Source organism: Phacochoerus africanus, chromosome 4, assembly GCF_016906955.1.
Source record: "Phacochoerus africanus isolate WHEZ1 chromosome 4, ROS_Pafr_v1, whole genome shotgun sequence".
NCBI classification, from domain to species: domain Eukaryota; kingdom Metazoa; phylum Chordata; class Mammalia; order Artiodactyla; family Suidae; genus Phacochoerus; species Phacochoerus africanus.
Genome location: NC_062547.1, coordinates 22058402 through 22130490, shown reverse-complemented (window position 1 = coordinate 22130490; position 72089 = coordinate 22058402).

Below are 72089 nucleotides of genomic sequence, written 5' to 3'. Positions count from 1 at the left end.
ACAAAGAGCTTGAGTGCTTCAGCAAGATCAAAGGAGAATGTGTAATAAATTACGGGGGAAGTCACACCTCATGCCACTTCCGTCATTGCTCTCCACATGTCATTTAAAATGCAATTCCCTTTGAATGGGCACAGAGCAGTTCTATTACCAAATAGGACTGTTTTTACTACTAGCAGCAGTTTAATGATTTTATGTCATTGCAATAATAGAAACATGACATTCAACTGTGACTACAGCTTGTAGGAGTCTATTTTTGGAAAGCTGATTTTGTAGAGGACACAGAAATGTGGACTCTTGGTTCCTGTTTATTTCCCCGAAGGCTGAGCCAGTAACTCTCCCACATCTGTCCCCTCCATGGAGTGGACCCTTCTTGACTTTCTAAAATGAGTGTGGTGATCTGAAGTCTCAAACAATGATGGTTCACAGATAAAAACCCTTCTTTCGAGTCTTGGGCCTGAATCCAATTTTCCCATCAGAGGAAGCACCCCTTATGGAGTAGTTCGATGCCTGAGTCCTTACACTTGATGGAGAAGCACACAAACAACAATAACAAAAGTACATGTTCTTTCTCAGTGGATGGAGGACATTGCCTTATATCTTTCACAGATAAATTTGAAGGGATGGGTCATAAACTCCCTCACTGTCCTTCTCTCACACGTAGACACTATCACTGTCAGCGAACATTCAACTTTCTTCTAACTGCAGACAAGGATTCTCTCTTGCTTGGCCAACTCTTCCACCTGTGGGGTTTTTCTCTCTTTTTTTTTTGGCTTTTGTCTTTTTAGGGCCGCACCCATGGCATATGGAGGTTCCTAGGCGAGTGGTCAAATCAGAGCGACAGCTGCCGGCCTACACCACAGCCACAGCCACGCCAGATCCGACCGCGTCTGATTCTGCTCACAGCAATGCAGGATCCTCAACCCACTGAGCGAGGCCAGCAATTGAACCCGCAACCTCATGGTTCCTAGTCAGATTCGTTGCTGCTGCACCAAGACGGGAACTCCCACCTGTGTTCTTGAGTCCCACCCCTATTGTCTCTTCTAGGACCTTAATCCATCCGTGCCCTACTTTTGCACCTACGTTTTTCACCTTCCCCCTCACTATTGGACCTTTCCTTTCAGTGTGTTAACATGCCCGGATCCCACCATTACACACACACACACACACACACACACACACACACACACACACACACCCCTCTGTCTACGTCTAGTCACTGACCCATTTTTCTCCACAACCAAACTACTTAAAATACTTCCCATTTGCAGCCTGCCGTTTTTAAAACTTCTGTTTTCTCTCTTGCTTCTATAAATAAGTAGGTGATTTTTCCTTGCCTTCTTGTTTCAAACAATATACTGCAAGCTTTTTCTTATCAATCCGACTTTTTCCGTCTCCAACCCATAGTTTCCAGCTCTCACCAAGCTTCCCAAACTGCTCATCAGTGACCTCATTAGAGTTAAACCCAATGGTCACTATCAGTAATTTGAACATTTTGCTTGCATGCGAAACACGTGATACCTCTTTTCCCTTTTTAAAAATTTTCATTTTTTGATTTGATACTGTTGCATGAAATAACCTATTTAATTTCCACCAGTTCCCATATATTTCCTCCAAGTACTGTACCATACACTTCATACTGTTAAAACAACCCTGAAAGGAAGGAAATATCATAATATTGTACATATTTAAAAATTAAACAAGTGGAACCTAAAGAACTGGAATGATTTTACCCAAGTTACATAATAATTATGAAGAATGGGAGAAGAACACAGTTTATTCTGATACCAATGTACATCTGTAAACTTGTTACTATGGTAATTACATATTTAAAACTTACAGAAATATACTGATTGTTACAATTAACAAATCCTGCTTCTCCACAGATTTAATACATGTTAACATTTTGCTCTATTGGACTATTTTTCCAGAAGTGACACATTGGAAAGATTTAAAGCCCAATGTGTAATTCTCCCCAATTTTATCCCCTTTGCTCCACAGAGGAAACCATTTTACCCTAGTTGGTCTTTATCTTTTACATCCAAATTATTTATCCTGCTGTTATACTGATACCAACTTCTTTATCCCTTCCTCCTTTTTCTTTTCTTTGACTGAATATTGAATAGTCTTTCTCTTCTGTTGGTGTTCACTTATAAATTTTAAACATATACACTTAGTAAGGGTTAAAAGATATGTTTAATCTCTTCCCAAACCAAGGAAGGCTTTAGAGGCATCCCCTGGGTGCCTAATGGTTAAGGTCTGGTGTTGTCACTGCTGTGGCTCGGGTTTGATCCCTGGCTTGGGAACTTTGACATGCCAAAGTCAGAGCCAAAAACAAACCTCAAAACAAAGATGCCTTCAGAGTGTATTTACAATAAACTTCTTTCTATAATCTACCACATGAAATTGTCTTGTTTGTGTCTTGTAAAATACCAGGTCTAAAATGTCCAAGAAATTAGTAATATTCATCATCTATGTGTCTATCAACCTGCACTCTAACTGTCCATGTTTGCATACATTCACCTATGCATTTATCAAAGAATTTCCTAACCATCTCATCCTTATTTAGAAAGGAGGGTATTCAATTTCCTCTTCCTGATTTTCATGCTCTGGTTTTGCTTTGTTTTGTTTTGGTGAGAGTCTATGAATCATTCATTGTCACAGCATTGTTATGAGTATTTTAAAAATTTAGATTCACCCCTGAATTACACTTTGACTAAGTATCAAATTCTAGGTTGATAAGTATTTCACATCTACTCTTATCATTTGTTAGGTTTCTTATCTCCATCATGACTGTGAGACATCTTCTGTGATTTTAATTTTTATTCCTTTGATTGTAATATATATTTCATCTTTGATTGCTTTCAAGATTTTTTCTGATTATGTGAGTTCTGAAGCTTTATGGCAATATATCTAGTGCAGATTTGTGTTTGATCATTCTGTCAAGTATGTGTTATACTTCAGAACAATCATTCTAAAGATTGATATCTCTTTTCAGTCCAGGAAAATCATAAGCCAATGCGTCTTTCATTTTTCTTTCTCCTCCCTTTCTAAAAATTATCTTGTATGTTTCCTGTAGTATGTTATTTTATATTCTTCATATTTTTACACCCATGCTGCATGTCTGATTAATTTAATCAGATCTATTTCCAAGTTACTTACACTTACTTACACTTATCTACATGTTTACCAAATGCATTTGCTCACAATCTCTGAACCATACCACTTATATGTCCCTAGCTCAAGACTGGGGTCCTTCTTCAAGGTTATTATTTTTTTGAGGTGGTTATTTATCTTCTTTTATCTATTTAAAACTTTACACATTTATTTTAATGTCTCCTCTGGATAGTTCTATTATTTTTAGTTCTAGGGTGTGAATTCTATTTGTTAAATTTTCTGACTCTTTAATTATAAGTGCTCATAGGTGACTTGACTGTTTTACTCTTAAGCAATCTTCATGGAGTTTATGAAATGAATTGTCTTCTCAAAATTCATAAGTTGAAGTCCTCACCCCTGATAAGACTGCATTTGGAGACAGGGTTTTTAACAAGGTAATTAAAGTAATTAAGATTAAGGCTTTTCAAGAGGTCCTAAAGTTAGGGTCCTAATCTAGTGAGACATGTATTCTCATAAGAAGAGGATGAGTTAACAGGAATATGCACAGAGAGGAAACCCCGTGTGAGGACACAGTGAGAATGCAGCCACCTGCAAGCCAAGAAGAGAAGCCTCACCAGAAACCAACCCTACCAACACTATCTTGGACTTCCGGCCTCCAGAACTGTGAGCAAAAATAAATATCTGTTGTTTAAGCCACCCAGTCTGTGGTACTGTCATGACAGCCCAAGCTGATGTATACAGGGGTCCTTCAAGAGCCCCATTTGAAGCAACATTCATTGAGTGCCAGTTCACAGTCACTTCTTCACTGTTGTCATGGTCTGAGTTTATATTAGAATTTTGTTAATTTCTCAACTTGCCATTCTCACATAAATACTATAAATTTGGAACTCACATATTTGCTTAAAGATGTTTCATGTTGCATGTTTGTCACATTTGACTCATTTTCACTCATGGCTAGTGGTCAGAATTTTGCTTTCAAGGACAGAGTAGAATACATTCCTGTCTCAAAGCTATTTGTGGCTAATACACATTCAGTCTCCTTGTGTATGAAGCTTGTGACCTGCACTGCTCTCTGAGGGTACTAAAATATCAGACCCAGTATTTAAGGTCTGTTTCCCAGTTCAGACACTGGAAAATTGGGGCCTCTGATTATTGATTTTTTTTTTTTTTGGCTTTTTAGGGCTGGCAGCATATGGAAGTTTCCAAGCTAGGGGTCAAATCGGAGCTTCTGCTGTCGGGCATAGCCACAGCAATAGCAATATGGGATCCAAGCCATGTCTGCAACCTACATACACCACGGCTCATGGCAATGCCAGATCCCTGGCTCACTGAGCGAGGCCAGGGATGGAACCCACATCCTCATGAACTCTAGTCAGATTTGTTTCCACTGCACCACAACAGGAACTCCTATTGATCTTATCTTGAAAATATTTCTTCACTCTGGAATTTAAGGAATCCCTTTCTTGACTTTTATCCTATGTATTTCAAAAAACACTTCTTTCATAATTTGATTTGGAGTGGAAATGAAATCCTTCTGCATCAGCTTAATTTCAAGTAATGACCAAATGTCTCATATTTTCCTTGTACGTCATTATGCCACTTTTTTGTCCATATCATATCTCTGACTGCTTATAACAATATGCCAAAGCTGATTTCTCTTTCTCTACGTAACAGTTAAATATTTTCAGAAATTTAAATATTTCAGTCTCCTGAAATGTTATAAGTAACTCATTTTTGAAAATTCCTATTTGATATCTTAACCTCCACATTCGATGGAAAGGCAAATTCCATCCACCCAGCCTTCTGAGCATTATCATTTCACAGCAGCAACCATCAAATCCCACTTCTAGGGAGATAGAGCAGCTTCTCGGAACTTTTAACTTGTCCCACTGGCCAAATTAACATCCATGCCTCTAATCATTTTTGTCCTTCTCTGGTATTCTCTTGGCTGCCAGAGGTATTTTCATTCTTTTTCTTGTTTTAAATAACTAATTCATACTCTTTAATCCCATGGATCTTTTCAATGGATTCCCCCGTTGCCTATAGAATAAAGTCCAAACCCTTTAAGTTGCAAAAACGAATATTCCTATAAGAGCCTTGGCCTACTGGTCTAGCCTTATTTTTCACAAGGATCATACCACCACGTTGAACTCCAGTTTAACTGACATTTGTAGCGTTATGTTTCCAACTTTGCTCAAACTATTTCTTCTCCCTGAAGTTACTTCTCCTTGTCCCCTCTCCTCATCTTCATCTCTACCTCACTTTCTCAAATCTTTCAGTCTTTTCCAGGGAAAGTTGACAACATCTTCCTTTGTATCCCTGCCAGAAATACTTCTCCTTAGTACTTACTATAATCTTCATTCCACTGAAATAATAATGCCTGCTTCCTATTCTGAAATTGTAAGATCATTTAAGTCATGGTTTCTTTTCTTTTCTTTTTTTTTTTTTTCCTTTATGGCCATACTGATGGCATATGAAGTTTCCAGGCCAGGGACAGAGTCTTCATGCAGCTGGGGCAATGCTGTATCCTTTAACCCACCGTGCAAGGCCAGGGATTGAACCACACCTCTTTAGTGACCCAAGCTACTGCAGTCTGATTCCTGACCCGCTGGGCCACGTTATGAACTGCAAGACATGATTTCTTAACCTCAGTGGTACTGATGCATTAGACCAGATAACTATTGTGTGGGCTGTTCTGTGAACTGCAGGACATTGAGCAGCATTTCCTGATCCTCTAACCGTTAGATATTAGCAGCTCCCATCACTCACCAGACAGACAACCAAAAACGTCTCCACACACTGTCAAAGGCCCAAGGTGTATGTGTAGGGGGCATGATCATCCCTGGCTGAGAACCACTGCTTGAATACAAACCACATTTCCAATGTCCTATGTTCAAGGCCACCATATGCATTCCAGAAATACTATTTGACTGCAGGAATGCATAATGAATAAAAATATTATAGTAATCAATCGAGAGTATATAGATACCTAGATAGAGTATAGATATATAGACAGAAATCTATTAATATAAGTTATACTTTAAATAACTGAAACACAATATATGACTTGTGAACTATGCTTTTGAATGATTCAGAAGCTGAAGTTTAAATAATATTAGAAAGACAGAAGATTCACTATCTACATGCATTTCATGTAGTGAAAGACCAAATACCAACTAAGATACACAGTCAAGTGAGAACAATTAGCAATTTTGTGCATTGGCTGCCAGTTCAAATTTATTTTTCCAAGGCTAATGTTTAGTTAAGTTGTATTTCTGACAACTATAAGGACTTTTGCTCAATGAGCTTACGTTTGAATTTCAACGACTCTGCATTTAAACTGAAGGAAATATCTCGTGGGCAATTGTCAAAATAAGTGACTATGTTGACAATGAGTCTTGGAAATCGAAGATAAATTTTTTGAAAGAAATCATTAAATTCCTTAGCCATTCTTCCTTTTGACATTTATTTAACAAATATTTAGAGACTACTTAGAATGTACTAAATAATTGAAGTTTCTGACAATTGTTTTACTCCTACTACAAGAGATAATTCATGCATGCAAATAACCTGAGGAAGCAGAATAAAAAGGTTAAGAATGTTTAAGTGAAATAGCATCCCTTTAACTTGGGAAAAAACAAGGAAAGAATCATAAAAAATATAGCATGGAATTTTGACTTTAAGGGGAAGAAAAAGTTGTTAATTTTAGCATTACTTATAATGATACCAAAAAATATAAAAATATTAACATTAAATATCAGTTGAATTATTACCTCCATTTGAAAATTTTAGTTCTGAAAACTCTGCAATAAAATGCAAGAGTGCACGTCCTATACTTAAATAATAACATTAGGAAACAGAATTTTGCATTCAGTTTGAATTACAGAAGACTCAGTTGTGAAACATTATGTAAGTATCAAAGCCGTCGTTAATGATTATTTCTGTATTGCAGGGCTGACACAGGAAATATGACTTCTGTTTTAGATATTGTAGTGTTTTAATTTATCTTCCATAGCTGTATGTTATTTTGTATATGCCCAAATAAAATGCTATACAAGTTTTGTTCCTTGATTCTACTCAGATTTAAGAATATAGAAAGGCTTTCCTTTATTTTATTCATGATATATTCATATTATTCTGACAGAAGTTTCAGATACCACAAGGGAAAGAAATTTGATCAAATTTTATTTCTATACTTGGCAAAATGGTTGTAGAATTTGACTTAGTAAAGCATGTAAAATCAAGATACCGTAAATTTGAAACTTGCCATGTTGAAATTATCATAGTTTTCTTTTTGCCCCTTAAGATTTTTTTTAAGTTTTTTAAAATTTTTTAAACATCAAAGTATAGTTGATTTACAATGCTGTTCCAATTTATGCTGTACGGCAGAGGGACCTAGCAATATATATATGCACACACATATACACACACACACACACATTCCCTTATATTATCTTCCATCATGGTATATCCCAAAAGACTGGATATATTTACCTACGTTATACAGTGGGACCTCATTGCTCATCCATTTTAAATGCAATAGTTTGAGTCTTCTAACCCCAAACTCCCCATCCATCCCACCCCTTCCCCACTCCCCCTTGGCAAGTCTGTTCTATATGTCTGTGAGTCTGTTTCTGTTTTGTAGATAGGTTCATGGCTGCCATGTTTTAGATTCCACATATAAGGGACATCATCTGATATAAAATTTATTTCTTATAAAACACTCACTCATCTATTTACCAACCAATATGAAAGCAACTCTTTTGCCCCTTTCCTGTTGGCCCATTTCTGCTCCCCTCTAACCTTAAAATGACCTAATTATAGGAACGAGATCCCTAAGCAACTGAAAGTAACTACTGACTTAACGTTCTTTTGAATGCACACCATGCCTTACCTAACCTGCTCATTCTTTTCTTAGATAAAAAGAAGAGAAGAAATAAGCAGTTAAAAATTACTCTCTCTCCACCCTCAACAGTCCCCTTAGCAATCCTGCAGGCAGGTCACAGGAGCAAGATAACATCTGAAAAGAGTCAGACAGTCTGTGTGCAATGGACAATGATGCAAAACCCAACCCTCCCTATGATTCACTGAGATTCTTCTCCACCCCACCTCCATTTCTCCCTTTAAAAACTGTCATGGATGAGCAGAATCTTGTGTTAAGAGTTTCTTTTTTTGCCACACTCACAGTATATGGAAATTCCCAGGCCAGGGACAGAATTCAAACCTCAGTTGCAACCTATGTCACAGCTGCAGCAACACTGGATCCTTAACCCACTGAACCAGGCTAGGGATTGAACCTGCACCACTGTAGACACAATGCTGGATCTTTAAATTGAAAAAGGCTGATCAGTTGGACTCCAATCTTTCCAAACACATACTACATCTAACATTCTCAGCCTGAGATCGACATAATCACTGTTCTCTCTGCATGAGCAGTATTCTCCAAATATCACATTATTTGCCTTTACATTTGCTCAAAGGTCATTTCCTCGGAAAGGTGTATTCTGGTTACCCTTAAAAACAAAAAATAAAAAACACTCACATTAATCTTCATCCACTAAACTTCCTTTTAATAGAAAACTGGTGTCTAACAATATCTGGTTCTTTATTAGTGATTCAGTTCTTTTCCTAAAGTTATGCTTCACCAGCTCAGGAATCTTGATTGTTTTACGCTCTGTGCATCACTACCTCTTAGAAAACTGACCAATATATATAATTGGTGCTCAATAGGTATGTGCTAAATGATGAGTGAATGAACCAATGCACAAATAGTGACTTCATTATATCATACTCATCTCTAGCCTACAGACTTTGATGAGCCCATTGCGACCCCCATCCCAATGTTCTTCATAATTTTTATTTTTTATTGCATTTCTTCCCTCTGTTCCATATTCTCATGTTATAGATATTTTCCCTGTTTTTAATTCTTTGGCTATCCATAACTGCAAAAATAATAGCAACAGAAACAATTTCTCTACTTTATGATGTGAGTTTGTTTTTCCTGAAAATTCCCCAATATAATACTGTCATAAATTTAGGGAGCATTTAACTTTCAAGATGTAGTTTTGACATTTTTATGTTGCTGGCTGGTATTTTCTAATGACCTTGAGCAAGAGCGTTCCCAAACCCATCTGTGAAAAAGAGAGCAAACTACTTTACCTTGCAGCTTTGTTGAAACTATTGTTTGAGATAATTATTTCATGTAAAGCCCCTAACCTGGTGGTTCTTGGCTATGCCACAAACGTGTAGGAAAGGTTGCACTTCCTCACCAAAAATGACTCTGCTAGAGAGGAAGGCAGTGATTGCCTGAGCACATGAGACTGAAAGGTGGATTTGTGGGTAGCAGGTATTTTTTTCATTTGCTTCTTATTTAGTGCATCATTTACATTATTTCTAAAATAAGATTCAGAGTCTGTGTGAAGCCTGGAATTAGAAATAATAACCTCACAACTGGGTTTCTTCCTTATCCTTTAAAGTTTTCCACTTGTTACCTGGGCTTATCAATAGTTTTTGACAAAAAGTTCTATAGTTGTTATTCCTCAATGGGGCCTTTGCAGGAACTGCTTCCTTTTCTTGCAATGTTCACCTAAGGTCGTCACATGCCTTGCTCCTTCATGGCTTTGTGGTCTGTCATCACATGTCACCATAACCATGAGGAAATTTTGCCATCTCCATTCCCAATTCTAACACTTCCTCTGGCTTTACTTCCCTTCCCTTCATTTTCTCCTTATTATCATAAGCACCTGCCATGTTACACATCTATCTGTTTTTAAGCTACCTTTCGCCATTCCACACAGCAGAGAATAAGCTTCCTGAGGATAAAGACTATATCGCTATGACACCAGATTCTAGGACAGGGCTGGAAACTCAAGAGCTGTTGAATAACAAATTGTTGAAAGAATGAAACATGAAATAAGTGCTGCTTCAGTACCAAAAATGGGAAACTGTGACACACACAAAACCCATTATTGTTCTCAGAGAGATTCTAAGAAGGTGGGAGGTTAGATATTGAATAATTACAAATGTGATGGATTCAGAGGCTTAATTCCAATATGCTAAATGACACTATAATATCTTCAAGTCAGGCTATCTTCCCCCAGATGTCTAGGGCTTGAAGTATTCACATGAAATGAAGCTACAGGTAGAGAGAAATGTGAGAGGAAGGTAGAAGAAATGTTGACAAATTTTTGTCTGTCTAGCCATGGTGCGAGAGGAAAAAAAAAAAGCTCATTTAAGGATGTAAGGGATGTTGTTCACGTGTAGGATGAGAGACTATATTTTTTTCGTCTTTTTTTTTTTTTTGCTATTTCTTTGGGCCACTTCTGCGGCATATGGAGGTTCCCAGGCTAGGGGTCTAATCAGAGCTGTAGCCACCAGCCTACGCCAGAGCCACAGCAATGCAGGATCCGAGCCACATCTGCAACCTACACCACAGCTCACAGCAACGCCGGATCATTAACCCACTGAGCAAGGGCAGGGACCGAACCCGCAACCTCATGGTTCCTAGTCGGATTCGTTAACCACTGTGCCACGACGGGAACTCCCGGATGAGAGACTATTTAAATGAATGAACAGATGAGCCTGCTAGTCAAGAAATATAAGAGTTAGAAACCCACATTTCTCATGTATTAGCCGAGTGATCTCAGCAAAGTTCTTGCTCTCATATTTCAATCTATTCACTGGTAAAATGAAGATAAACGAAGAACACACCTCATCATGCTTCTGACATGATAACATGAGAACATGTAGGTAATCTATTTGGCACAGTTCTTAAGCACACAGGAGCTATGAGTGTTACTATGCAGTAAATTATTATTTTTTGAGACACCATCTGCCTCAAAAATAGATTTAAGAAAAATAAAATGAAAGGACAAATTCAATACTAAAATCAAGATGGCAACTATGAGACAAGGAATGCAGGGTAATGAGGGAGATATTGCAGTTGCCTATCCCATAACCATTTCCTCTCGTGCCATTCTAATGGAATCTAGAATTGATGTGGGGCAAAGCACCTGGCTCCATGTCCCAGGACCCCCTATAGGTAGCAGCGACTAGTTAATTAAGTTCTAGCCAATGGAATAGAAGTGTACTTTTCTGGATGACATTTCTGGGAAAACACTTTAAACAACAGGGAATGGCTCATTTTAAATATGACACTTACTTCTTATCCTTTCACTACCTCCTTCCTGGAACAAAGGCAGGTCAGTCAGAGCTTCCCATTCATCTGCTGACCATGGGGTGACCACACATATGCAAGCCCTGAACTAGGAATATCAAAGAAGAAAAAGAGAGCCTGAGTCTCTCATGATATCAAGGAACTACATCAGCCTAAATTACTACCTCCTGATTCCTCTTTGAGGGCAGTTTGGCTACTTTTTGTTTGACCAGAATTTTAATGGACAGGGGTGAGATGATTATCCCGAATAATGAAAAAAGAGCCTAAGACAATCTCTTGCACTTATATATACTTAAGCTGTTAACATCCCAAAAGCTGTGGAAAAAACAGTGAAAAAGAATCTGTAAAAATTAAAAAGTTCTTGTGAACTAATACAAAAATGAAGTCCAAATCTATATACTGCTACATCCATTCCAGTCATTAGAATTCAAAAGAACCATGTCATGGATTTTTATGTAGAGGGAACATATATCTTTGTTTATTGGATAGTTTTTTGTAGATATAAATTGATCCTTATGTGTTTGTTGCTTGTAGTGACCTTTGACAAAAAGAAAAATGTTAAATGTTATAGTTGGACTGTAAAAAATGTTTCTTTGGAAAAGGCAAACACATATTGTTTTCTAAATGAGTGGCCTGATATAGAAATAGAAAGTAAGAAATACAGAAGACAGAACAGAAAGAACAGATCTTACATTCTTGCAACATGAAGCATGGCAGCCTAGCTGCATACCAAAGCTAAATATAAATAATTTTGATTTTAATATTTTGGGGAAGCACCTGAAACATAGGCACAATTTTAGTACATGAAAGGTGACCCATTTGCTTTCTATTTTGCAAGTGAATTGACGAATGTGGTCATTCAATTACAAAATTAAATTGCCTGCTTGGAATGAGGGTTGTACCCACACATACCCCAATGAACCCAGGGAATTTATGGAGGTAGGGCCAAGACACTTATTAACCAGCAGTTCAGAGTTTACCCAAATGCTTTAATAAATATAAATGGAAGTAACAGAGATCAGCACCATTCAACATGGAGAAGACTTTTGCCTACATGCTTTTTTCCCCCTAATTTTTTTATTACAGTTGATTTACAATGTTATGTCAATTTCTGCTGCATAGTAAAGCGACCCAGTTATACATATGTGTGTGTGTATATATATACACACATATATATACCCATTCTTTTTCTTATATTATCTCCTATCATGTTCTATCACGAGTGATTGGATATAGTTTTCTGTGCTATATAGAGCAGGACCTCGTTGCTTATCTGTTCTAAATGTAATGGTTCACATCTTCTTACCCCAAACTCCCAAACTATCCCACTTCCTCCCCCTGTCCCTTGGCAACCACAAGTCTGTTCTCTGTGTCCATGAGTTTATTTTCTATCTATAGGTTCATTTGTGCCATATATTAGATTCCACATATAAGTAATATCATATGGTATTTGTCTTTTTCTTTCTGACTTACTTCACTTAGTATGAAAGTCTCTAGTTCCATCCATGTTGCTGCAAATGGCATTAGTTTGTTCTTTTTATGGCTGAGTACAATTCCACTGTGTATATATTACATCTTCTTATTACCTATTCATCTGTTGATGGACATTTAGGTTGTTTTCATGTCTTGGCTATTGCCAATAGTGCTACAGTGACCATAGAGGTGCATGTATCTTTTTGAATGAAAGTTTTGTCCAGAGATAAGCCCTGGAGTGGGATTGCAGGGTCATATGGAAGTTCTATATTTATTTTTCTGAAAACAGCTACACTGTTTTCCATAGTGGTTGTACCAATTTACATTCCCACCAATAGTAAAGGAGGGTACCCTTTTCTCCACACCCTCTCCAGCATTTGTTGACTTATTGACAATGGCCATTCTGACTGGTGTGAGGTTTGTGAGTTTTGATTTGCATTTCTCTAATAATTAGCAATGTTGAGCATTTTCTCATGTGCCTGTTGGCCATCCATATGTCTCCTTTAGAGAAATATCTATTTACATCTTCTGCCCATTTTTCAATTGGGTTGTTAGTTTTTTTGCTGTTGAGTTGCATGAGCTTGCATATTTTGGAGATTAGGCTCTTGTCGGTTGCATCATTTGCAACTATTTTGTGTAGCTTGTCTTTTTTTTTTTTTATGGTTTCTTTTGCTGCACAAAAGCTTGTAAGTTTGATTAGGTACCAGTGGTTTATTTTTGTTTTTATTTCTATTGCTTTGGGAGACTGACCAGAGAAAACACTTGTACAATTGATGTCAGAAAATATTTCGCCTGTGTTCTTTTCTAGGAGATTGATGGTGTCTTGTTTTTTGTTTAAGTATTTAAGTTATTTTGAGTTTATTTTTGTGCACGGTGTGAGGGTGTCTTCTAGTTTCATTGATTTACATGCAGCTGTCCAGTTTTCCCAGTACCACTTGCTGAAAAGACTGTCTTTTTTTCCCATTTTATATTCTTGCCTCCTTTGTCAAAGATTAACTGACTATAAGTACCTGGGTTTTTTTCTGGGTTCTCTATTCTGTTCCATTGGTCTGTATGTCTGTTTTTATACCAGTACCACATTGTCTTTTTTTTTCTTTTCTTTTTTTTCTCTTTTTGCCTTTTCTAGGGCTGCTCCCGTGGCATATGGAGGTTCCCAGGCTAAGGGTTGAATCAGAGCTATAGCCACTGGCCTACACCAGAGCCACAGCAACACAGGATCTGAGCTGCGTCTTCAACCTACACCACAGTTCACAGCAATGCCAGATCCTAACCCACTGAGCAAGGCCAGGGATCAAACCTGCAACCTCATGGTTCCTAGTCAGATTCATTAACCAAGGTACCATGAACAGGAACTCCCCACACTGCCTTGATTACTATAGCTTTGTAATATTGTTTGAAGTCCTGGGAGAGTTATGCCTCCTGCTTATCTTTTTTTTTTTTTTTCCCCCTCCTCAGCATTGCTTTGGCAATTCTGGGTCTTTTATGATTCCATTTAAATTTTTGGATTGTTTGTTCTAGTTCCATGAACTATGTCACGGGTAATGGGATAGGGATTGCAATGAATCTGTAGATTGCTTTGGGTAATATGGCCATTTTAATGATATTAATTCTTCCAATTCAGGAGCATGGAATATCTTCCATTTCTTTGAATACTCTTTAATTTCCTTAATTAATGTTTTATAATTCTCAGATTATAAGACTTTCACCTCCTTGGTCAGTTTTATTCTTTGGTATTTAATTTTTTGGGGTGCAATTTTAAAAGGTATTGTGTGTTTATATTTCTTTCCTAATATTTCATTGTTAGTATACAGAAATGCAACTGATTTCTGAATGTTAAACTTACTGCTTCTTTACTGAATTTGTTGATCAGTTTGAGAAGTTTTTGTGTGGAGTCCTTAGGGACTGACATGCTTTTGAGAGCAGGAACCACAACGTGCTCATCTTTTTTTTTTTTAATTTTTCATTTTTAAATTTTGTTATATTATTTATTTGGCCACCCCAAGGCACATGGGGTTCCTGAGCCAGGGATTAGATGGGCCACAGTTGCAACCTATGCCACAGATGTGGCAATGCTGAATCCTTAACCCACTGTGCAAGCCAGGGATGGAACCTCCATCCCTGTGCTGCAGAGACACCACCGATCTCATTGCACCACAGTGGGAACTCCCCAGGTACTTATCTTGACCACCAAAAATAATATTTCCTTGGCTTCTATAGACCAACTTAATCATCTATCATTGCCAGCTTTAGGTAGTATTGGGGAATCAGTGCCCAAGTATGGAATACTAAAATAAGAAACAGGGAATGTCACCTGTGCATTCAAGTGATGCTATGCTGGTTAAGAAAGGAAGATTTTTTTTTTCTTTTTTTGCAAGGGAAAGGGAATTCTCTCTTAAATATGGAAAGCAAAGGAAATTCAGAATAGAAAAGCTGACAGAGACAGGGCAGCCTTCATTTACATGTCAGCTACAATATCTGACTTAAAGACTGTTTACTTGGTAACTCGATGACATGCCTTAAACTAGTTACCACAGCAACTGCCACAGGCCACATCGGACTCCAAGACACAGAACATCTTCCTGCAGGAAACAAAAGCACCATCGGTGTCTCAGAGGAATATTATCACTTTGAGGAATGTGGATGCTGTGAAGGAAAGGTGTCAGCCCTGACTCGCTGTGATTGTTTTTTTTTTAATTTCTTCATTCTAGAAGGGTGTCAACACAACTTGCAATTTTTTTTCTCTATTTATCACCTCACTATCTTTAAAAAAATATTAATTACCTAAATATTGACTTTCTCTTAAACCTGCTATAAGGCATCCCCAAAATCAAACCCAACCTACTTCACAGTTTGGTTTTCAAAAGAATCCCTTCAAGAACTCTAGAGTTTAGTTTTCCCTAAATGGTAGTTCATGGATCACCAGGGTCAACCATTGTTTTGCTTTGTTACAACCAGAAATGTTTTGGTCCCAATCCAGACACACTGAGTTAGTATAATTAGGGTAAGAGGTAGGAATTTGGGGTTTTTTTTTGAAATTTAAACTTGTCATGTGTTCTTTAGGAGACTTGTACTTTCATAGCTATGTTTCTTTGCTATGTTCTTCCTCACCTTAAATAACCCTCCTTAACTCCAAATGCATAAATAACATTGGCAACTCATGTCTTAATTTAAATCTCACTTTCTCAGAAAATAACTGTTAATTTCTCACCAACATATTACAAACTTGACCACTTTGCTATTTCTCTAATTTCTCAAATTTCTACTTTGTAAAATTAACTAATTATTGTTTGGCTGCACACACAGCATAAGGAAGTTCCTGGGCCAGGAATTAAATCTGAGCCACAGCCGTAGCCTACACTACAGCTGTGGCAATGCCAGATTCTTAACCCACTGCACCAGACCAGGGATTGAACCCGTGACCTGAGCTGCTGCAGAAGCCATGCCATGGTGGGAACTTCAAATTCCTACTTTTTAAAACAGTATATTTGATGCATTGATATAGACATTAGAGATCTTCTCTCTCTGCATTCCCACTGGATTTTGTGTAGCTTTGTATTACAGTTTATTACAATACTGAGCTTATCACATCTCATCTACTAGTGAGGCCTTTCTGAGATTAGAGATGATATCTATTTAAAGTTTGTATCCAGGCATTTGAAACATATAGCTGTCAACAAATATTTATTTAATCGGCTTCTATTTAATAAATTAAAATAACCAATCAAAAACAATATGGTTGAACACTAATTCATTTCAACTTCATAAGAACTATGGATCAGTTACAATTAATTAATACTTCTATTTTACCCTGATGAGGAGACAGAACCTTGGAGAGGTCAAGCCACCTGCCTTAGTTATACATTGCGTTATAGATCAAGATTTAGAAAATAAGTTGCTGTAGGAACCCAAATTTCCACCACTGAGGACAGTGCCTTCTTTGCTTAAGAGACCATGAATTAATCATCTTTAACTTCCCTCTTTTGGATATGGGTTACACTAGAGATAGGAAACAAATGTGGCATGTCACAAAAATCCAGCCTTAATGAAATCAACAACTCAGAACTTTCTCACCCTCCATGCCTCTTTACATCCATCATATAAAATTTAAATATATTGGTTATAAAAATAAAACAATGAGTACTCAACTCTATGATTTTACACAAATCATAAATTTCCCTTAAGCCATTTCCTGACCTGTAAAATAGGAGACTTGCACTGCATCATCCATCACCTCAATCTATAAGGTTACTAACAAGGATAGAATTCTAGGGTTCAGAACGCCTCTTCCCCATATTATATATGTTTAGACCTAGAGAGGTTATGTCTCCCCAACCTGCTACTGCTGGACCATCCTAAAAGAGGATTCCTCATCTATACAAATCCTCCAATATGTCCCTTTTTCACTTAGAGTGATTGTTGAAATACCTTTAATGGTCTAAAAAGATTCACTCCTATTTTTCACCTCTCTACCCTTTTCTCATACTCATTCCATTTTAACCCCAAGGGCTTCTCTGCTATGCTTTCACCACAGAGCATTTGAAGTGGCAATTTCTGGAATCTCTCCTCCCGGGTAGACGCAGGGCTCCCTTTCCCTCTTACCTTGAATGTCACCCTTTCACCCAGACGTGCCCTGGCTATTTTACTTCAAATTGAATATAATATTCCATCCCATTAGCTCTATTTTATCTTTTCTCTTATTTTTAATATAATTAATTAATTACACAATGTATTCCTTCTTTTCATCCCACTAGCACATGAGCTCTAAGATCAGAAACATCTGCGTGTTTTATACCTTGCTGACACCCAGCCCCTGGAAAAATTCTGTCTTGTACAGAACGGGCTCCAAATATTTGTTGATTAAATGAGTGAAAGCAAAATGATTCATCTATTTTTCTTTTCATCCACCTATCCAAACAACTCTGTTAACTGATGGCTGCTGTTAAGTACAGCTCTATTGGTTATAATCTTCTTAAAGAATTTTGAAATATCTGAACCTCACACAATTTATCTATTTTGGCCATTAAAAATGTGTCCATACGAAATGATTAATCTTTTAAGCTCATAAAGGGAGGGTAATTCTTTTTAAAAAATCAAATATCAAAACTAGACTATAAACATTTACATTACTTCAAAAGTGTGTCCTTGAAATCAGTCTTGTGTTTGTACAAACAGACAAAGAAAAATGGAGAACTCCAGGTTTTTGTATATCGTGAGACTTGCAGGCTATTAGGCTAAATTAGCTCAGGTTGCCTGATGGATGTCATAGGTAACTGCAGCTATCCCCAAGCATTATCATATCCAATTCTTGATGCCATGCTTTGGAGAAAATATAAAGAAATCAGAGAAATGCACAGAGCCCCTACCACAATGATAAAATGCCTGAGTACACTGGACTGAGAAAGATCAACTGAATTACAAACATACAGCCTGGAAAACCACAAATTTCTAAGGGAGAGGTTTCTTCTCTGTAAATATTTAAGGAAAGCAACAGAGAGAAAGAGGCTATTACTCTAATTGTGTAATGGAACAGTGTTTTTAAAAGCACTCTGGTTTTATATATGTGAGAATCTGCATTAAGCAAGACGGTCTTTTCACTTCTAGGGAAAATCAGAAGTGAAGCCAAAAAGAATTCCTCCAAGTCATTGCTTTGCATAAGTGGATTCTTAATTGATGCTGGTGGGGAGCATGAAGGACCCTGCATGGGGATGATCTCCTTGCTGAGTAACGGGGATATGGAGCAACCTGCTTTTATTGGAGACAGTGTAAGGAAATTGCAGGCTATAGATGCTATAATTGTGGCATGGAGGCCCTTTCATTAAACTGGAGTCAGGGGGAGCATGCCAAAAATCATTCAAGTCTTTGAGAAACCAGAGTAAAGCATGGGATTTTATTCTCTTTAGATTGGAAACAGCCTCAAAAATGTATGCATTGAGATCCACTTCTGTTCTATAACCATTGGCAAGGAAGCTTAAAGGAGACATCATGTGGCTGTAGAGAGCCAAGGACTAAAAGTCATGAGACCTGTGGCTGCCCATGTTGTATACCGACCTTGTTTGAGCTACGGTAAGTCAACTTCTGTATAATTCACTTTTCAAAGCTACTAATGGGGTCAATGGTTATCCCAACTACTTAATTGTGTGGATAGTATTGAGTGGTATCTTTTTAAAATGAGAAAGCACACAGGAGAATCAATCTTTTTCCAAAATAAAGCACTATTCAAATACTTATTTAATCAGATTTCTGCAGCTATCCTGGAAAAATAGACACATCTCCAAAACCCACTCTATCTTGGTGTTCAAATCTTCCAAAAGATATTTCCCAAAATGACCAATTCGTTCCTTAGCAGTATAACATTTTCCAGTAAGTGCTGTTCTTATATATGACCGTGTATGACCATGTCTGACTGCTGAATCTGGACAATATGGACAAAGAAAGATTGAGTCCAGGCTTGCGGACAGGTCAAAAGTAGATGTGTATGAGAAAGTAATAGGAAAGCAAGAGAGACAGAAAATGGGCATGACTGACAACTCAGTGGGGAGTCAGGAATTTGAGGACAAGTAATGATGGGATGATCAGAGGTTATGGGAATAAGAGATACAACTTGAACAGTGCTGGGAAGTTCAAACATTTTGCCAACACCTGCTTTATCGCTCTAGGGGGTGATCATGCTAATAGAAAAGACGATGGATTAGACTTTTCAAGAAAGCTTTATAGGCATCGCTTTTCTTTTGGCAGAACTCAGTTGGGCGGGATCCCAACTTTGTTCCTCCCTCCTTCCTTCTATCTGGTCTGTGGAGATGACCTCCCAAAGGAAGAAATGGCCTCTGTTTTATACGACATGCTCCGTGTGGCTACAGTCAGAGAGAGAGAGAGTGAGCCTCTTCATTGGCAGTATGAATTCCCCAAATAGATTGTCTCCACGACATCAAAGCCCACACTGGGATCATAGGAAAAGAGGTGTTTAAATGTGCCTCAACTTTTATCATTTCATGTGGTTCACTTTCTCATGAATTTTCCAGTCCTAAGCATAAGCATTTCTCCTCTCCAGAATCATCCTAGGGAGAAGCCATTCTGATGAAACTCTATAAGATGTAGTATCTTGCCTTTTTTGAGCCATTCCATTTGCAAGTATGACACTTTCGGGTTGATACGGTACTAGAATAAAAATAAAAACACCGCTTTGATTTCCCAGGTTTGATTTTCTTTTTCTTAGCCATATCTATAAACTTAGCTGTTGAATTATTATCTCCAGGGTCCAAGTACTTTTTTAGGCCAAGTCTAAATTTTTCATGCACTTTATACCATATTTTATTTTTTTCCTGAATGTATTTTCCTCTTTCCTTTACAACTTTTCATGACAGAATCACATCCCAGTTATCCTACAGGAACGCCACTACATCAGCTAAGCCACGTGTAGAGGAAAGTCAAAGGAATGCACAAGATACAGAGCACCTATGAAGTACAGAAAAGTCTGGGAGTTCCCGTTTGGGCACAGCGGAAACAAATCTGACTAGTATCCACGAGGATGTGGGTTGACCACTGGCCTTGTTCAGTGGGTGAAGGATCTGGTGTTGCCGTGAGCTGTGGTGTAGGTCACAGACTAGGCTCAGATCCCACACTGCTATGGCTCTGGCTGTGGCTGTGATGTAAGCTGGCAGCTACAATTGCAATTCAACCCCTGGCCTGGGAATTTCCATATGCTGTGGGGTTCGGTCCTAAAAAGCAAAAAAAAAAAAAAAAAAAAAAAGGCGGAAAAATCTAAAGAGTCAGATACCTCACATATTAAGGACTCAGCTCTCGTATACACTTATTTGTCAAGTATAACATGAAGACACAAGTAAAATAATTGGAATTACCAATTATTAAGCACCATATAAGTAAAATTTGTGATCATGTACAAGGTGGTAATGTTCTGTTTATCTACCATCTAGCTCTTTATTACTTTATTCTTGAGCTTAAAAATCACCTTGGGAGTTAGCAGTTTACTCGTCCTATTTTATAGATGAAGTATTGGGGCAAACTATTATTACATAGCATTCCAATTCTAATTACGGGAACAAGCTGTACCCGATATATCATATGCTGCTACTTAGATACTAATACATATCTGTGAAATGTCAATCCATTGTATTTAATGCTACTTTTCATTATATACACAGTCAACTATCTTGGTTTTTCTTATATATAATACAGGACGACTTTAACCATGTCTTGTGAAAGAACAAAAGAGACTTACTCATGCTTTCAGAAAATAAACACACATCCTGTTAAAAAATTATGGCCTCATGCTAGCCTCAAAAAGTGCCCACTTTCAACCATCAAAGCTGGTGTGAAATTCCTTTGATATTCTGCTTAACTGTGTTTCCTAAACATCTCTGACCGTCTTATGTAAAAATTATCCTTTAGCTCATGATTCAGTGATTCTTTAATATCTGGCACTTGCAAAGCCACTCACCATAAAAGTAGGAAACAAAAACAACCCTCTTTAGAATTATTTAGACATTTTACTCATTTTAACAGTTTCCACATGCATATCTCATTTAAGCTAAAAGAGAGGAGAATATTTACAAATTTCAGTAAATATTCTCACCTTTTTAAATTTTATTTCAAGTTGAAGGATAAAATCACAGCTGTCATTGCCATCTGTGGCGGATACTCTCATTGCCTATCAATACTCTTTCCTTCCTTAATATTAAGAGGGTGAGGAGTTCCCGTCGTGGTGCAGTGGTTAACGAATCCGACTAGGAACCATGAGGTTGCGGGTTCGGTCCCTGCCCTTGCTCAGTGGGTTGACGATCCGGCGTTGCCATGAGCTGTGGTGTAGGTTGCAGACGCGGCTCGGATCCCGCGTTGCTGTGGCTCTGGCGTAGGCCGGTGGCTACAGCTCTGATTAGACCCCTAGCCTGGGAACCTCCATGTGCCGCAGGAGCGGCCCAAGAAATAGCAACAACAACAACAAAAGACAAAAGACAAAAAAAAAAAGAGGGTGAATTTTCAGCTAGGCCCATTGCTGCCCAAGTACATAAGTGATATTCCTCACTTACTCTTCCAACAGCCATGTGTGTCCATATGACAAAGTTATCAGATGTATGTGACTTCTGTGAAACTACCTTGAAAGTCGGTGGGGGCCTGTCTTTCTTAACCAATTTCTATACCATGCTGCCTAAAGGTGGATGTGATGGCTGGAGCTCTAGCAATCACCTTGTGCCACAAGGATTAGAAGCATAGCATAGAGAAGATGGATCCGTGAAGCAGAAAGAGATAGGATTTCTGAAAGAATTGGAAGAGCTGCTTTATCAGTGCTGGACTGCTGTCGTTTTCAGATTTGAATTTTGATGATTAACATATATAATGCTTCAACCTCATAACAGAACTGTGAGGTAGGCATTGGTATCTTTATTTTACAGAAAAGGATATAAAGTTCCAGGGATTTTAAGTGATTAACAGCCACAAAAAAAAATCCAAGGCTTAGAATCACATGTCCTAGTATAGCTCCAGATTGTTTTCTATTAAATAATGGCCCCTATAAATTTGCCTATTCACCAGCCTAGAGGGACCCTATTTAATTAGATGCCCTCAGTTTATAGTCAGGTTATGGAAAGACAATGGATAATTCCACTAATAAGACCGAATTGGATGATTTTAAGAGTTTAGTAAAAGCCTTCACTTCGTGCCAGCGATTTACTCTCAAGAAACTCTTCTTTTATACTATGTTAGTTTTTAAAAAGAGAGAAAAAGGGAGAAGTGAATTTTAAAAAAAGAAAAATTTTTAAGTGTCAAGGATTTAACACCCTTAACTGTAAACTCATAAACCTGGACATAAACAAATAGACAAAGATGCAATATCCTTTATACTAGGAGAAAGAGAGTCTCATTTTGTTGGTTGTGGGGAACAGCTCTCTAAAAGTTTCAGAAAAATGAAACAGCTGTTTCCGAAAAATGAAATAAAGAGTAGACTGCAGCCAGCTAAGGCTGTCATAGCCACTGATGCTGAAATAACAGTGAAGGTTTTGAATACTGTTATGAAGCCACAGAGTAACAATTTTTTAAAAAAAGGTAGAAATTTTATCAAGAGTAAGAAAACAGCAGAGGAGAGGGTCTTATACTGTTTGAATTATAAACTTTTCTTCCTGGTTTGCATTTGGGTTTTTGTATTTTTAGTTAAATTCTTAGATAATTACATTAACATAATTGCCTTTTTTGGTTTTGGGTCCTAGGCTGTAGATGTTCTATTTCTTACCATACTGTCATGCCAAACTTTGATTGAAAGTAGAAGATAATGGGACATCTGAACTTTATCAACAATAATACTTAGCATTCATTAAAAATCCATGACATCTTAGGAAGATTGCCTGCACCTCCTTTAGTTTTCATAGCTTCCAAGTAGAATCATGGGGTAGTTAAAGGAAGAGAATCTAGAGTCACACCTTCTGGTGTAAAACCTAGTCTCTGCCTTCTACAAGTTCTGAGATTTTTAACAGGTGGCTTACCTTTCCTATGCATCAGTTTTCTAATCTATAAGTCAGGTATAAAATTAATATCCATTCACCTAAGTGACTGACAACTAGATTGGATAATAATGACAAAAATTTAGATCAGCACCTGACTATAGTCTTAAATGTGCTTGCTATCATTGTTGTTCTTGTACTAATATTGTCTTTATATCCATCCTACTAAGAAGACCACTGAGGCTCAGAGAGTTTACCCAACTATGAAGTGGCACAGCTTGAATTCAACTGTAAGGCTGCTACCCCTAGTCTGCCATTACCCCCATGACACCCTTTCATATCTCATCCTCATAGAGTGATTGTGTTCAATGTTGGGAAGTAACTTTTCAGAATGTTCATTCCCAAACCATCTCATCCCTGAAAATGCCACTCATAGCCTGACATTTGCCCACCCTACAGGATGAAGGCAGGCTACCCCTCCTCGCCATCCCATTAAAGCCTTCATTACAATTGAAGTGTAGGGTACAGCTGGCTTCCAGAAGGCTAACAACATTATTAAAAAGCTATATGATGTGAAGCTGAGTTATTGTGGCTTCCTGACAACCACAAAATGCATACAATTAGCTTTCCATCTTTGGAAAGAGAGCTCTTAGTTGTAAAGGACCACAGCCCTCTCCTTTTCCTTCATTTCAATGTCTTCCCCTTTCCTAAAACATCCCTCTCGTGATGTCCACTAGCCTCTCAGTCCAAGTCAAGACAACTGTTTCCAAAACCACCACCAAGGTGGTTTTAAAATTAGAGTCATTTGAGATGAATTTAATAAACCTCTTTCCTTTCTTCCTGCTTTTCAGTTTCTACTTAAGAACAAACAAAAAGTCAACTCCAATGCTCTTGACAGTTTAAGCCCAATAAAAAGACATTAAAATTCCAATAAGCAATAATGTCCTTTTACTGCATTTTAGTACTAAAAAAGTAAGTGGTTCGAAGACCGCTGTGGCTGTTAGTACTTAAATGGTCGAATTATCTTAATTGTCTCAGAAGTGGTACTAAAGTTTGAAACAGAAAGACTGCATTTGTGAGAAGGAGGGGAAAGTGCCATCATTATCTTTACTCTTTAGAAAGGTTTGCATTTCAGTCAACAGCAAACCACTTCCCAGTAAATCAAAACCCAAAGAGGTACGGGTGGCGAAATTATATGGCATGTGCTACCCTTGGCTGAGTTGTAGTAAATTTAACTCCATTGTGCAGAAAGCTGCTGTGAAGAATTATGAGTCCATTTGATTCCAATTTAATCAACTTGAAGTTCCAAGCTGGCCCCTTTTGAGGCTGAGGGACACTGCATCACAATGCATGAGACGCATTTTTCTGTTTGGCAGAAAGCTCTTTGGATGCTCATTGCCTGAATCCATGGGCAAAAGATGTCTGATAGTCCTGGGGAGGTATGAGGCTAGAATGAACTCTGCCAAGCTGGATAAACTGGCCCTAGAAAAACCACTCACCCAAAGGGAAAGGAAAAGAAGTTTGTGGCAGAAATAACAGTGTCTAGAAATATAATTTTATCCAGTGATTCTTAAACTAAATAAGTTTACCTTTTATAATGAATTAGCTTCCTTTTCATATTGCTATTTTACAGAAACAAAATCTCTTCTTCTTCTTGAACAATATCTATAGGATTATTTTTCTCTTTATTGCAAACTTCTAAAAAGAACTGTCTATCCTAACAACATGCAGTCTCTTCTCTCTATGCTCTGGGATCCATCTCCAACAGGCTTTTGCCTTCTGATTACATACAAATAAGTCTTAAATCATCATTGATCTCCATTTTGAAATACCTCATGATCATTGCTCACTCCTCACCTTACTTGACCTATTAAAAACTCTTGAAAGAATTAAATCCTCCCTTTTTCTTAGATGGTGTCTTTCCCTTAGCTTCTAAGATGGTCTTGTGTGTGTGTGTAACTTGGCTTATTATAATATTTGCTTTGTTTGTGGTGGTATGGAACTAAGATGGTCTTTTCTATTGAATATCAGCCAACTACAAAGGCCACACTTTCTCAGTAACTGGATCTGTCTGCTCCATTGTCCCAATTTGCCTCTGATGCAGTATTTCAGGACCTACCCAAGGATTTCTTTTCTTCCATGTCTTATTCTTACATGCTAGATGTTTTCACTTAATAACTTTAATACTGTGGCTTTAAGTTTTACCCATATCCTGATGACCCAATTTGCATCTTCAGTCAATATGCCTCTTGAAATCCGGACTTGCTTTTCAATAACAGAAATGATAAGCCCAATAAGTATCTTAAAAGGAAAGCTTCGCAAATACAGACTTACTGTCTACCTGCTTTCAATCCAAGATGCAGTCTTTTCCACATTAACTGGCAATTCTATCCTACCCAACTAAAACTTTGTTTTAGGCGGTCTCCCCTTTCTCATCTTCTACTTTCAATCCATGAGCAAATGCTGTGCTTTCACACTCAAAATATACTCTGAACCTGCCCACTTTTTACTATTGCCACTGCTATCTCCTTGGTCCAAGACACTGTCTTCTCGTGTTTAGAATCTTGCAAGAGACCTCTAACCCTTCTCTTTATTTTCACCTAGGTTTTATTCAACATAGATGCCAGAGTAATGCTTCAAAAACCTAAGTCAGTTCACGTTATTTCTCTATTCAAATCCCATCTATGTCTTCCTATCCGACTGATAGTGAAATCCCAATAACTCATCATGACTTAAGCATCCTACTACCTCTTTCACTGCTTCTGCTTCTATTAGCTCCCAAGCTCCACTTAGATTCACATCTCACATCAAGCTCATTATGGTTCCTTAAGCAGCCGCGGTAGGTTCTCTATACCCAGGGCCTCTGCACTTGCTGCTCTCACAGCACAGAATGTTCTCTCCTCAGAAAACTCCCTCTCATGCTTCCATTAAGCCTTAGTTCAGATGTTCCTTTGTCAGAAAAACTTTCTACGATCCATGAGAAATACCATCCCTGGGCCCATCACTACCAGTCCCTTGATTTGCTTTATTTATTTTTCTTTACCAAATAGTTTGCATGCATTTGTCACTACTTCTCTTCCCTGATTCCTCTTCAACATAATGTGCATTTGCTTTTGTTCACACTTCTATTCTGAATGAACAGAAGAGTTCCTGGCCAACGGAAGATCTTTAATACGTTCTGGAAATACTGGGATAGTTTCCTTTAAACAAAGAGTAGGATCAACAAAATTGAATTGTCCTCACCTGATTTAGAAAAATGTCTAAAGAGGTGTTAAGACATTTTGGGGGCCTTCTGATTTTCAAATATATAAAATGTGTGATGCAATCTCAGAATAGAGAACAGGGTCACACCGATGACACCACGTGACACTACCGTAAGACACTCCATAAAGGTCATGCATATTTGAAATAAGATTTTCCTTAACATAACAGAAAGTGAGCCCTGGTATAACAATTATGAAATATTGATTTAGGAAATCCGATGGCTCAGGCTTTCTGAGATACAGGGACAGAGAGCCAAGAATCACAGGCTTCTGATGACTTGGCATCTTTGCAGCTTGCTTGAATCCATCCTGAGCTTGTGTGGATCTGAGGGCACATGCTCAGTACGTCTGGCTGAATCTGCTGGTCCCAATAATGTTTCCCTATAACTATTAACATAAAACCACCTCAAATTAATATCTCTGCTAAATTAAACTTGACGTGGTTCAAAATGCAAGCCAATCTGTTTTCAATTCCACAATCACTCATCACTCTCATTTTATTAATTCTAGAGACAGAGGAAGCTTAAAATGTATTAACTCTGTTAAAAAAAATCTGATTTTATGACTCAAATGTCAGTCTTCACAGTTCAGCAAATTCTTTTAAATACTCTACAGCATTTTCTATAATACTGCTATAGACATTCAGAGAGAATTTTCTATGATTGGCTTTTATAAGATAGAGCTGAGAAAAAAATGTGCCAAATTGTATCCACTTTTATTATACTTCTTACTTCTTATGTTCATCTTAGATTTAACCAAAAAAGAAAGGAAAGAAAAAAGAAACCAAATAAATTTTTTAAAAAGCATCAACATCATTTGGTATTCATTTCACAAAAGCACTTCAGTTACCCCCTGAACAGCATCTTGACACATCACCACAGTAGAATTCAAAATGTCTTAGGGGAGCATTTCAGCTGCACCATTAAAAAGAAGGCTTCATTTCATGAGATGCAACAAATAAGGACACAACCAAAATATGTCACAACATGAACTCTCCTCTAAACCTTATCACCAACATCTAATTCTTTTTTTTTATACAGCTCACTGCCTGCACCTACCACCTGAGACCCTGATTGCTCTACATTTCTTTCTCCCACAAGCTACCATTCTTTGTTTTCGTACTTGTAATATCCTAAAATGTCCCTGTTTAAAAAGTGTGTGCCGATTAATGTTGAAATATCTGTCCCATTTCTCCTTGCTTATCATTTATTTCTCCTTTTGTATTATTCCAAGTCATTTAACACTTGCAGCCTAATACAAGTATTTTTGGAAACAATATCCTCAATAATATATAGCCAAATGTGCGTGATCACATTTTGTAGGGAGCAATTAAGGATTGTGAAACAGCCTGGACTAAATTAGAGCCAACCTACCAGAATTGACTGACAAAAATGAGTATTAATTATCATGCCCTGCCTCCTTACTACAGCTGAGTTTAATTTTCATGGCCTTAATATTACCAAAATAACACAAAAATGAATACACTCTTGCGGCCTTACCATATGATGATAAAGGCTAAACATCTGAACAAACATTGTAATTGTGTGCTGTCAGGCTGTTCAGTAGCATTTGTCTCAAGTCAAAAAAATAAGATAATATAAGCATTATATTTATAGGCTAGCAGGACCATCATAGAGCAACACAGAAAAATGCTTAGGATAAATGAAAAAAAAGTATACAAGCTTTGGGTATAGGCATGCCATGTGTTTATGGAAAAAGACAAAACAAGAATACAAAAAAATGAAAACAATGTTTCTTTTAGGGCTGTAGCATGTCAAAGAAAAATTGCACTGGATTGAGTTAAACAGGTAAGGAAGACTTTACTCAAAACTATTGCAGTAGAGGAGATACTGTTGTAATGACTGGGGATGTGAAGAGGGGGTGTGTGGCACAAATTGAACTCGATTTCATTGAAACCAAAGGTAGGAGAAATTTTAAGCACTTGAGCGTGCTAGTGGAAAAGTACAGGAGCACATGAGTAGGGAGCTTGGAAGGATCTTGTTTGTTTGTTCTTAAAAATTTTAATACAGTTCAAATCAGTGTGACTGGTTCTTATCAGCTCCTTGGCTGACAAACCTGAGGGAAGCCACTGCTTCAGTTTCTCTGCCTTCTCTGTCCATGATAACCAAATTATAAAGGTATCTGCTGCATCAAACTTTAAACTTTACATTGTACTTATCATTACTATTCTTCTGTGTGATTAGGCCGTATTTTTTTTCTACTTCCACTCACTGAAGTAAAGATCCTATCCTTCCACAAAAAAAAAAAAAAAACAAACAAACAAACAAACAAAAAAAAACAGGAAGATGGGGGCCTTAAATTCCTTGATGACATTTCAAAGGGATGGCTCCAGGTCACTGGAAAGACATTTCTGTGTTGTAAAATCAGCAAGAGGCTAGGAAAAGATTTACATCCCTAAGGGTCAGAGAAAGAATTTACAATTGCCCGTGTTCTAAAGTAACTGTTCTAAGAAAAGGGAGCCATGGGCCTATAGCCAGGAGAAAACCAGTTGAACATTTAGTCAAACCAAGGGGAACAGTATATTTTTGTGGTCAAGAATTATGCGAGGTTCTTTTTCTACTGTATTTTTGTAACATTAGGTTATTTCTATAATTAAAATCTAAAATGAGACAACAGAAATGGCCTCATTTAAAAAATTCTGAACTCACCAACATGTTTTTTTTGGGCAAAACAGTCAAGCCTATTTACCATGTGCCTATTTTGCCATAGAATCTTGTCTTGGAAAGTTGGTATGTGTAACAGTTCCTAAAGAAGACCAGTTCTCCAGACTCCAATGAAAAAATTTGAGGATTTTCATTGCCGCCAAGTGTCGATTTTCCTAATTCCTCAGGAAGTGAAATACGGGATTGCTAGATGGATCTGAGGTACTTTGTGATCATTAAAATTGAAAAAAGGGACCACAGAAATCTATTAACTAATCCTTTTTACTTCCTTCAATTATCCTTCCTACTAAAATTTTAGTTTTCATGGAGTAAAGGGTCTCCATGTAGCTATAAATAGTTAAATATAAATTTTAACTATAGTTAACTTTAAACATTGAAACACATACTTTTGAATAACATTTTATAGAAGTTCAATATTACCCAAATTATGAGTCTAGCAGTGCTGGAGAGTTGGCACCTGTTTGCCCAGGAACATTTATGCTAACCTGCCTTTCCGCTTCCATGAACTGATGTGATCACAGCATCAAAGTCTTGACCAAGGAATAAAGCTGGTTTCTTGTCCCAGCTCTGCTATGAAATAGGTACCTAACAGTGACCAACTCTTGGCATGAACCTGCCAAACATCACAGGTACAAATCAGCAAAGTGAAAGATTAAGCTTCCAACTTGCTAGTCCCCTTTATCCCTAATGCCTCATGATTCTTAGATTCCACTATCTTAAAAGATCCCTGTGAGACAAAAGTTGGTTCATGTTTGTTCAAATTTTGGGGGAAATGTACAACTCTGTTTCCTACAAGAAGCCAAGAAAGTAATGTTAGCAGGCAGTTTTAGATAAAGGATCTACTAGTCCACAAAAAGCACTCCCTAATGACACAAGTTCATTTTCATTTTCCTAAACTCCTTCTATGAGAATTTTATATAATTGATCATTTTGGCAAGCCTCAACTCATAGGAACAGCTAAGCTTTTAAGCATCAATTTAGTTTGTTCCTATAAAGACCATGCGGTTTCCCTGGTATTAAAAAATGAACCTCATAAGACACTTAATAGTATCCATCTATTGCAAAAATATATAATAACTTACTATAAGTTTATTAATGTTTTATAGTAATATTTTGTGCATTTTGACGGTATCTTTATGCACTTGAAAAAGAAATGACCTGAAATGCATGGGAAACATATTACTCATTTAGGTGGCACATAGTGGTTTTTCTGCACATAAAATGAAGAACCCCTTTACAATAAATCTACAGCTTCCCTCAGTTCCCTCATTTTCCCTAGTTGGGAATCACTGGTCTACATACATTGGTTAGACCTGAGGTTGATTTTCTGGAGGGGGAAATGTTTTCATGCTTTTGAAGTACTAAGCGCTTAAAATCTGGGCAAACAGAAACCCGACTGCCAAACCCAAATAAAACAGACAATTCATTTAAAAAAAATTGTGATACCTCCAAGGGTCAAAATTGTTCAAATGACAGAAATCACAGTTTCTGAGTTGTGCTCCTAGCAAGTTACCCAAGAAAACCATATTCCCCTTCAGAAATTTGTGTAACTAATCACTGCCAGTCTGGCCAGATGAATGAAGTATGCATGGTGGATGGTTAACAGAATCTACAATTCATGATTTTATCTTCTCTGTCCTTTAAGATCATCTTCTTCTAAAAAATAATACCTAAGAATTCTGGTGTGGGCTGTTAGGAAAATCTACTACTGAACCTGCTTGAGGCAATGTTAAAGATGCCACATGCTCCGTGGCACTAAATTTTTCCTTAAAATGCCATGTTCATTGGGAATGGCATGGGCTTTCTCCCTAGAACTGATTTTTACTCATCTGGTATCAGACTGTTGGTTACTGATGAAGCTTTTATCTTCCAAAGCTGCCAAATATCCCAGGCAATGGATTGCACCCCAGTACTTATTCCCCAAGTGGAAAACCAAGGTGGTTTGGTATCTAAGCCTGGGAATATTTCAAAATGTTAAAGCAGTTAGGGTAAAGCTCCTGTGTGTTTAGTATGCACAGGAAACTACTAATTTTTCTAAGTTTGATGCCAGGGTGGAATTAACCCATTAGCAACTAAATAGGTAATGCAAATTAAAATACCATTCCATTCCCTGAAAGTTCAACAAAACTTGGCTCCACATCCCCTCACACTACCACCCCAGGCCCTGCCAACAATGTTCCAATGACCAGGCTATCTGGATACCTGCCATATTAATGGAACCCGGTATAGATGGATTTTCCTCCCTCGTTTGCTGACTTAAATTCCCCCAAGTTATTTACCTTCAACCTTCAAAAAGCCTTGTGCTCTTCTCTGCTAAAATTATCTGAGGTGGGTGGTGCTTAAAAGTAATTTTAAAATACTGTCACCTAGTAAAAAGGTACACAAAGGCAACCGGGGTTCAAAGAAAGGGCTGTGGTAGAGATATGAAAGAGAACGATCCCAGGGGAAAACTATCGGATCCTTGTCCACTTATCCCAGGCAGTAAATCATGACCTAGACAAATTGAGGCATATTGAGACGTGATGGCTTAACGGATAATCCATTGACCTGTTAATCTCTTGGATCTTTTTCTGTATTCATCATTTTGTGCCAGACAGCATGTCACATGCCAGGCAAAATTGTTCTAGCCAAAGATGAGGTTGTATAAGAAAATATTAGGGCCACTGTGGCTGTTTTTCCCCCACTGGCATTTCTTCATTCCTCCTAATACCCAGGAAAATCCATGCGTAGGGTGAATGGAAATGCTAGACCACAGATTCAAAGCTCTGTTCAATTTCAGCCTGCTTATAGTTAGATATGGGGGTTAGGTGAGAATGGGTCCCTAGACTGGGCCATTCCAGGCCATCGGTACACATTATCAATCTGACTTCAGTCAATATAATGTCTTTCTCTGATTCAAGAAGAAAAGCAGCTTGGTAACATCAAAGATAAAACACTGAAGCCCAATTTTAGGGGGAAAAAAAGGAGGGGGTAGCCTCTTTGGAGTACCCATAACAAGAAGCAGAGAAGAAGCTTAAAAGTCTAGAATTCTGGGGAATTCCCATCATGGCTCAATGGTAATGAACCTGACTAGTACCCATGAGAACACGGGTTCCACCCCTGGCCTTGCTCAGTGGATTAAAGATCCTGTGTTTCCCTGAGCAGTGGTGTAGCAGCCTCCACTCCAATTTGACGCCCTAGCCTGGGAAATTCCATATGCCACAGGTGTGGCCCTAAAAAAAACAAAAACAAAAACAAAAATCTAGAGCTCTGAACATGATAAACCTATCTTGAAAAATAAATCCCAAATGGTAGTTGAATAGAAAGCAGCTTGATTTTTTAAAGGCTGGCTCTGCACATTAATTTCTTTACCCAAACCATTCTCACCTTCCACAGGAACAGGTTATCAGTGCCAACACTCCTGCATGGCTCAGGCACCCTGGGTAATAACATAACTAAGTACTGTGTACAGAGTAATCAATCAATCAATCAATCAATCAATCCAGGAAAATGAGCAAGTCTCACCCAGCAGGCTCCTACCCTAGGGGAAATAACACCACACCATTGTTTTTACTCTATCAAATTCTATCTAAATCAGTAAACCAATCAGATACCCACTTCTAATACCAGTGTGGGTAGATTAAGTGATAATTGCATTGTTTATTCAACCACTCCAAGAGGCATGTTGCACAGTGCCCCATCTGTTCTGCTGCATTGAGGTAGAAATAAAAATATTTTAAAAAATTGTAAAAAGAAAATGGATTCAGCAAACCCAGAGATTAGTAAAAATCAAAGGAGAACATTAATAAAGTAGTGAGTGTCTATCAATGCAAATTACCTTATACATAGAAACGGGACCTGTCCATTTCAAACAACAGAGATTGTTCATTAAACATTAACACTAAACATAACATTAGAAAAAAATCACCTCTCATTCTGGTGTATATTCTTATACATGGAGAGAAACTGATAAAATTTGTTCAGATCACCCTGAAAAGCCACCAGTCTATAATCCTATAGACTGTAAAATTGTACAGAACAAGAAACTTGTTTATGTAATTGACCAAGAAACTGAAGTCTATGAGTGACTTCTAATAGCCATTAGCTTGTTAGTAGAAGAGAATACACATAATGTAAGCAGACGGGATTGGGGGTCCCCAAAGAAAGAACCAGGCATGGTTTCTTGATGTAAGAGGAGCCTTTTTTTCCTTCCTGTCTTTTGGGGCCACACTCACAGCATGTGGAGGTTCCCGGGCTAGGGATTGAATTGGAGCTGTAGCTGCCTACACCACAGCTACAGCAATGTCAGATCTGAGTGGTGTCTGCAACCTACACTACAGCTCATGGCAACACAGGATCCTTAACCCATTGAGCAAGGCCAGGGATTGAACCTGCATCCTCATGGATACTGGCGGGTTCCTTACTGTTGAGCCACACCAGGAAACTTCAGGAGAACCTATTTTTAGCCTAAGCTATTTTGTGACCTAAGCCTGCCACAATGCTTGTCCTTGAACAAGTTTCAATAATAATAATCTTTTTTTTTAATTTTAAATGATTTTTATTTTTTCCATTATAGTAATACTAATCTTAAGAGAACAAAAGGACAAACTTATCTGGCAAAAGAAGTAACAATAACAAAGATAACAAGTCCACTGTAAAGACTTCCAGTTCTATTTCAATGGTAAAACTAGCCTAAAGCACTGGCTTTAGCTGTTTTGCAGAATCTAAATCTCCCTTCAGAAGCTCAACCACCAGATCAAATGGAATCTAACGGATGATGATGTTGACTTTTTCTGACCCCTGTGACTTCAAACAACTAAAGCCTGGACTCTGTGGACTACTCAAGCCCCTTCATGAATATGCATGTATCCTCAGCTTAATACTTCCCCAATTTTGCTGTTCAGGGAGACACTGATTTGGGAAAGATCCATGGTGTTCTCCCCTTACTTGCTGCAAATCCTTCCTTCTCCTGATCTTTGGTGTGGTAGTTTTACAGTAACAACTCCGGAGATCCTCAGAACAAATCATTCTTCAGTATGCCCAAAATTCAAGGTTATCCTTAGTTATTGGTAGCTTAATTAAGCTTTCCATTCAGAAGCTGGGTGAATGAGAATTCACAATTGAAACAGAGGTGAAGATAAATCTACAATGAATACCCATCATTAAATATCAAATAACCCAGTAACTACGAACACCCATGATGTGGTCAGGGCTTGCCCTTGCATGGATGTTGCTGTGGGTAAAACATTCCTACTGCACCTGGAGTTTCCAAGTCCCCTCAAACAATCAAAATACCCAGAAAAATAAAAGTATGCAATGATCTATAATAAGATCCAATAATTTAATAGGGAAATAAGTAGAAAATAAATGACAACTATAAAGAATTTGAAAGAAGACAAATATACTATTAAGTTGGAGTGATGGTTTGCAATCAAAGAAATAATTCAAATCACAGAGTCACCAAGAGGCTGAGATGCAATCACATTTCTCCAGGAAAGAGATGCACGAATAAATGTGAAGAGTGTTATATAAAGGTGTAGCTAGGATGGGAAGCCACAAGGTATGCTTTAGTACCCAGGTGAAAAACAGAAGAACAATGGTTTTCTTCACTCAGTTGGTAGAGGTCTGTAGAACACAGAGAGAATTCTAAGAGGTGGTGAGCACTGGTTTATCCCAACCTTGTTCTCCTTCTTTCCTCCTATTTATTGCCATGGGGCTCCATACTAGGAAAAACCAACAGGAGAGCCAAAAGGTGGAGAATGGATGTGGGAGACAGAAGACATCGAGCACATGGGCTAAGCCCTATTTCCAAGTATCTTTCTGCTGTTGCATCCATGACTTTTCTTGCACAAGATTATTTACTTTTGCTACTTCTCTGCACTCATATTGGCTTCCCCCTTCTTCATAAAACCTTAATGATTCTTCCCCCATAAGAAATGAGACAATTGAGATCCACCCTGCAGAAAGTGTGTAATGAAGATGAGTTTCCTTTCTTTCCTCTGTCTGTAAACCAATTTGTTGATGCTTGGTTGGTTTGCCTAAAAATTTTTATTATTTAGAAAAAGAAAGAAAAGAATTATGGGCTAGGTTAAAACATATAGTTCTAAACCAAAGCTTCTGATTCGCAAAGAAAGGCTGGATGAGAGACCCAACAAAACAACTGTCAACATCCAAAGATTAATAATAGCACATGATGCTGAAATATGATGTCTGTGTGTTAAGGATAGTTTCAACCTGAGTATACAGATCCCTACTGTCTCAGGCAATGCTTTGCAGGATAATTAAGCATTGGAAGAAGCAATATATTTTCCAAAAAATAATTGTGGATGCTGTTAGTATTTCAGTTATGCAAATGGGGCTGGTGACAGCTAATTATATTTGCAGTGGAAGGAGGTACTGGGATAGGCTCACCTTTACAAGTCTTTAAGAATTTGGTAAATTATTTCTTGTCACTGAGACTTCTTTCTTGGATAATTGGGCCAATTGGTAAATAAATGAAGTCTGATAACTCTTGAAAATATTTCCTTCTTTTTTTTCTTTTTCTTTTTAGGGCTGCTCCTGCAACATATGGAAATTCCCAGGCTAGGGGTCAAATCAGAGCTACAGCTGCTGGCCTACAGCACAGCCACAGCAACACTGGATCCTTAACCCACTGAGCAAGGCCAGGGATTGAACTTGCATCCTAGTCTGGTTCATTTCCAATAAGCCAAAAGTTTTCAATGTTTAAAATGTTTTTATATCTATATTATCCAGTGACGTGAGGAAAGCAAGTGAAGAAGAGAGCCTGATAGTGCTTAATCTTTTGACTATATCTTATTCTAATCTTTAATTAGTTATTTTTAAAATATCTGTTACAATATCTAACCATTGAGGGCAAAAAAATGTTTCTATCTCTAAGGAGTTTGTTACAGAAGGAAAGAGCTTAGCAAGCATTGGCTGAATTAAGTAAAAATGTAATTGATGTAAAAATCAAACAGCTTCATTGTCCCTAAATAAAACAAGCACATTTTTAATTAACAGCAGCATTGGAGTTTGCCTGTCCACCTAATGGAATATGTCATATATAAGACTTGAAATCAAAATGTCCTGATGCTACATTAAGTCTGTCTTTGGTTTACAGAACTGTGTTGTATTGGGGCTGGCTATATTAAAAATACCCCTATTGCTTCTAGGTAAATATTCTAGAAAGTAGCATACCACCTCTTTTTGCTGAGAGTTGTGAATAAAGCAAGATGGCCCAGAACTTGCAAGCTCACCATTTGTACACAGAAAAGTGACACTAAAGTCATTTGCTTGTCAGGAAGCATCCATAAAAGCAAGATACAGCCTTTCTAATCTCCCCATCATATACAGAGCAAAAGATTGATCAGAGGCAAACAACTGATTGTGTCAAAGGTAGTGAGAGTTCATAAAAAGTTACATAAAAAGAATCTTAAGAGTCTGCAGAGTTCTAATTTCTCAAATAGAGATAACTCAGAGACCTCCTGTGTTGATCACAAATTCTTATCTCCCTTCCCATATTAAAAAAATTCCAAATCTCCCTTCTAGTTCTATTACTTTCTTCTATAAAAAATATCAGCACATGTAATGTAACATTTGTTATTTCTTGGTGGATGTAGTTATGCTATTTAATGATCTAACAATTGAATTACTTATAATGTTTACATTCCCTGCGGATTTTGGAAACATGTACCTGGTCAGGTTAATTTATTATTGTCTCCAGGTGTCTTTCGGTAAGTAATTCTATCTGGAACCTTGACCTTAAGGAACATCTGAACTCCTTTGATTTCTTTCTGACTTTGAATTCTGCATCTTAAGGCTGACAGTCTCATCTGTCTAAGAGGGAAGTATTGTTGAACCATGTATGCCCAAGCGCAGTTTACACTAAGACAATCCATTGTCTTGCACACCACACTGGACAGAGTCTTTTTCTGACTTGTGAAGCACAGCCTATGGTGCAATTACCCAAAGCTTCTCAGGGTGCTAGTCCAACAATCTGGTTTTCAGAATAACCTCTAAAACTTACTGACTCTGTAGCCTTGAATTTTCCCCTTATCATTCTCTAAATTCCACTTTTCTTCTTGCAAAGTGTAATAACATTGCTGTTATGTGGTATTTCTGAAAAATTCAAATGAGATAAAGAATATATACATTTTTAAATGGTTAAGTGTTATTCAAGTATAAGCCTGAAAGCCTTCATGCATCATTTTCTGCTTTTTATTGATATGCAGTCTACAGAGTTCCTGTCATGACTCAGTGGAAACGAATCTGACTAGAATCCGCGAGGATGCAGGTTCAATCCCTGGCCTCGCTCAATGGGTTAAGGATCTGGCATTGCCATGAGCTATGGTGTAGGTCACAGATTTGGCTTGGATCCCTCATTGCTGTGGCTGTGGAGCAGGCCATCGGCTACAGCTCTAATTTGACCCTTAGCCTGGGAACTTCCATATGCTGCGGGTATGGCCCTAAAAAGACCAAAAAAAAAAAAAAAAAAAGCAGTCTAGTGAATCTAATGGTGTAGTGAAAAGTCTGGACTTTGGTTTCTAACACAGATACCCCTGGGCCGAAATCTCAGTTGTACGACTCCATAGTTACGTAACTGTAAACATTTCTGAACCCCTCTGGAGAGCACGTTTATGATTTATTAAGTGGGGCAAATAATGTCTTTTACTTCATATACATTTGTCTACCCTTAACTATTTCCCTAGATCTTTCTTAGATTGCACTCCCCCACCAAAATAATATAATGCAGAAGTACTTTGTTTTTTTCTAGATGTTACAAATTATAAGCAAAGGAGAACTCAGCAAAGTTCTCAAGAGTCAAGGAAAGTTAATGGCTTGGAAAATAAGATGTGTGAAGTTCAAAGGAACTGGATCATTTGCAACTGAGCAGAAAACTAAGGTGGGGCAGGGGTTTGAAAACATATTTGTGGAATTAAAGATAAGGAGATGGAATCATGATCATCTCCTGCCACTCATGAAGATGAGAGAGACAAGGAATAAGACAGAGAGACTGCAGGTTAAGGATGCTGGCTAGAGCAGAGGCCGTCATCCTCTGCTTCCTCCTAAAATCCACTACGAGCCCTACAAGAACCGTATGAAATTATACATACCTCACCCATACAGAAAAGGGACTGAGAGGCAACAAAAGGCAATCGCCCACACAGAAAAAGGGGATGAGAGATAACAAAAGCAAAACGTAAGAAGCCAGAAAGCAGACAGGCAAGGAGTCACTGATAAGCAGACTGAAAAGTCTGACCCCTAAGCTGGCAGTAGGAAACACTGATGAATAACCTGACACTGCAGAACTCCCTATGGCCCAGGCACTTCTGAGTTTTGACACAGGGTTGAAAACCAGGAAAATGGGTTGAAAGTCTGTGTAAAGAGCTATTAGAGCCTCCTTTAGTTGTTACGGCACGGCAACAGCCTTTTCTCTTCACATGGAAGACCGGCTCTTTTTTTTTTTTTTTTTTTTTTGGTCTTATTGCCATTTTCTTGGGCTGCTCCCATGGCATATGGAGGTTCCCAGGCTAGGGGTCTAATCGGAGCTGTAGCCACCAGCCTACACCACAGCCACAGCAACACGGGATCTGAGCCAAGTCTGCAACCTACACCACAGCTCATGGCAACGCCAGATCCTTAACCCACTGAGCAAGGCCAGGGATCAAACCCGAAACCTCATGGTTCCTAGTCAGATTCCTTAACCACTGAGCTATGACGGGAACTCCAAGAATGGCTATTTCTTATCTTACAGCTTAAACAGAGACAGCAGACACAGAGGGTCATGGAACGCACCAAGCTGAGGGATTCCGCGAAGTGAATGTTAATGGCTGGGAAAACAGGACGTGTGAAGGGAGTTTAAAGTTGGATGAAATGAATTGTTGAGATCCTCCAACTTTCTTCCCTGATGTGGCTGCTTGATAGGGCGAACTTATAACTTAGCACCCAGACCAGCTCACTTATAAGAATGAAAGGGGGTGTGACTCATAATTATTTACCTGGGAACATAGTATAAAGTAGACATCTCCCAGGCAAACTGAGGTTTATGGGCTTATTCCTAGAACTCTTGTAGCCAGACATAAACACCCCAGGGAGGAGTGAGAAGAGCCTTCCCTGAGCTGCTCCAAGGAACTCAAGAGAAAAGACCCAAAGAGGCTGACATCCAGAATTTCCAAAAGAAACAGCAGAGTCAGTTAGCGCCACAGTGAGGATGATATTCAACATGTTCCATCAGTGAACAGCATGTGCAAACCCAGAGAAAGTCAAACCTTGACATTGATCTTACACTTGTAATTGTAAAATATGTGGAGAAATGGAAGTGTGTCTGTTAGGAGTAGGGTTGGAAAGTTCTAAAATAGATTTAAATCTCCATCCTCTGTAGAAAGAAGTCAAAATATAAAACCTAAAAATTGATGATAAAAGAATCAGAGAATAGAAGCATGGTATTGAGAAATATGGATAAACGTTTTGAAAAGATACACGAAAATAAGTGAAAGAGATAGAATCTTAGGGACTGGGAAAGGGTGAGGATGGGGGCTGCTATTTTTTTTATAACACGTCTGGTGTGCTATTTAGCCTTTTAACCAAGGGCTGGCAAAGTATGGTTGCAGGCCAAATCTGTCTGATGATCCTGCTTCACTAAAAAAGAAAAAAAGTTTTCAAGGGATACAGACATGCTCATTTATTTATGTAATTCTGTGGCTGCTCACATAGGACAATCGCAAAATTGAATAGTTACAGAAGAGACCACATGACCCAAATAGCCTGAAATATTTATTATCTGGCACTATAGAAAAAAAAAATATGTTTACTGACCTCTTCTCTAAACTATGAACATGGATAACTGTTTTAAAAAACTAGAAACAGGAGTTCCCGTCGTGGCTCAGTGGTTAAGGAATCTGACTAGGAATCATAAGGTTGCGGATTCGATCCCTGACCTTGCTCAGTGGGTTAAGGATCCAGCGTTGCCATGAGCTGTGGTGTAGGTCGCAGACTCGGCTCAGATCCCGTGTTGCTGTGGCTCTGGGGTAGGCCGGTGGCTACAGCTCCAATTAGACCCCTAGTCTGGAAATCTCCATATGCCATAGGAGCTGCTCCAGAAAAGGCAAAAAGACAAAAAGAAATAAAATAATTAAAAATAATAAAAAATAAAAAACTAGAAACACAGTGATGTGGAATACATTCTAATAATGAATGGTTCTAGTCACTAGACTGATGAGTTGATCCAAATTGAGAGCTTTCTTTCTTGGAGTTGTGTGCTGGAACAAAAATCTCTTCTACTAAATTATTTGGAATCATTCTATTTGAAGCCAGGATGCTGAAACAGTTGGTATATCAAGACTGGCTATTCTGTGCTTCAAAATAAGCAAAGAAAAACTTCATCATCATCATTATTATTGTTGTTATTATTATTAACTTTAGATATTTAACTCTTTTGCTCAGCTGTCTATTTGATTCAAAATATACAATACAGGAATTCCCTAGTGGCACAGTAGGTTAAGGATCTGGCATTGTCACCATAGTGGATTGGGGTGCTGCTGTGGCATGGGTTTGATCCCTGGCCCAGGAACTAACATGTGTCACAGGCACAGCCAGAAAATATATATATGATACAGGTTTTCATAAAATGTTTTATAAGCAATAGAATCTCTGTACCCACCCACCAGGTCTATTAGCAAGAATGAAATAGGAGGAAAAAGCCTGTCTGGGATGGTGGTTCTCAGAGGAGCTCAGTGGCAGAGCTTAGCCTTTACTTCTGCGTCTCTGAATTTAAGTGTCTTCCTTAGGGAAAAACCTGCATGGTATTCTAGCAGCATTTTTTTGGTCAGGTGCTTTCACATCACATACTCTTAGCATATTTCATTGTCTCAGTGGCATGGTCTTTTATATGCTTCCTAATAAATGTCCTTGTTTTTATAAAAAAAAAAAAAAAACTTCCCATTTTTTTGGTCACATAGGAAGTAACACTTTAAGAGGTCAGCAGATTTTCACTGCTGTATCTAAGGTATCAGATATTGGTTGTGTTAGAAATGAAATGCATTAATCAAAACTGTTGGGTTTGAAAATAATTTTTCAGAGCAAGTGAAACCTATACTCTTGGGAATAAATAAGCCCTTTCATGTCAACATTTATTATTGATTCTTTGACTCAAAATGAAATTGAAAAAGACTTAGTAGTGATGCCTTCATCACTGTAAAAAGATAGCAGCAGTGTAAGCATTGTGAAAAGGGGTATCCTCTCCATAAAAACAGTCTAAGAATAGAATTTCCCTTTGCTGAGATCCAAGTCGGGCATTAGCTAGAGTTTGTGGTTATACTTAAGACGAAAGATTCTGAACAATCCCGCTAAAGAAGTGTGGTAAGGGATACTTTTAGGTACAATTGCATCAGAAAACAAGCCAAAAACAACACAACAACAACAACATGTGGTGTGGCACTTTTTATTATTCTGGATCTGATGAGATCCTTATCCTCTGCTAGCACCTGAAGAGGACTTACACTTAAATGCACATAAAGGGGGAAAGCATGGAGACAGGAGATCAATGTAAGATTGGCCACTCAGGTAACAGTCAACTATGTGCTCACAAGGGCACTTAAAGTTACTTATTGAGACCAACCACGGTGTCTAACACATAGCGGGGACTCAATACATATTAATGCATGAATAAATGAATGACCGTATGTATTAATGTCTATAAGGATAACTGAATAGATAGGTGAAGAAATGCAACAATCTGGGGGAATCAGACCCAAGGTTACAGGAAAGACAACATGTGTGAAAGGAGCTTAGGGACTGAAAAAAATGTGATTCACATAAGCTTCAGGCAGTTTTCTTTGTCGAACACTCAGAATCTAACTATTGGATCATTATATTTTGTATAGAAGTATAACAATAATACAAAAATAGCAAATGGTTAGTTTTTTAAAGTTTCATATATACATGAATTGCCTTTTGCAGCAAGTTGCAATGTAAGAACTAGGATGGTATCACATGGCTCAAACCTGATATACAGAAGTTCATGGCAATGAATACTGCACTCAGAGCAAAAGCAAAGTCATACTCATGGGATGTACGCAAAGCTAGACCCACATTCTCATGCACAAATCTCAGTGTCATCAGAGGTGATGAACACTTTGGAGTAATATCCCCACACTCGAAAGAACGGTGTATTCACTGAGTATAGAGATGAGAAACCATGAGGCAAGAATTATTCACTGTGTGTCAGTTATTGGGGAAGACATCCCAGTAGGTGTTGGGGTGGGGGTGCAGGTTACACATTCTTCCTAGGCTTGGCTTCTGCTCTTAAGGAACATACAATCTACCCAGAAAGAGAAGACAGATATGTTTAGAATTAGTGCAAATTCAAATTAGGCTACACTGACATGCTACCATGCATCAGGCATAAATTTACAAATGTTTATTATGAAAGAGAACAGTGTGACAGTGCAGTGTGACATGTAGAAAATCGCATGTAGATGTTGTAAGGGTGATGGCATAACACTCTCTTTAGTTTACTATTCCCTCTTCTGCATTTAATACAAGGGCAGATGTCATGTAAAAGCTCCACCATTTTTATGAATGAATGGACAGAAAAGTCAAAATATGACCAACTACCTTATACGTAAAGTTAAATATGGCATTGCTTTAATGACTAATATTTTATCCTTTGGAATATACAAGATCTCTTTCAATACCCTTTCCAGGTCCCATAATAACACTTTGCATTCATGACGTTATCCTGCTCACTATAGAGGCGAGAAAATCTATGTTCAAAAAAAGGAAAAAACTAAGGTAGTAAAGCACACAACCAATACTGAAAGCCAGCCCTGCAGCAGAGAATACTGGGCTGATGAGAGCAGTGGCTAATTGGTGACAGGAAGAAGCATGATTGAAGTAGAAGACTAAGTTTAGGGAGAGGCAACCCTCAAGTTAAGTAAAAAAATTGCCTTCAAAGTAGAAGAAAACAGGTCATCCTTGTCTAAACTTAGGGAACAGTACATGAGGCCAGAATTTTCCCAACCTTATCAGTTCCATTTAAACAATATCAGCTCCTTGACTGAGAGAAGTAGGGAAGAAACAGAAAGAGAAGGAGAAGGAAGAAAGGCCCAGGTGTCAGAAAATAACTATAGACAGCAACTTTGTGTTTTTCTCGTCAGCATAATGGCACATGTAGGACATTTCGACCATGAAGTCCTGTCTTGGATTCTAGATGAGGTCTGCCTGGATCATAGCAGATGGCAACTCTCCCATTCATCTATCCCCAACTGAGTTATAGTGGGAGCTATAGATCTAGGCATTCTGCAAAATGTCCCCTTGACTTTTTGCATCATTCATCTTCCTGAAAATGCCATTTTACTATTGTTTCTGAAAGCAGTGGTGTGGCAGGCAAAGTTTTTGTTGTTGTTACTGTTTGGTTTTTGTTATTACTATGTTCCTTAGTAGTTGACTGTCCTTTGAAGGATTCCCAAGGTTTGGTATATGAGATGCAATATCTGAGAATATCCACTGTTTTGATTAATTAAGTCACAAATGGCAGAGAGAAACAGTTAAGGAGAAGGATGATAAACCTTATTATTCATGAACTATAACATCAGTAATACTATTTCATGGGGACAAAGTTTGTTCAGTTTTCTTAATTAATCTCCATGTTGTCATGAGTTTATCATCATCAACAATGAAGAAAGAAATTCTATAAATAGTTTTAACACACAGGAAAATTACCAAATGCAATATTTATTTTAATCATCTAAGCTGACATAGGGTTTGCATGCCTGGCACTTTACAAATTTTCTGCGATACGGTATTTTCAGGACTCTGTGGCAAAGCTTATCAATATCTACAATTCTAGGGGATAGCAAAAGGCTTTTTTGCTTTACTTCCTTTTCAGTTTGATAGAGGTTTATGACTGTAGATAAAATACAAACCCAACAAAGTATAAAATTCTGACCTTCCCACTCTTATTCTTGGGGTAAAAGAATCCATTCAAATGGGGGGAAAAAAGAATTCAAAAATTTGAAACTTCTCCTTATTTTAATTACTCAAAGAATAAATGTGACAGAGCAATTGAAATGGGAGGAAAAGAGCCAAAATTAAGTAGAAATGAAATGTGATTAGGTGTCCTTTTAATTCTTGACTGATTCTGTCATGATTCATTGCTAGAGACAAAGGTGCATAAGAAAAGCTTTATCTTGATTTAAAAATCCTCTTGATGTAATTTGAATCTCTAGCTTTAAGCCCCACACAGCAAAATGCAAATGACTGACTTCTTTTGGTGCCCAAATCAGCCCTCCTATCAGTGCCTTGTAAGAACAGTCTCCTTTCTCTTGCTCTGCCTGTGCCTAGTAACGATCTAACTTAGGCAAGGGCAGGACCGAATGAAAAATGATTGGTATGAGATGTAGTGTTGTGTTAGTTCAAGGAGAATTTCACCTCTTGGGAAACAAAGTGGATTACCTTTGCTGCCCAACAGCAAAAAATAGTTTAGAAAACTATATATATATAGTTTTGTTTAATTAATTAAGTCACAAATGGCAGAGAGAAACAGTTAAGGAGAAGGATGATAAACCTTATTATTCATGAACTATAACATCAGTAATACTATTTCATGGGGACAAAGTTTGTTCAGTTTGTTTATATATATATATAAAAAGACAGTCTGATAAACAATTCACAGAGGCTAATCCACTCAGCATGAACTGGGCTGGACCTAAAATTCCATTTGTTCTTGGCTTTCACTCTGCATTTCCTTCAGCGCTCAAAATGGTAGATCTAGCTGTGAGCAGATAGCACTCATACCCTGAGCAGTTCTATAAGGGAGTGGCTGAGACTAACATCGCTAATTGGCAGTACATGTCAATAGCCTCTTTCAAATGACATTAATATGTGTTCTGCATGGCAATCCAGAAAGGGAACTGTTATTAGATGCCCCTGTGCCCAAAAGTTTCTTGAGGTTTTTTTTCTTCTCCTTGCTAATCATTGGAACTGACCAGTCTTATAATAGTGAAAAGAACAGAGATTTAATTTTTAAAGCAGATAAACACAGGTCCACATGTACGCTGTGACCTTAGAAAAGTGACAGTCCCTCAAACTTCAGCTTCCTCACCAAAACAGGGGACTCCCATTAACATCTTTATTGCAGGGCTGTTGCAAACACAATCAATGGGGGTAAAGCTTCCAGCAATAAATAGAACAATTCCATGGCTGTTTCCTAAGAGCCATTGCCTCCAACTGCTGTACTTTTAGAGTGTACCAAAATCTTCTCAAGTGATTTTTTTAAACTATGTCAAACACTTTTTTTTTGGTCATGACACAGGTGCAGATTTGTAATACAATGTATTTGTTTTTAAAAAAGGAGACTTAGGCGTTCCCTTGTGGCTCAGTGGGTTAAGGATCTGGTTTTGTCACTTGCTGTGGCTCTGGTTACTGCTGTGGTACACGTTCAGTGCCTGGCCAGGGAACTTCCACATGCTGCGGGCATAGAAAGAAAAAAAAAAAAAAAAAAGAGAGAGAGAGAGATCTTAGAATCCCAGAATTGCTCTTACTCACTGTGTGATCTTAGGTAAGTCACATAACAACTTGAGTTTCGGTTTATCTATAAAAGAAGGATAATAATAGTACCCCCATAATTGGGTACTATTGTCTGGATAAAATAAGATCATAGTTAAATCACTGGAATAGTATAAGGATTTAATAATTTTAGTTATTTTCATTAGTATGAGGAGGAGGAGTAATATTAAAAGTATTCAAATATTCCCTGTCATAAATTAGGTTCTTAAAGCATTTTGCCCACCCTGCTTGCAGCCACTACATCATCCTAAAACCGCTTCAGCCTCCTTTTACCATGGCTTGGAGTGGAGTGTTTACTTCTTAAGCTTATATTGTGTTACTGCCGAAAGCCTGGCTGCACTGCATGATGTCAAATTTCTTACGTAATTTCACATTAGCCAAGGTTAACGCAGCTCTCCTACAGAGCCCCAAGCTTACTAAAGGCCTGTGTGGGTTGGGCCCTTAGTTTCAGTCTTTCGTATAACATGCCCTGGTCTTGGTCACTACTTGGAAATGAAGCATTTCCCCATCAAACCCAAGATGAGATCTCAGCCCTGGCAGACAACTTGATTGCAGCCTCATGAGAGGTCACAAGCAGTGGGCTTAGCTAAGCTCTCTGGATTTTTGATCTGCAGATAAGAAAATATAATATGTGTAGCTTTAAGCCACTAGATCTATAGTAATATTGTTGTGGAGCCAATAGATAACTGATAAAATCCACAAAATAAACACTTGCGCTAATACTTGTATGCTTACTTAGAGCCATCGGACTCTACCTATAGGAAACTGCTTTAAATTTCCCATATCACTTTGTACAGTACTTAATTCACAGCAGTGCATTTTTTTTTTTTCTGAACTAAAAATTGGTCTTTTACTCTCATAATCCCTTTAGCCACATAGCTAGTAATAAATAATTTTGACGTACAAATGTCACTTCCAAGATACACCAACAAATCGTACCGGGTTAATAATAACTGATTCAGAATTGGGATCATTGATGCAATTGATGATATGACAATGAACTTGGGCATTCCTAATTCCTCGGTGCCTGAAACTGATGATTTTACTAAGATCCACCTATATTTGGAAAGAATATTATAATGCTCACATGACTTTGTTTTGATATAATCACAGATAGCTAATAAAAACTGCAGAAATTAAAAAGAGGGTTAAAATACTCACAGCTACACATGCAGAAAATATCTTATAAAAGAAAACATTAACTTCTGTCTACTAACTATGGGCAGGGTCCATCATGGCCAAGGTATGGATCATAAATTTGCTCCCTTTCAATCCAAAGGAAACATATTTTGGGATCCAATTAGTAGGGTAGGCTAATAGTTTTAGGCAGCTTTGGAAGAGGTTGAAGTTCAATGATATCTTCAAGGCAAAAGATGAAAAAATACATCAGTGATTCATCCAGAAGGACTTTCAAACTAATTGAGCCCAGAAACCACACCACTGATGGTTTTTAATGGCCCAATTACAATGAGGAAGATCCAAAATGTTCTGCTTGAAACAAGAGGGCAGTGTCAGGGAAGTGGATCTGGCTCGTTTCACTTTTTTCCCTCCCTCTTAAGGAATGTGTTCATTTCTCCAGGTGGTTTGGCTTTTCTCACCCTTCATCAGAACTGCCTTGCCTAGAGCCAGAACACACCCAGACTGAGAGTTCAAGCCACAGAGAGAAGGTGGCAGATGACCCTGTCTGGGATTTTAAGCAAAAGACTGAAAGGGAGAAAGGAGCAGTTTATTAAAACCTGAACTAGAGGGAGAGCAAAGCGCCAGCCTAATTAGTGTCTAATGACTGGGCTCAAGTCAGAATGTCAGCTCTGGACTGCCGGGGAAAAGGCAGTCTGGTTTGGAGAGCGAGCACGTGATGAGGGGAGATGACATGGTCCATTGTCTTGGGCTGTCTCTCTTGTGCCAAGAGCAGAAGCTACCAATGCACGTCGATTTTCCTGAGCAAAGAGTGGAAAAACGAATACAACAACTTTCTCCCCACCCCTCCGTGACCCTACTCCATAACAACAGTGGTTTAAATAGCCAGAGCCTCCTGAGTATCTTAGGCATTCATCTCTACAACCAACGTGACTTTTATCACCCCAATTTAAAGCAACATCTCTGTGCCCATCCAGGAGAACTCTGGCCAAAACATTTTGGCAGAGTTTTGATAACCCACAGGTATCAAAAAGCATTGATTCAGTTAAAACTGAGTTCACATCCTGAATTTACATGTTACTAAGTGGATGGATAAACATATAGGAAATTACAAACACTCAGTGGGTGATTGGCTAGATTTCTCTAAGCCCTCAGCTATTTCATCTTTAAATTAAATTAAATCTGTCTTTGGGGAATATTTTTAAGACTAAGATTTGACAGATATAAAAGCAAGAGCAGAGAACCTAGGTCATATTAGGAACTCAATAAATTCTAACTCTCTTTTGTCACCTCGGAAGTATCAAGGGCAAATAATCACTACATCTTGAAATTTCTGTCACTTTACTTAAGTACAAATATCACTGTGTATATATATCCCACTGGTAAGTATCTCCTTGCCTACAGTAGTTTTATGGGTAACTAGGGTGAGTTCTTTGTATTAAAGAAGTGGTTCTGCTCCAGGATACTCATTATTGGCTACAGATATTAATATTATACTATAGACAATTGATAACTTAGTCTTAGAAAAAAATGGCCACATTAGTGAGAGAGGTGGCTTCAGCACTTTGTCAGCCCCCACAGAGCACGGGGACATGTCCTTTGGGAACAGAACGGGACCACTTAGGAAATCAGAGTCAGTTCTTGGGGCCTTCTCCCACGGAGGAGATTTTCAGTCAAAGTGAGAGAAATCGACATTCTGGACAAATAAAAAACTCAACACTCCACTAGGGCTTAAAGGGAAAAGTCTGTTTCTTTTTCAATCCTCTTGTCTCCCACTCTGTGGCCATCGAATAGCCACGCAAGCCTTTTCTCCCCATAATGGATCTCCTGGTTGTTGTATTAATTTGCTAGGGCTGGCCTAACCAATTACCACAAATTTGGTGGCTTAAAAAGAAGTCCGAAGTCAAGGTGTTGGCAGGGTTGGCTCCTCCTGAGGGCATTTGTTCCGTGATTCTCTCCTAAATCCTGGTGGCTACTGGAAATCTTTGGGGGTCCTTGGCTGTTAGACATATCATTCCATCTCTGCTGCCATAATCATATGGATTTCCTTTTTCTGTGTCTCTGATCTTCCCCCTCATTTCTCTTATAAATCCAATCATGAGATTTCATCCTGAGATCCTTATTTCAATTGCATCAGCAAGGTACATCGGCAAAGACCCTATTGCCAAATAAGGCCACATTCACAGGGACCAGGGATTAGGACTAGAATATGTCATTCTGGGAAACACTTTTCAACCCACTATAGCTGTTTCATGGACTAACAACAAAGGTCACAGATGTCTCCTTAATTCTTGTCCTTCCACCATCCATTCTTATAAGTCTAGCCAAATGAACTTTAAAAAAAACTAGACTTGGTCCTATCACTTTCCCACTCAAATAACCCCAAAGGCTTTCCATGCCAGATCAGGATAAAGCCAAACGCCCTCTTCTGTAGATTAGGGACTACAGGACAGAGACAACATTTTCTTCTCCAACTTCTCCATCAGCTGTCTTTTCCTCCTCCCTCACATTCTCTCTGTTCCAAAGACATCGGAAGATTTTTATACCTGCTGTTCTGGGACTTCTCTTCCCCTGCCAACAGCTGGTTCTGGTTTATCAGAGGGTGGTCTAACGCCCTCTGTGGTTTTGTTTCAGTTGTCGCTTTCATAAAGAAACTGATCTTGATCAAGCTTCCTGAACTTGTTCCCACTCTTTACAGTCACTTTGTCCTAGAACCTGCTTTACATCCTTCAAGGACATATCACAAACTAAAATTACCTTAAAAATATATTAGTTTGCACATTCATTGTCCTCTCCCCACTAGAATGTAGGTGTCAGGAGAGCAAGGACAGTGTTGCTAACCATGATTTTCCACTATGACACCTGTATTTGAAACACAGTCGGTGCTCAAAAAAATTTGGTTCATGAGTGAAAAAAATAACATCACCTTGTTTCAAAGAAAAAAGCAGAGACACAAGAAGTAATAATAATCGCTAACTACTATATGTTTAATTATCTTCATATATATTATTTTAATTTTCATGCCAATCCTATGATGTAGGTTCTATTATTTGTCTTGCCTGCCATGCAAAGGAGTTAAATGACTTTCCCAAAGTCACATAAGCTGGAAAACAAAGCTTTCACCCAACACAGATCTGACTCCAGAGATCTTTCAACTAATCCTGTCCCACAGAAAGAGGGTATAAGGACCGTTCGGTTGTAAGTTACCACGGGAAACACACTATAGAGAATAGACTAGTGGTAAGAATGCTGTAACTTTTTAGTAGACTCTCTCCAGTGTTTCCAAAAGGAACAGTCATATACACTGATCTCTTGGTGATGCTATGAATTCCTATGGGTCTGGGGTGGAGGAAGTGCTGGGAGGCAGAAGGATCTAACCAGTGTTTCAGCAAGTTAGCTCAAAATAACTGGGGTGGGTGTTTGCTTTTCACATGGGTAAATTTAATTAGCTTTGTGGGTGGCTAAGAACTGAGGCAGACCTCCTCTGGCTGCTGTACAAAATTATCCAGGGCTACATTTAGCATTTCTCAAAACATGCCTCTGATCTCCATCAAACTTGCAGGTGCCGCCATCAGGAGAATTTTGAACCAACATAGAGAATAAAATTAAATTCAAGATAAATTGAATCAAGTAGTTCCTCAACTCTATAATCTACAGTTAGAAAACTATCATCTCCTGGTACAGAGAATTATAATACATTTGAAAAGCCTTTTCAGACCATGTTAGCTGCTCTGATTTGTTAATGAAACACACATACTCACACACACACACTTCACAGCACTTATGAAAGGGAAAACATTAAATGCTGAAACAATATTTTAAAGAATTAATGTGAAACTAGTTCCTTAAGAAAATGGATGCTTTGAAGTTCCCTTTGTGGCTTAGTGGTTAACAAACCCAACTAGTATCCATGAGGACACAGATTTGATCTCTGGCCTTGCTCAGTGGGTTAAGGATCTGGCGTTGCCATGAGCTGTGGTGCAGGTCGCAGATGCGGCTCAGATCCCGTGTTGCTGTGGCTGTGGCAAAGGACAGTAGCTGAAGCTCCAATTTGACTCCTAGCCTGGGAACCTTTATACGCCTCTGGTACAGCCTTTAAAAACCCCCCCCCCCCCAAAAAAGGATGATTTTCTAATCCCTGTCTCATGAAAGAAGGTTTGTTTATTACTACTTTCCTTTCATCCTAATTTTTGAACGTTTACATCACACATAATCAGAAATGTCAATAATTTGCAGGGCATTTGCTTCCTAAATCATTATTTACAAATCAGAAGCATGACATAGATGATTCCATTCCCAAGCTTATCAGTGAGCAGCTGAATAGAGGAATTCAAGATCAGATCCTAGCCTGCACTCAGCATGAGCCTGACATTTGGTTCATGCACCTATTGCATGCATTCAACAAACATTCATTAAGACTTCCTACAAACCAGTTACTGGTCAAATGATATAAACACAGTCCCTGCCCTCCTAGAGCTCATATTCTAGTGACAGAAGCAGTAAACACATGTATAAATAAATAGAAAATACAATTCCAGACAGTAGTTATTGCTATCAAGAAAAAAATACTGGAGTTCCCGTTGGGGCGCAGTGGTTAACGAATCCGACTAGGAACCATGAGGTTGCGGGTTCGGTCCCTGCCCTTGCTCAGGGGGTTAAGGATCCGGCATTGCCGTGAGCTGTGGTGTAGGTTGCAGATGCGGCTCGGATCCCGTGTTGCTGTGGCTCTGGCGTAGGCCGGTGGCTGCAGCTCCGATTGGACTCCTAGCCTGGGAACCTCCATATGCTGTGGGAACGGCCCAAAGAAATAGCAAAAAGACAAAAAAAAAAGAAAAAAATATTGGGTGGGGGGAAGCACTGGGGTTGTGGGATGGAAATCCTATAAAATTGGATTGTGATGACAAGTATACAACTATAAACGTAATAAATTCACTGAAAAATAAAAAAGAAATTTAAAGAAAAAAATAAAGCAGTTTAAGAGATGGAGAGTGATGGCAAGGTGCCCATGGACATTTGAACAGAGACTTGGAAGAGTGAGAGGGTAAGGCCTGTAGGTAATTGAAGGAGAGGAAACACAAATTTCCTAACATGGTAGGATGCTTGGCATATCAGGAAACAGCACTGGAGCTGGAGTGGCTGCAGAAGAGACAGTAAATGGGAAGAAAAGTGAGAGAAGAGACTGGGGAGCTGGCTGGGAGAGCACGTAAGGCCTGGATGGGCAGAACGAGGGCTTAGCATTTCATTTACCCTTGGAGGAAATTCAATGGGTGGTTCTGAATGGTGGAGTAACATGAGCTAGCATTTATTTGTTCATTTTGGCAATGGCATGGCGTGGCTTCATGTGAGATCTCAGTTCCCAGATCAGGGCTTGAACCTGGGCTGTGTCAGTGTAAGTGCTGAGTCCTAACCACTAGACCACCAGGGAACTCCCATCACATTTTTAAAGCATAGCTATGCCTTCTCTGTGGAGAATCAATTGAAAAGGATAAAGAACCAAAGAAAAAGCTCAGGCATGTCATTGCTATGCCAAGTGACAAGTGGCAGAGGTTTGGACAAGGGTGGGAGCACCCACGGTAGTGGTGGGAGGCAGTCAGACTGGATAGGGTTTGTTGACAGAGCCATGTGGAGAAGGAAAGGGAGGAAACAAGGATGAGCTCCAGACTGTGAGCCTGAATGCCTGAATGAAAGGCAATGCCATTTACCTAAATGGAGGTATTTGCCACTCTATTAAAATGAAAGGCATAAAGTAAAGACTATTCAGTAAATGATTGCTTCCTCCCCACTATTACTGTCCTTTCATATAGAGAAGCAGGACAGAAGGACATATCTTCTTTCTTTCTTTCCTTCTTTGTGGAGGGTGTTAAATTGATTACCCTACTTAGCTCAGAATGATTTTAAGGTGGCTCCCTGGGAGCAGAAAATATGTCACAATCGCATAAGAATAGAGCAAAAATGGCCTCTGGCCCTACAGTTCCACTATTAGGAATTTATCCCATTCAGAGACATACTGTATTATATGAGGATAATATAAAGATACTCACTGCTATAGCATTTGTTAAAGAAAAAAAAAATGGGAGGAGTTCTCCTGTGGTGCAGCAGGTGAAGGATCTGGCATTGTCATTGCAGTGGCTGGTGTCACTGCTATGGCAAGGGTTTGATTCCTGGTCCAGGAGCTTCTACATGTCACAGGCACAGCCAAAAAAAGAAAAACCTTGGGAATTACATAGGCAAATTAATTAATCACTGTACATTATGAAAGTCACTACTATGAAATCAGAAATACTAATATTACATGCAACTGACATAGAAATATGTCACCATATACTTAGAAGATGAACAACTCATATAAAACATCTTTCTCCCTATAAATAAATATATACATACATATGGGGGAAATATTTGTAAGTCTACACATCAAATCTTTAAGGGTGATTATCCTTGGCTTCAGAAATGATGGGATAACTTTTATAAAATTTTATACATGGACTTAAAAAAAAACACGTTATCAGCCCCGTAACAAAATGTTATTTTCAAAGTGGGGAAGTAAAAGAATAAGGGGAAAATTAAGTGCCTGCAAAGAGAAGGTATAAGCCTAAGACTATGAACCAACATAACAGTCTCCTGACCTGTGACAGGTGACACTCAAATTTAACTCTAAAAAAGATAGCAGTGAAATAGGACCTAATTAGACTTATAAGTTTTTGATCAGGAAAGGAAACCATAAACAAAATGAAAAGAAAAGCCATGGAATGGGAGAACATATTTGCAAATGAAGCAACTGGCAAGAGATTAACTTCCAAAATATAAAAACACTTCCTGAAGCTCAATATAAAAAAAATTGTTTTTAATGGGTGGAACATTTAAATAGACATTTCTCCAAAGAAGACATATAAATGGCCAAAAACTACATGAAAAGATGCTCAACATCACTAATTATTAGATACATGCAAATTAAAACTACTATGACGTATCACCTATACCAACCAGATTGGCCATCACTGAAGTCTACAGCAATAAATGCTGGAGGGGGTGTGGAGAAAAGGGAACCCTCTTACACTGTTGGTGGGAATGTAAACTGGTACAACCACTATGGAAATAAGTATGGCATTTCCTCATAAAACTAAAACTGTAACTACACACGTTCCAACAATCCCACTCCTGGACCTCTATCTGGAGAAAACCATTGCGGGGAGCCGAGAAGATACAGAAGCCGAGGAAGGGAGCTTGCCTGAATGGTGCGATTCCAAGGGCAGTCTCCTAATCAGAAAAAGAGGCCTGCCTGAACGGTGCAGTTCCGAGGACCAGCTCCTAATCAGGAAAAGGGGCCTGTCTGAACGGTACAATTCTGAGGACAGGCCCCAGAAGACAATAAGGCTCGCCTGCTGACATAGGTGGAAAACTAAATTTCCCAGGAAATAATTTCCATTTTGTGTTGCTGAGTGGGGATTGTTCCATGGATAACTTAGTCTTTTCTGTTATTCACTTGCTATTCAGTTTTCCTCAGTCTTTCCTGATTATTTACTTATTCTTATTTTTCATTCTTATTTTCCTGTGGTGATTTGTGATTTAACCAAATTGCAACAATAATATAATAAGAATTTCATCCTGAAAGACTTTCCCTTATTTTAATCAAAAGTAATTAAAAACATAGTGTTTATCTACTAACTAGTTATATGGTAAACTTTAGAGTTAGGACTTTATTGAGGTTCATAGAAGTTAGACATATTATTATTCTTGACCAAAAGACACCCAGCTATGAGTTATAGAAGCTTTTAAGTGATAGCTAGTTAAGTTGGTTTATATTTTCTTACACTGTCTCCTTGCCATAACACTTTAAAGATAAGCACCAGTCTAAAAACAAGATTTGTAAATGCAAAATTCTTGTGTCCGTGACCTCTTCAACTTGTGGAGACGTGCTGGCCATGGGATGATTTGTACTGAGTCTCCTCCTTTCCACTTGATGTATTGTACCTAATTGCCCTTAAATTGTACTAAGTTTAGTTAATATAGAGATCTTAAAACATAATGTATTGTACCTAACTGTCCTTCAATTGTACCAAGTTTAGTTAAAACAAAGATCTTAAAACATGGTGTATAGCTGCTATACCATGTAATAGTTAACCAATGTACTTTCAACACTGTGATGTAATCTGTAGCAAAAAGCTGTCTACATAATCAACCACTTATGCCAATAAAATTTGAGCAGTCCAGTGCCCTGAAAGAAGGGACAAAGAGGCTGTCTCCGTATGTACATTCGTCGACGCCACGTCCCTCTCCCATCAGGAAAAAGTGTACACTCCCTGGCTGCCGGAGCTGGCCTCCGGCAAACCATCATTTGAAAAGATGCATGTACCCCATGTTCATTGCAACACTATTTACAATAACCGACACATGGAAGAAACCTAAGTGTCCAGTGACAGAGGAATGGATAAAGAAGATGTGATACATATACACAATGGAATATTACTCAGCCATGGAAAAAGAATGAAATAATACCATCTGCAGTAACATGGATGAACCTAGAAATGATCACAGTCAGTCAGTGAAAGGCAAACATCATATGATATCACTTATATGTGGAACCCAAAAAAAGGATACAAATGAACTTATTTTCAGAACAGAAACAGACTCACAAACTTTGAAAACCTGATGATTACCAAAGGGAACAGGTTGTGGGGGAAGGGAGGGACTGGGGATTCGGGACTGGCATACGCACACTGAGGTATATGGAATGATTGGCCAACAGGGACCTGCTGTATAGCACAGAGAACTCTACCAAATATTCTGCGGTATTTTGTGTGGAAAAAGAAACTAAAAGAGAACAGATGTGTGTATATGCATAACTGAATCACTTTGTTGTACAGCAGAAACTATAATAACCTTGTGAATCAACTATGCTTCAGTAAAGTTTTTTTAAAAAGATAGGAATTCCTGTTGTGTCTCAGCAGTAACGAATCTGTCTGGTATCCATGAGGATGTGGATTCAATTCCTGGCCTTGCTCAGTGGGTTAAGGATCCAGCATTCTTGTGAGCAGTGGTGTAGGTCACAGATGTAGCTTGGATCCCAAGTTGCTACGGCTGTGGCTATGGTTGGCAGCTGCAGCTCCAATTCGACCCCATACCCCTTCCATATGCTACAGGTACAGCCATAAAAAAAGAAAAAAAAAAGCAACCAAGACATATCTTAGAAGTTACAAGATTCACCATGTTTAGAAATATATACTTTTTGGTAGCACTGTACCCGTGGCATATGGAGGTCCCCAGGGTAGTGGCTGAATCAGAGCTATAGCTGCCAGTCTACACCACAGCCACAGCAATACAGGATCCAAACCATGTCTGCAACATTGCTCATGGCAACGCCGGATCCTTAACCCAATGAGTGAGGCCAGGGATCAAATCTGCATCCTCATGGCTGCTAATCAGATTCATTCCCACTGAGCCATGGTGGGAACTCCTGGAAATAAAAATTAATATTATTAGTGAAATAAGTGTGAACCTGGATATGCTGAGGCCCTTTGTCACCTGGTGCCCACCTAGCTCTTGTGATTCTTGGGAGCCTCTCCCCAGCCACTTCCTCCACAGGTGAGCGAGGCTGTGTGAGTTCCTTGTACACAGTCGATCTTGTTGTTGTCTCAGGTTGTTGGCACATGTCCTTGTCTCAAATACTCTTCTTTATGCCACTCAACTGATAAACTCTTACTGCTTCTTGGCATCAGTTTCAATTTTTATCACAAAAGAATCACTTGGTCCCCCAATAATAAATGGCTGATGTATAATTCCGTCTTAGCATACACTCCAATGTGTAATTATGGAGTTATTTGTGAGATAGTTTCTGAAATCACTTTCTTCTTGATTAGATGGTATGTAGGCAAAATAATGCCCCTCCCCTCAAAACATATCCAACAACCTAAATTCCCTAGAACCTTAAACATGTTCCATTCAGTGGCAAAAAAATGTCTGCAGATGTGATTAAATCAAGAATCTTGACCTGGAAGATGCTGGGTTATCTGAGTGGACCTGGTGTAATTGCAATATTCCTGATAAGGGAATGAGGGAGGTAGCAAAGGAAAGAGAAGGAGAGATGAGGACAAGAGAAGCAGATATAGAGTGATGTGGGGTCACAGGCCGAGGCATGCAGGCCATCTGGAAAGGCTGGAAAAGGCCAGGGAATGAGCTGTGCTCTAGATAATTCCAGAAGGAAGTTCTTGATTTTAGCCAAGGTCAGACACCTGACCTCCAGAAGCGTAAGATGCAACTTTATGTTGTTTTTGTTTATGGCCATTTGTTAGAGCAGCAGCAGGAAATGAACACAGCCGGTCAGTGTCTTGAGGACACAGCACTATCCACTTTGTTCACAGCCTTTAACCAGGGGCTTTGTACATAGAAGGCCATTTATAACTATTTGTCAAATGAATAAATGTTTGAATGAATTAAGCAGCATTTACTTCCCAATTTCCCAATTAAAAAGTGAGATAAATGCTAAAATGGTAAACAAAGAATTTAAAAAATAAGACCCTCTGCACCTACTTTAAATCACTTTCCACACATCACTCATCTACCTAAATCGAGTATCACCTGCAGTTACACTCGACATTTAAACCCATCCCAAAACTCACACACAACTCTAAGAACAAACATCTGAGTAGATAGTTTCTTTTAAAAGATTTTCTGGAACTTTTACGAAAAATGCCACATTGGAAAATACATTCCCATGCTGGCTGTCAACAATAAAAATACAAGATTAATTACTTCCTTACTTTGCCATTTCCGCCCTGTGCCCATAAACTCTGTTATTGCTTTGACCTACTTACTAGGTTAGTTCACCAGCCTCGCAGTACAAGTCGAGTCCAGGTACAAGGCTGGAAGCCAGTGACTGAGTCTTTCAGAGACAATCGACTGTCAACAAAGGCACAAATGACAACTCAGCACCTGCAATTTTATTTGGGATGTTTAAGATGCTGCCTGCCATTACATGAAATTTTTTCAGAGACTGGACGTTTGACTACTGTTGTCTCCCGTGTTGCCTTTGTTCAGGTTTAATGAGAAGCTTGAAATTTCCATCAATTTTTAAATTTTTTTTTTTAATTTTTGCTTTTTAGGGCAGCACCCACAGGATCCAATCAGAGCTGCAGCCACTGGCCTATGCCACAGTAACGCTAGATCTGAGCTATGTCGGTGACCTATGCCACAGCAATGCTGGATTCTTAACTCACTGAGCAAGGACAGGGATCAAACCCGCATCCTCAGGGATCCTAGTCAGGTTTGTTAATCGCTGAACCATAATGGGAATTTCTCTACCACCTATTTTAAATGCTTCTGGCAGAGCAGTAGTTCTCAAACTTGAGCATATATCAGAATCATTGAAAGGCTTTAGACTCCCCCCCACCTCCCCAACTCCTCCCAATTGCCAGACACCACCACCTGTATTGCTGATTCGGTAGTTTTCAGCTGGGATCTGGAAATTTGGATTGCTGGAAGTCTCCAAGCAATGCTGCTGCTGGTCCAGAGAAATCACTGCTGAAGCAGAGGCCATTGGTATCCTACCCAGATTTCCTTTACCAGCTACTGTGAATGGTGACTGACTGCAATTGATAGCAGTTCTCTTTTCTGGGGTGGTTTTGTTTTGGGTATGTTTGTGTTCTGAAAGGATTTTCCAGCCAAAGGAAATCACCTTTCTGGGAAGCTGTAGGAATACCACCCATCTCACTCTGTCACTCCATCCCACCACACACGCACACACACCCCCATGGCAATAACCACTTGAGATGCCTACAAGAAGGCAGCTGCTTTGCTTTTTATGTTTTATTTGTGCAGCAATTCAGGCTACACTCTGGTTGAGCTCACTCTCCTGCTTAGCTCATCTTCCCTTGTGTCATTCTGCATCCCTCACTTCCCTGCCCCCGAGAGCATGTCCTCAGTAAGTCACTTGAACCAAAATTCTCATTTCAGCCTCCAGACCTATGTCATTTCCCTTTTTGGTCATATGGCTGCCTGGCTTAATACACTGATGACCAACTGGCTCCTTGGACACCACAATTAGAATAAATATCTTTAATTACAAAGTGAGTACAATGTCCCTTGTAGCCCTTGATACATAAAATGTGGCTGGCCATAATTTCTCAAGTCTCTCATCCACTCTCACTAAAACATGTTTCTTAGATTCCTTCAAATCTGAACTCGAAGTCTTATTTCCTCAAGAAGAGTCATTTTTGTCTAACTTCTCTGTTTTAGGTCTTCATAATCCCTGATACTTCAACAGCAAAGCACTCGTGGTTTTCAGTGAATTTTAATATTTAATTTAATATCTTTCTCCCTGTTAGATTGTGAGCTCCTGCAAAGAAATCACTTCAACACCTGGTATAGGAAGGCCAAAATACTTCTTTGTTGAGTGAATAAATACCTAATGAAAATGGCTATTTTTGAAAGAGTGGGAGATTTCAAAGCTCTTGCCATAAAGGTCGGACAACACTCTCTTGTGAGTGGCGAAGACAGTCAACGGGGAAAAAATGTACGTGTACTCTCAACATTCAGACTACGTAGAAGAGTTTGTTCATTGGCCAAGTGGTCAACAGTGAGAAGAGAAGTAGGATGTTTTGGAATTCAGTATCTATCTACCTGGAATGCTAATTTGGAACCTTGTGTTGATGATTTGTGTTTCTAAGTCACAGTCGGAAATGAATACCACCACACTGACTTCATACCACAGACTGTGTGCCTTGAACCTGATGAAACTAGAATGCATTCACCTTTGAGTTTATGATTTAAGCATGGGGATGTCTTTTGGTGCAAGTTTCCCTTATCTAATGCCATAATGGGCAGTTTTTAAATAATTCCTTACTTGCCAGATAATCAATGACTCGCTTAAAAGAATGCATATTATAATGCTCTCTATGCTCTTCTAGTACAGAAGCGTCAAATCGTAACATTACCACAATAAATCTTAACACAGGTCTCATGTAAAATCTATTTTGGACTAGAGTATGAGAAAGATGAAAAGGCTAGGAACTCTAATGAATAATTGTTGGAAAGCTAACTAAGTGAAGAAAATGCAAACCAAAGACATTAAAAATCAATTTAGAAACAAATAGCATTTTGTCAGATGTAAGAATTATTCATTAGGGGCTGGAAGTATATCCCATCACCAAGACAACATAGAAAATGAGGCTTAACAAAAATAGTTAACAATTAGTCTAGTAATTTACTTTTCTTTCTATTGTATGTTCAAATAATTTAACTTAAATACATACTCATACACACAAAGACACAAATACCAAGCAGATTTTCTCCCTGGGAATAAATCAAGTCACCCCCAGTAGTGCTAAAATTCAAAGTGCCATGCTGGAGAGCATTAAGGAATTTACTGAAATGGATGCGAACTGCCTCCTCTGAGTCATCAGGTTTTAAATAGAAATGAGATAGTAAATTTCTGCCCGCATCACACTGTGTGTCTTCTCTGATTCACTACTCTCATTCATCTTGATGCTCTCTAATTTGTAAAGATGCAGGCGACGTATAAATATTCATGGCAGCTCTGGAAATAGACTGCACAGCGCTTGGTCTTCCGTTAGAAATGGGCAGAACGTCAAAGAGGGCTGGAGATATGTCTCCAAAATGATGCACTTGGCTTGTCATCGGATGAGAAAAAAAAAGAGTGGCAACATTATGTCAGAGAAGAATTTCACAGCTGGATCCATGAGCAGGCTCCCTGACTGTGGCTTAGGCCAGCGGTTCTCAAATCTGCTACACAGCTGGGTCACCTAGGGGAGGATTTCAAATAACTCATATCTATGTCCTGAGCACAAAGATCCTGAAGTAATCCATCTTGGATAAAACCTGGGCATTGCTATTAAAAAAAGAATTCTAAGGATCCTCATATATTCAACCTGGGTCAAGAATTGGTTCAAACAATGGCAAGACAGACTAAGTCTTTAGTCTCTGGACATCACATTCAGGCCAAAAATACAACAATGTGCAATCAACATAGTATCTGTGTTTCCAAAAAAAATATTTCCAGGGTACAGTAGAGCCCCCCAAAGGGACTGAGTGACTAGGTTATCCTATTTTATAAACATGGAGTGGGGTTCTCCAAAGTCTTCTCAGAGACCCTAACAAATGTTGGTTTTACAAGAGGATGGAGAGGAGGGAGAATGTTAATGCAAAAGGAAATTTCCAGCCAAGGGTTCATCATATTCAAAAAGACATATGCACCTGAAAGAGACTGGGCAATTTGTAAAATACATGTGGATCAGCCTGGCAGAACCATGGGGTACTGCCCCCTCCCTCTCTTGGCAATTTTGTAAAATGTCCCATGTAGCTGCCGAGCTGCGGTTTTAAGTGTGCCAGGAAAAGTAGAAAATTAGAGTTATTCTGATGTGCAAGGGTGATTAATTTTCCATCTGGCATCAAATGGCTATAAAGAGCGAAGGCAGTCAGTTCAAAGGATGTGTACTCAAGTTCACCACCAAGGTGTCAGAGGAGAAAGAAGGAAATCCATGCTGAGCTTACAAGACCCCTTTCAAACATCAGAACTACACTGGTGATTTAAAATCTCTTGTCACTTCCCTAACCCTAACCCTAACCCTAACCCTGCACCCATGAATTTCAGTGGAAGAAGGACAAATGTCTGAATCCCTACCAACATATGCTCATTCCTTCAGAAAACAAAATCTTAATGGCATACCCTAATGGGTGTAGGAAAGCATTAGACTGTTTGTCCAGGGGTGGGGATCCATTTGCCTAGGTCTTGGTTTCTGACTTTTCCTTACATTTATCAGTAGGCACTTGGGTGCCCATGAAATACAAGTGGACTCCATAAGGGCAGGTGTAAGCCACTTGCTGCAGGAAACCACCCGCTGCAGGAAGCCCCTTCCTTGTCACTTTAGCAGAGCTATATTATAACTAACTTCTAAATCAGGCACCCCCAAGCTCTACTCATCTCCAGCCTAAGCTCACCTTTCAGATCTTTTCATCACATAATACCTTGCCTCACTTGTTGGTCTCTCCACAGATCAAAGTAAAAGTGAAGAGTAAGTGATGGATGGATGACCAGATCTCTTCCCTAGTTTCTCCATCAGTAATCTCCCAAACTGTGTGACTAAACCTTGTGAACAAGACAAGGTCTAGAGGAAGATCATGAGGAGACAAGCCTGCACACTGGTGGTGGTAGTGATGGGGGGTGTCGAGGGCTCTGACCCCCATCTCCATGATTAACTGGGATCACTTCCCTGTTTCCCTTTAAAAGATTTCAAGGCTGAGCAGCATCTCCAGAGGTGGCTTAGGGGGGACGTTGAGTCCACCACCTCTCCAGATCGCTGGCACTCTGATTAATGGCATGTTACTTTCTATGGACATTTGTGAGTATGTAACTGATTTTATAAGTGGGAAGCAGTAGGACCCCAATCAACAACACGGGAAGCTGCAAACCTGGGCCTTTGACCTCCACAGAATCCAAGTAGACACAGCTCAGCCCTTTTGAACACTGACAACCACCACCCAGCTAAACAGCACTAGGACTGTCCTTTTATTTTCCCTGGGTTTTAAATGCAGTATGAACTGTATAATGATCTTTTATATGTCCATTTTTAAGTTTATTGAAATATAGTTAATTTACAAGGTTGTGGTAACTTCTGCTGTACAGCCAAGTGACCCAGTCATACATATGCACATATATATATCTCAATTAAAAAAGGGGGCAAAGTGACTGCTAGCCACATCGCCATCTAGTGGCACATCCCTCAGTTGCCACCTGGAAAACCACTCAGAACTTACGCCAAAGCTAACAGGAAGGAAAATGTGTGGCATGGATAAAAAAAATCCAGAACACTATCAAATTCACTATTTTTAAAAAATTGTTGACCTACTCTCCAGTGGTCTATCATCCTCTGATTCAATAATGATATGGCATTCTGAGTCAACAATCAGAAAGATTATGGAGTTCCCGTTGTGGCTCAGTGCTAACCAACCCAAGTAGTATCCGTGAGGATGCAGGTTCAATCCCTGGCCACCCTCAGTGAGCTGTGGTGGAGGTCACAGATGTGACTTGGATCTTGCATTGCTGTGGCTGCGGTGTAGGCCGGCAGCTACAGTTCCAATTCAATCCCTAGCCTAGGAACTTCCATATGCCACACATACAGCCCTTAAAAAAAAAAAAAAAAAAAAAGAAATTCTAGTAAATTTCTCAAGTTATTTTTTTTCAAATATCATTAAGGAAAACACTGGACTATAGTACTTAACACAACTTTAAATATGGTTAATTTATATTAAAATACTATGATTTTTATATTAAAAATCTGATGATTTCAAATACATCTAGTTCAATATCTTTTGAGGAACAGTGACAACAATATACACTGTCATTTGAGACTAGTGGTAGGAGTATATGTGGGTACATCCCTGACATCTACTTGTCTTGCAATAAAATTTAAAAGTCATAGAGCTATTCAGGCCCTTTGAACAGATTCTTAAAAAAATATTATAAAAAGTAGTAAAAGTTTGATGGACAAAGGCAGTCATTATAGCATCATTTTCCTTGGTCAACTTTTGCTTGAAGCAAACATTTTATGTTTGAAACAACCTAAATATTCACCAGGTGGTGAAAAATGTATCAATTAATCTAATAAAAGTATCCGCAAACTACTGCTAGCAGCCTGTTTTTGTTTGGCCCTCAAGTAAAGACGACTTTATATTTCTAATGGTTGAAAAAACAGATTTAAAAAAATACTATTCCATGACCCATGAAAATTATATCAAACTCAAATGTCAGCGTCCATTAAGTTTTATTAGAAAACAGAAATGCCTCCTTATGTACCTATTGTTGATCCATTTATAGCAAGTCTATAGCCATGGGTGGCAATGGCAGAGTACAGTAGATGCAAAATAGACTGTAAGACCCATAAGCCTCAAATATTTACAGAAAAAAAATGCTGATCCCCGGTCTAATGTCAAGGTGAGAGGGTCAGTTCTGGAAGTAGACTGCTTGGATTTGAGTGCTGACTGGGGCATTTGTTATCCATGTGCCTCAATTTCCTCACTTATAAAATGAAAATAACAACTGCCTCTGAGGGTTGTTGTAAAATTGCATCATAATACATAATGTGCTTAGAGCAGAGTAAGCACAGTGAAACTTAGCTATGGACACTCACATGAAAACGGCTCAAATGTTAGATGAAAAATCAGATAAAATTGTATATATAATATGATTACAACTGTTAATAATAAAGCCTTCGCCTAAAAACTGTCTTGCAAAAAATATGCCAAAGTATTAACAATGATTATCTTTAACCAGGGGGATTTTTATGTTTTCTGTTCTTCATACATTTACTATCTGTACTAAAATTACCTCTATAATGGTAAAACAATCAAAATATAAAATAGAGGAATACCTGTTGTGGTTATGAACCCAACTAGGATCCATGAGGATGCAGGTTGGATCCCTGGCCTCTCTCAGTGGGTTAAGGATCCGGTGTTGCCGTGAGCTGTGGTGTAGGTCGCAGATGCAGCTTGGATCCGGCATTGCTGTGGCTGTGGTGTGGGCTGGCAGCTGCAACTCCAATTTGACCCCTGGCCTGGAAACCTCCATATGCCACAAGTGCAGCCAAAAAAAAAAAAGAAAGATTTTGCCGTAACTATGGGAACAGATCTATGAAAGTGCCTTTTAGGGAATGAGTACACAAATCTAAGTTACAAATACTCTGTGTTCCAAAGGCTCTTCCTCTTTCTCCTACTTCAGAGACTTTCACCAAAGTTTTTACAGTTGCATGTTTTTCCCTATTGAAGAGTCAGGATGACACTTACGCACGCACTTCACCTTTCACCTGTGCTGCTGGTCACTTGGAAGTGTGAGACCACAAGTTTACCCAAGCTCATCCCATTACACACACTGCTAATTACCCCTGACTTCTGCTGACACCACACTTCATTAACCACACTGAAAAATGCATTCCCCGGGCTCTCGGCACTAGTCTCCAGCAGCCTTCCCCAAAGAAAGCTGTATTTTTATGTATTAAATTCTGCTCATTCTTAAAATCTTAACCATCAATAAAACAGAGCAATCAGGTCAGCTCAGGGCATATGACTGGATTCCTGGGGAAAGGAATTTGGATGTGTGTGAGTTGAACGCCTACCCTTAATCACGATTTATTAAAACAATTGATTTTCCCCAAACAATATGTTGTTTCAAACAGAGCGATTAGCATATGTCATTCTTTATTTGCTATTACACCGGAAAATAGCACTAAAATACAAACTTGTGAATGTCTGGGCAAGTAAATTATGTTAGCGTAATTTCATGGCAAATGCAGGGGATGTGGATTCTAACGAAACATTTAGTTCCACCTAATTGAGAGGGTATTCTTTTCCAAATGACAGGTTATACTTGCAGAGTTTATGGTGAATAAATGCAAAAGGCCTCAAGAAAAATAAATGGGTTATTTGGTGTAAGCCATGCCTAGCCCAATGTCTGGCATGTAGACATCACACAACAAGCCCATCGTGAATCACCCTATCTTTCCTTCCATCCACCCATCCATCCATCCACCCATCCAACCACCCATCCATCCACAGATGCATATCTTTGCGCATAAAACAGGGCAAAACAAAAACTTAAATTCATATAAGGAATGTATCATAGTGCCACCACTTTCAGCAAGCACCTTAATTTTAAATATCTACTGTTGAGGCTAGTTCTAAGCAAGATACCAAGGATAAAAATTAGTAAGACTCACTCCTAGCTTTCCATGAGCTAACAGTCCAGTAGGGAACACAGACAGGGAGACATATACATTGAACATAATGGGGCAAGAGCAAAAATAGCAGCATGCGTGAGATCCAGAAAACGAAGAAACATACTCTAGAGGGAGGAGGTCAGAGGAGGACCTATGAGAGAGAGAGAGAGTACCCAGGTGGGAATGCTGAGTCTCCTGCAGAATTTCTCAGGTTATTAATCCTTGACTTTTCTGATAAATTTTCGTGCACATTTATCGTTTGCTTGTTATCATAGAGGGAGTACATCCTGCAACTGGTTCTCTAAGGCAAAGTCAGCACATCTTCGATCTCTTTGGAAGAGTGGAAAGCCCAGCTGTAAGAGAAAGTTAAATCCCCCTCATGGGACCAGATTCACACTTTGCCTCACTCTTGTCTAACCAGTGCTCTCTTTCACACTCTTTTTCTTAATTTAAGGAGCATCTTCTAAGAAAAGTCTAGTCTTCAAATGAAGTATTAAGAATAACTCAACATCATATGGTATAGTTTTGATTCAACTGCTAAATTTGAAATTGAGTCTAGTCACCAGGAGATAATAAATAATACTACCCTTTAATGAATGAAGAAATATATTTATTTGTATAAAGATAATACAAATGAACAAAAGACATTGACCTGACAGATGCAAATAAAAAGAGTACGCAGGCTAAGAGGGATAAGTCTTCTTGGGGAACCTCTGGGTTATATTTCTCATCTTCAGGTGAAAGTTCTAATAGGATTGTGCCAATAAGGACCAGAATATTATAATTTTAAAACAGGGCTACCATCTTGCCCTGTGAGTTAATCCTACTCTGTTTTTGGAAATGTCATTCATACTTCTCCACATTAGCTAGTTAACAGCTACAGTTTAAAAAAATATATATCTGGCATAAATTACAGCTCTAGAAATTTGGAGAAGGCCTGTTTCTTAAAGAAGAAACAGTAGAAGTGAAACACCAGTTAGGAACTCCATACCCAAGCTCTGACAGTAAAAGGAATAAACACAAGGTAAAATGAAACAGAAGCACTTTATTCACTAGATACCAAGAATTTTACTAGTAGAACTGGGAAATATTGCTAATTGATATTTTCATGAATTCCCCTTTGTTCTGTCCACAACAGCAACCATAAAATGATAATTCATTAATGATAGGGAGTTAAACCTTTTAACAATTTTAATTAACATAAAGCATCATTGGTTCTGATAAGTGTAATTCAAGACTATGGATCTTGTTAATTCTCATTCAAAAAACTGGTCATGATCTGGTTATTATATAGACAGAAAGCCAAAAATGAAAATCAAATTGGTACTTAGTGTGTCATGTTTGTGTTTTTAGAAAGGATGGACTGAAAACAGAAGACAATAAAAATGGTGGGGGTTAGGGGGAGGAATGAGGGAGGGGAGGGAGTTTTCTAATTCCAAAAATGAAAACCAAGCATCCAGAAATTGAGTCAAGTATAAAAACTACGAGGATCTTTGGGTTCTTTCTTTTGCAATATGACATTATCTATTTTTAGGAATACATACTTAGATTTTTAGGTATCTACAACTACTTAGAAAGTTTTTCAACAATAATGACTGGGAAGCCATCATTATATGCCATGATAAATATGCATGCCAGTGAAATAGAAGTTCTTTCCCACTGTAAACTATCTGGGAATCAACTGATAAGATCCTATCTTCTGCCTCAGATACTTCTTTTCTCCCAAACTTTGGTCTAATATTCTAGGAGTCTATTTTTTTTTCTTCCTTACTTTATGAATCTTCCCTGATTTCCTCAACCCACATGTATAAAACGTCTCCTTGACTCTCTGAACTCATTCTCTGGACTGTATGTATCATTTTTTTTTCTTTTTTTGAATGATTATATTTAATGGCCTCTCTTTTACTTCAACTAGATTATTTTCATTGCAGGGGTCAAATATAACAGAGGAGGGAAATTCAGGATATACCCCAAGCAAATTAAAAGCTTCATTCAAGAAATATTTATTGAGCTACTCTATGCCAGGTTCTTTACTAAACTCTAGTTTTGGTGGAACAAAACAGACACCTTCCTTGTCCTCACTGACACTGCAAGCTAGAAGTCATAGTCAACAAACAAGTAGGCAAACCAATGACTACAACTTGTCACAGTTCTTTCAAGGGGAAGACACTGGATTCAAGGATGGAGAATAACAACCCACGCTTGACAATGTATAATTTCCATTCTTGTCTTTATTCCTGTCAAATCATTTGATATGATTCTAGTTCAGAAACTCCCATGCACTAAGAGTAAAAAGATAATGTCCCTTTAGAAGCTCTACGGGGGTGGTGAGAAATGAGCTTCTCAGCTTGCCTCACTAGATAAGAATTGATTTGAGAACTGAGGATATAGAGAGTGCATGAGCCTCCTAAGGTAGAAAACCTGGGAACTCAGCAAAGATGGTCAAGCAGGTTAGTAGAGAATGGGTGAAGGGAGATAAGGGAGGGAACTAGGATTACTGTAAAATACTCCTTTCTTGAGGATATTATCACCAGTTATCAACCAAGTCATTGCATATTTCACTCTAATAAGTTGTTGAACTTCCATAAACATAGAAAGTATTATCTTCAATCAATGAATTTAAAAACATGAAAATAAAAGAGAACATCAATGACACAGAAAACTAATTATTTTAAAAGATCAATAAAATTGGCAGACCTCTAATTAAACTGAAAAATAAAAACAGAGAAGACACAGATTAGCAATGTCAGCAATAAAACAGTGACATTCACAACAGACCATGTAGACAGTACAGGGACACTAAGGGAATACTAGAAACAACTCTACTCATGTAAGTTATGTGATTACTTAGATAAAATGACCAATTCCTCAAAAAGCACCACCCACCACAAATCACCAATTATAAAATGTTCCTATTACCATTAAAACCATTCCAATCGTAATCCTAAAAATCCTAGGATCAGATAGTTTCAATGGAGAATTCTAACATAAGTTTAAAAAATTCAAGGATCATTCATCTGTTGATGGACACTTAGGTTGTTTCCATGTCTTTGCTGTAGTGAATAGTGCTGCAATGAACATACGGGTGCATGGATTTTTTCAAGGAAAGATTTGTCTGGATATACGCCCAAGAGTGGGTTGCTGGGTCATATGGTAGTTCTATGCATAATTTTCTAAGGTATCTCCATACTGTTTTCCATATTGGTTATACCAATTTACATTCCCACCAACAGTGAAGGAGGGTATCCTTTTCTTCACAACCTGTCCAGCATTTGTCATCTGTTGACTTGTTATTGACAGCCATTCTGACAGGTATAAGGTAGTACCTCACAGTAGTTTTGATTTGCATTTCTCTAATAATTAGTGATGTTGACCATTTTTTCATGTGCTTGTTGGTCATCTACATATCTTCTTTGGAGAAATGTCTATTCAAGTCTTTTGCCCATTTTTCAATTGGGTTGTTGGGTTTTTTGCTGTTGAGTTGTATAAGCTGTTTGTATATTTCAGAGACTAAGCCTTTGTCAGGTGCGTCATTTGAAACCATTCTCTCCCATTCTGCAGGTTTCCCCCCCCCCGCCCCCATGGTTTCCTTTGCTGTGCAAAATCTTGTCAGTTTGATTAGGTCCCATTCGTTTATTTTTGCTTTTCATTTGCAGCAACATGGATGGAACCAGAGACTCTCATACCAAGTGAAGTAAGTCAGAAAGAGAAGGACAAACATTACATGATAGCACTTATATCTGGAATCTAATATATGGTACAAATGAACCTTTCCACAGAAAATAAACTCACGGACTTGGAGAACAGACTTGTGGTTGCCAAGGGGGAGGGGGAGAGAGTGGGATGGAATGGGAGTCTGGGGTTAATAGATGCGAGCTATTGCATTTGGAATGGATAAGCAATGAGATCCTGCTATATAGCACTGGGAACTATATCTAGTCATTTGTGATGGAACAGGATGGAGAATAATGTGAGAAAAAATGTATATATAATACATATATAATGTATATTATATATTTTTTATATATATGTGTGTGTGTGTGTGTGTGTGAGAGAGAGAGAGACTGGGTCAATTTGCTGTACAGGAGAAAATTGACAGAACACTGTAAACCAACTATAACAGAAAAAATTAAAATCATTTTAAACAAATGTTAGGATCAGATAGTTTCAACAGAGAATTCTAACAAAATTTTAAATAATTACCACTCATTCCACACAATATCTTTTAGAATAATAGAGGATAGAATACATCTAACATCATTTTAGAAAGCAAGCATTAGCATGATACAAAAATATAACAAAGACAGTTGGAAAAATAAAATGACTGATAAAAATCCTTCATTAATATAGTTGCAAAAAGTCCTTAACAAAAGATTAACTAGTAGTTTTGCCAATATATAAAAATAATTACATATGATGACCAAATGGGGTGTATTCTAAGGATTTAAGACTAATATTCAAAATACAGTTAATGTCATCTACTATATTAATAGGCCAAAGAAGAAAAAAAATACATAATTATAACAATTTAATTCAGGAAAATCTATTTGACAAAAATTTTAGTAGTTCATGGTCAGAACTCTCAGAAAACTTTCTCAACTTATTAAACATAACCCAGAAAAACACCTGTAGCTAATATATGTAAAGGTGAGAGACTGAGTTGCTTTTCCCCTAAAATTCAGGGGGAAGTTAAGGCTAAGCAGGTCATAAGGGTAGGGCCCTACTCTGAGAGTGCCCTGATAAGATGAAGAGACACCAGAGATCTCTTCCTCTCTCTCCACACACACAGGAGAGAGGCCATGTCAGCAGGTGGCAATCTACAAGACAGGAAGGGAGGGCTCAGGAGAAACCAACACTGCCGGTACCTTGATCTTGGGTTTCTCGCTTCAAGGACAATGAGAAAACAAATGTCTACCCTGTCTGTGGTATTTTGTTGTGGCAGCCCACGCAGACTGACGATATAAATGACATCACAGAAACCAAGGAAGTGAATATTTTCAAGAAGTAAAGTGTGGACAACAGAATTTGGAAAGAAAGTCTGGGCAAGCAAATGGGTAAGAATGGCAGTTCGAAAGTAGATATGTGAGAATAAACGAGGAAGGTGACTATGAGGATGCAAAAACTTTATCACGTATTCTTATATTTAGATTTCATAAGTGGCGCTATTTCAGATATTTCATCATGTGTCAAGAAAGTGAGTCACCAAAATGTACTGAAAGTTCCTGTACCGTACTAAAGTATCTAGCAATGGTACAGCTCTGGTGTTGTGTATGTTCTTCCCATATATCCTATGAATTTATTCAGCATGGTGAAGTGGGTCTAGGTCGACAGGGAAACAATGAACCATGTAAATAAGCAAATAAATAAGCAGATTTCCCTGAAGAAGGAAAAGGGGATTCATTTAACAATGCAGTGTGCTCTTTAAAGGAGTTTTATTTTTAATGTAATTATGGAGGAATAATGGTTCAAAAACAGAAACGGAGATCAGTATAGCCATGCTCGGCCTGTCTATACAAATGTGTGGAACTGGTGAGGTACAAGAATGAACAATTTGAGGAGCCAGGGGTATTAGTAAGCAATAAGTTAGGCGAGTTCCTGAGAGTGAGTAGTGAATAGACTACATGTGGAGTAAGCGATCCCCATCCTGGAAACATACAATTTTTCAAACATCCTGGAATCACTGAAAATCATTGTGCTTGCTCCTGAATATACACTTTTCACATGCAGGTCAACTCACGAACACATGCTCCAAGTTCATTCACGGTTCTAGACCAGAGAGCTTGAAAACCTCTGGGACACATTCAAACACCAGAAATGAAGGATGATTTGACTGTCTATATTAGCCTGCAGGAGCTGAAACTTAATAAGACGTTTTTATTTCTCCCCTCACTCCACCCAATTAGGTTCTTTCTCTGGAGGAAACCGTATTACTGTAGATATATTCAGCCTTCAGTGAACACAGACCCAGGTTTACGGAGAGAGCTTAAAACAGACAAAGCCTTTAGTATAATTCAGTTCATCACTAACCTCAGACCTAGATGCTGGGAAAGACCCTGGCCCTCAAGTTCCTGAACTGAATTTTCCCTGGACCCCTGGAAGAATGCAGACAAGCACTACCAAGCAACAAAGTATCTCTGCTATCTTAAGTGACAGGGGATATGGAAAGCCCTTGAATAACAACTTGACAAAAACTCAAAGCAAGAGGAAAAGAGAGTAAGCTCCAAAGCTATCCTCTGTGTGAATCAAAGCTAAAATTAAAGTAAGTGACCTCCCCGCAGACGAGTCCATATGCAACAGAAAAGGAGAATTCTACGGATAGCAATGGCAAGGTGTGAGCATATTAAAATATGATTTAAAGTCTTGTGGATTTTCTAGTATTCAAGCTTTGCAGTAAAAGTCAACAGATTAGATTCACTGCCTAGTAAGGAGAGAGAACTCTAATATGCGGTGTAACTGACCTCAGGCACTAGAATTGGATAGATTGCTGTTTTATATGAAACACACCAGGGTGATAAATAAAAATTGAA